This window comes from Sinohyriopsis cumingii, chromosome 5 (genome assembly GCF_028554795.1).
Source record: "Sinohyriopsis cumingii isolate HCF-2022 chromosome 5, ASM2855479v2, whole genome shotgun sequence".
Taxonomy (NCBI): Eukaryota; Metazoa; Mollusca; class Bivalvia; order Unionida; family Unionidae; genus Sinohyriopsis; species Sinohyriopsis cumingii.
In genome coordinates this window covers 17,339,700-17,398,704 of record NC_142965.1, presented here as the reverse complement: position 1 = coordinate 17,398,704, position 59,005 = coordinate 17,339,700, and the positions used below count along the sequence as shown (strand labels likewise).

The 59,005-nt window shown below is 34.7% G+C and overlaps 2 protein-coding genes across 2 annotated transcripts; both read right to left on the bottom strand.

Annotated features, from left to right (window-relative positions):
• Positions 1 to 9,481: 9,481 nt before the first annotated feature.
• Positions 9,482 to 26,855, bottom strand: LOC149798719 (EF-hand domain-containing family member C2-like). Its single transcript, XM_089957585.1, has 10 exons — positions 26,720 to 26,855; positions 22,912 to 23,251; positions 21,507 to 21,730; positions 17,943 to 18,299; positions 15,719 to 15,857; positions 14,233 to 14,541; positions 13,577 to 13,773; positions 12,004 to 12,335; positions 11,529 to 11,621; positions 9,482 to 10,341 (listed from the first exon to the last, which is right to left on the bottom strand). The coding sequence occupies exons 1-10, from the start codon at positions 26,759 to 26,761 to the stop codon at positions 10,146 to 10,148; spliced, it is 2,229 nt and encodes a 742-aa protein (XP_089813711.1). The 5' UTR covers positions 26,762 to 26,855; the 3' UTR covers positions 9,482 to 10,145.
• Positions 26,856 to 48,081: 21,226 nt separating this feature from the next.
• Positions 48,082 to 55,112, bottom strand: LOC149798718 (lumican-like). The gene is made up of 3 exons (XM_089956972.1): positions 54,915 to 55,112; positions 54,437 to 54,483; positions 48,082 to 49,596 (listed from the first exon to the last, which is right to left on the bottom strand). Exons 2-3 carry the CDS (start codon positions 54,446 to 54,448, stop codon positions 48,190 to 48,192), a joined length of 1,419 nt encoding a protein of 472 aa, XP_089813098.1. The 5' UTR covers positions 54,449 to 54,483; positions 54,915 to 55,112; the 3' UTR covers positions 48,082 to 48,189.
• Positions 55,113 to 59,005: the final 3,893 nt, after the last annotated feature.

The following is a 59,005-nucleotide window of genomic DNA, read 5'->3' as shown; positions in this document are numbered from 1 at the left end:
CACCTTAATCCATCCTATACATTAAATAAGCACTGACTGTTAAATATCTTTTTTAGCAATCACTGATCCTAGCTTGGATTGTGCACCATGACAAAACACTAATTTCACTACTAAACGAAAGCTTACATATGATTGTGAAACAGGACTGTCTCTGCTTTGACCAGCTTGTATAATCAGGCTTAGGAGCAGTGTTCACACTTGAAAGAAGATCTGGATTGTCCAATTGCTCAATATGCCAGCGATCTAAAGGTCAGTTTGTGGTAGAGGCTTGTGATGAATAGGGATTGAAAATCAGGATAATATGCTATTGTTATTAACACTTAAAATGAAACTGACTGCCAGCATTTATAGGCAAGTTTGTAAATATTGCATGTTTCCTGACCCTGATGAAATGGAATGAATTTGCATATTCACATGTATCAACGTAAATTAACAGGAAGTTTTGTTTTAAAATCAAATTTTGTCACACTGTCAAAGATTTTGATGGTTATTTGTGCTGCACCTCTATGACCATTCAGCTAATGAATTCAGCTATGACCATTCAGCTAATGAATTGCATTGATGCTCTCCTGCTGATACCATAATAAAAAATGCCTGACTTTTGAATTTCGCATATTGACATGTTTGAGTTAGAGTGTGACTGGAGTGAAATTAGTATGAATGAGAGCAGTGAGAGAAATGTCTTCACATCATTACACATAATATGCCTTTATATAAACAATGACATCCTTAAAAAAACAAAAGTTCAGTTTGTTAATTTAGATTAATTTGCATAGAGTAGCCACTATTGATATGCTTCAGGAAATATGACAGTTATTTAGTTTAAACCGTATTTATTTCATAAATGTTATCAAATGCAATTACGATAGATGATTATGGTGATGGGGGGGGGGAAGGAGGGAGGAATTTAGTAGAAAGCATGAGCACAGTAAGAAAAATTATAACATGAATCTGAATGCTGGTACAAGTGGTTAAATCAGTTGCCTAACTCATTTAGTCATCATTATGACTTTTAGCAGAGACAATATTTGCATTTTATCTTCGATGTAGAGAACATAAGGCAGCCATATAATACAGTTTTAATTGTGAGCACAAAAGAGTGTATACTAGATGAGATCTTGTAGATCTGAATATTTTTAACAGTTCAGAAGAAAGCATTTTGCAGTATTTCACTGTAGGAGCAATACTTATGGCTAGATACAAGATTTGTGTATAAATCATAATTTAAATTATAACATGGTTTTCCTTTGCGTAGCATGCAGAACCTGTGGTATTCAATAAATAAATCATAATTGAAACTGCTACACTTTGTTCTTAGCTTAGCATGCAAGGCCTGTGACATTTGATAAGATTAAAGATAATCCATATCTGCCTTTGAAAGGCTTGAAACAATCTTGACACTAAAACTACAAATATGGCAATCATTAACTTAAACTGTGATGGGGCCCAAACCACTTGGACTTCTTCAAAAATTTATAATGCGGAATTCTATTGTTTGAACTCGGATTATAGGCATGAATACTAGACTGAATCAACTACATCCAGAAAGAGGTTTTGTGCTATTCAATAGTACTCAGACAACAACTTTTGAAACTTGCATGTTGGAGATGTTGACTACCTTGTCTGTAATAAGTGTAAACCCGGTCTAGTTTAAAGGAGAAGGGGAAACAAAGACAATAATCTCATACACATGTCTGCTGCTTTATAATGAATTATGTGCATGTCAGCATCTTTGTCATGAATTATGAGGCATGTCAGCATCTTTATCATGAGTTGTGGGGCATGTCAGCATCTTTATATCATGAATTATGAAGCATGTCAGCATCTTTATCATGAGTTATGAAGCATGTCAGCATCTTTATCATGAGTTATGAAGCATGTCAGCATCTTTATCATGCATTATGAAGCATGTCATCATCTTTATATCATGAGTTATGAGGCATGTCAGCATCTTTATCATGCATTATGAAGCATGTCAGCATCTTTATCATGAGTTATGAAGCATGTCAGCATCTTTATATCATGCATTATGAAGCATGTCAGCATCTTTATCACGTGGTATGAAGTATGTCAGCATTTTTATCATGCATTTTGAAGCATGTCAGCATCTTTTTCATGCTTTATGAAGCATGTCAGCATCTTTATATCATGCATTACGAAGCATGTCAGCATCTTTATCATGAGTTATGAAGCATGTCAGCATCTTTATCATGTGTTATGAAGCATGTCAGCATCTTTTTCATGCATTACAAAGCATGTCAGCATCTTTATCATGTATTACAAAGCATGTCAGCATCTTTATCATGCATTATGAAGCATGTCAGCATCATTATCATGCATTGCAAAGCATGTCAGCATCTTTATCACGTGTTATGAAGCATGTCAGCATCTTTTTCATGCATTACAAAGCATGTCAGCATCTTTATCATGTATTACAAAGCATGTCAGCATCTTTATCATGCATTATGAAGCATGTCAGCATCATTATCATGCATTGCAAAGCATGTCAGCATCTTTATCATGCGTTATGAAGCATGTCAGCATCTCTATATCATGCTTTATGAAGCATGTCAGCATCTTTATCACTTGTTATGAAGCATGTCAGAATTTTTATCATGAGTTAGAAGCATGTCAGCATCTTTATCACGTGGTATGAAGCATGTCAGCATCTTTATCATGCATTATGAAGCATGTCAGCATCTTTATCATGCGTTACAAAGCATGTCAGCATCTTTATCATGCATTACGAAGTATGTCAGCATCTTTATCATGCATTACGAAGCATGTCAGCATCTTTATCATGCATTATGAAGCATGTCAGCATCTTTATCATGCATTATGAAGCATGTCAGCATCTTTATCATGCATTATGAAGCATGTCAGCATCTTTATCATGCATTATGAAGCATGTCAGCATCTTTATCATGCATTATGAAGCATGTCAGCATCTTTATATCATGCGTTATGAAGCATGTCAGCATCTTTATCATGCATTATGAAGCATGTCAGCATCTTTATCATGCGTTATGAAGCATGTCAGCATCTTTACCATGCGTTACGAAGCATGTCAGCATCTTTATATCATGCTTTATGAAGCATGTCAGCATCTTTATATGATGAGTTATGAGGCATGTCAGCATCTTTATCATGAGTTTTGGGGCATGTCAGTTGTATTTATTGCTGCCTATTAACAAAATATTCAGTTAATCTGTGATAATTATGGTAATTAATGTTGTTTTCACTCCCAGCAGGGTGTTGACTATTTAATTACCATTTTCTTTTCATACAGGCTAAACATTCCTAAGTTTACATTCCAACTTGAGATTTTTGTTGTCAGCTCAAAGAAATAAAACTTTATTGGTGTCAGGATAATGTTTGTACTATTTGAAATTATCACAAGTTTTGAAATATGGTATGTGGAAAATTGGAGGATCCTACTACATCACTCCCTCAATAACTTGCGCTCTGATAACTCGCGAACCCGCTGATAACACGGGGTCAGGCATGGATCCCATTTTTTATACCAGAAAATACCCCAAAATTTGATTCCTATTTGTTGAACTTGAATAAGATCGCGATCAAAATTGGTAATGGAAACTTTGATGTATCGCTTGTTTTATCGTCGAAAACAGTAGATAGGACCTGGACCTTTTAACCAAAACTGAAATATCAAATTTAAAATAGGTCATACAATTTTTTACATTTTTTTTCCAAACGACATTCCCAGTACACCACAATTAATGATATGTAAGGAAATTTCAATCAAAGAAAATGTCATGCAGAGTGGAGTCAGTACTTTATTAAATAAATATAAATTAAATAATTTTTTTATCAATTGAAATTTGTGTTCTAGTTCTATCATTTAGTTCCTTTTAAGTGTAATCATCATAAATGCAATGTGTCCTCTTGAAATTAAACGTAAAATGCATCAATCACCCGTAACAGCTATGTCCACGAGTGTTTCTCTGAGAACCTAATTAAGTGCCGACCATGTTTTGATAACTGACTTCCAGAAGTATGTTGTATTGTTGCACTGAATTAAAAGCTGGCCTCGTTTGTATTATCACGTTAATTATGTCTTTTGAGTCAAGTAAAGGAGGTGGATTAAAAGAAAAGTTAAATGGGATGAAAATCCAACCAACTTAAAATCCAGTGGCCCCTGTTGTATGTTGGGTGAACTTGCTTCATTTGATCAATCGAACACTTATAAATTTTATTGTGTATGTAACATTAACTACCTTAAATTAACCGACTCTTTCTTAACTGTGATCAAAGATAACAATGCAGCCAAGCGAAATGAATACTTCGTAAAGTAAAGAGCTTGATTTCACAGATAAGGACCATTGTGGGCAAGCAAGTTTCAGAGAATTCTTGAACTGGCACTTGGAGATATCCTCAAGGATGATAACAAGTTTCATTATTACTTCCAATGAAATCACAACATCAATATTGTACTAATTGAACAATACAAAAATTGAGTTTCGATATAGGCGATTGTCTCGTGAAATAAATGTTACATGTTTTTGTACAAAAAAGGAATCTTGTTTGGCAGTGTATCAATAGCTAGTCTAGTTCCTTGCTCTATGGACTCCCGATTTGGCAGGATAGTATTAAACACCACTGTGGGAACCAGACTCATCAAGAAAAATAGCAGTGACATAATATACAGATTTTTTTCATGTACATGTGATGCTTGTTGAAACCGGTTAGAACAATCTTTCATATGTTGGACATTTTGAAAATAAATGTTTTAGGCACATGAGGGTTTTTGTATGAGATATAGGCACATGAGGGTAATTTGACATGACATCATAAGCAGATGAGGGTAATTTGACATGACATCTTAGGCACATGAGGGTAATTTGACATGACATCATAAGCACATGAGGGTAATTTGACATGGCATCATAGGCACATGAGGGTTTTTGTATGAGATATAGGCACATGAGGGTAATTTGACATGACATCATAAGCTGATGAGGGTAATTTGACATGACATCTTAGGCACATGAGGGTAATTTGACATGACATCATAAGCACAAGAGGGTAATTTGACATTGCATCATAGGCACATGAGGGTAATTGGACATGACAGTTTAGGCACATGAGGGTAATATAATGACTACAGGTGAAACAATTCAGTGATATATTGATGCATTGATACTTTTTCTGAAACGTTACATGTATCAATACAAGAGACAGAGAATCTATAAAAAAATGATACTTACCGGGTATACATTTTTATTTAACCTTTCTTGAAATGACATTTATTTTTTGGATAGCAACTGTTCCACATCTAGGTTCTTCAACTTCAACCATGACATGATTGGTTGTGAAACTAAATTTGATGGATAAGTCTGTACTTTGGTTTAAAATTATAGTAGAAATTCTTATTTAGGTTTTAATGCAATAAACACTTACTTTGGTTTTAACTTGTCAATGTTTTTTTTAATTCAGTTTTATTTGAAAAATCACCTGATTACAATAAAACGTTTAAAAATTTAATGCTTTAAGATCTTGAATATTGAAAATTCGAAACAATAATTTAATTTTTCTACATAAATTCAAACTTCCACGATTTCCAAGACTAATTTTCAGCATCTGATCCAACAACTGGGACTTATTTTTGTCGGGCGAAAATTGAAGCTAGCTATGTTAAATTGTGCAATCCTATTCCTGTGGGAGACTAAATTGGATTACACATCATATAATGTGCAATAATTATAGGTTATTGTACCTGTAGTGTCTGAAATTTTGGGTTAATGAGCTTCTTTGGTATGTGGTCAGGTAACTGACAATCTGTCATGATGGCATGTTTTGTGATGTGTCTCATGAACTTGCAAACTGGCTCATTTTGGGATGTGGCTGATGAACTTGCGATCTGGCTTGTTTTGGGATGTAGCAGACAGTCTTGCATACTTGCTCATTTTAGGGATGTGGCTGTATAACTGATAAACTGCTAACTGGTTAGTTTTGTTAAGTGTTGACAAGCTTGCAAACCAACTTGTACTGGCATGTGGCTGACAGGCTTGCTAACTGGCTTATTTTGGTATGTGGCTGATGAATTTCCTAAATGGTTAGTCATGGCATGTGATGGACAAGCATGTGAACTGGCTTGTTCTGGCATGTGGCTGAGAAGCTTGTGTACATGCTTACTTTAGCATGTGGCTGATGAGCTTGCCAATTGTTTGATTTAGCAACTAGCTGACAACTTTGCAAACTGGGCTGTTTTCACTGATAAGTCTGCAAATTGGCTTGTTTTGGCATGTGGCTGATGTGCTTGTGAATTAGCATGAGCCTAATGAGCTTGCAAATTGACTGGTATAGCATGTTGCTAATGAGCTTGCAAATTGACTGGTATAGCATGTTGCTAATGAGCTTGCAAATTGACTGGTGTAGCATGTTGCAAATGAGCTTGTGAATTGGTTTCTTTTGGCATGCAGCAGACAAGCATGAGAACTGGTTCTATTGACAAACAAACTTAGGAACTGGCTTGTTCTGACAGAAAAAAAACTTGCAAAATACTTAAATTTTTTTAGCTTATAGCTGACAAGATTGTGAATTGGTTTGTTTTATTTGTCAGGCAAGCTTGTGAATTGGCTTGTTTTGACATGTGGCTGATGAACTTGTGAACTGGCTTATTTGGAAGTTGGCTTGATCTGGCATGTTGCTGACAAGCATTGACATTTACTTTACCCAAATGTATTCACCCAAGATATCAGACAATACATATACAATAATTCACCAGCTTTTTACATTATAACATTGTCCAACTCGCCCTATTTATGCATGTCATGATTGAAATTATGAAGTTGGAGTATGAAAATTATATATTTATTTGAATCTTTTTAATTTTTTCATGAGTGATGTGTAATGAGATATGTTAACTGATGTTAATTAAAAATGTAAAGGTGTAAACTCTAATAAATGACTAATTTTCACAGAATTTAATTAAAAGTGAGGTCAGTACATTGTCATATCTTTAAGTGTAAAGCATTTACATGAAAAGTTGCAATACCACTAATCAATTACAATTATGTCCAAGCTTTTGCTATGATTATTGCAAGGGACATGTTGTGTGCACAACTTCTCCCAGTTTTATTTTATAAATGGTGCTGAAACTGGTAGACATTGTGCTGATTGTATTCTGATGATTGTTCAGAGTCATTCTTCCATTCGACTTGTTTCTAAATTCATTGCTGATGATTGTTCAGAGTCATTCTTCTATTTGACTTGTTTCTAAATTCATTGCTGATGATTGTTCAGTCATTCTTCCTTTTGACTTGTTCCTAAATTCATTGCTGATGATTGTTCAGTCATTCTTCCATTTCACTTGTTTCTAAATTCATTGCTGATGATTGTTCGGTCATTCTTCCATTTGACTTTTTTCTAAATTCTTTACTGATTTGCAGTATTTTATCAATGTTGACACAGTCATAGCTGATTATATATTCCAAGCATTGTATATATACAAAATCAAAGCAAATTGTTATTATCAGATAGAGCAGTAATGTTTTCTTTTTCAAATTTAATATGTTCTTGATTGAAATTTGTCTTATTGCGCTTTTATGTACCAGTGTTTTTGTTATTTGTCAGAAATACTGTTCAGGTTATGTGATGGATAAATCATAAAAAATTTCCATTGATGTATTGATTTGCATTTACAGTCATAAATAACACAGCACCAGATGTCACTCAGATTCTAATACATATGGCTTGCCAAACAAGACTCTTGCTGGCAAGTTGTGAGGATCACATAGTTCATAGACTAGTGGCAGCTTGTCAGAAATTCAGGACTAATATCCTTCACCTATCTGAGTGCAGCTATATATCAAATACAAATTGAAATTATCATAATGGTACCAATCACTTCCATCTCACTACGGTCTGCATGGATTTGAGTCACAGTCCTGGCTAATGTGGTTATGTGAGAAAGTTTGCCAGTAGCTTCCCGTAGATCATGGTTCTTCCTGGGGTTTTCTCATGGTTCTTCCTCCACCAGATATACTGACCACCATGCATAGAAAACGGTGTTAAACCCACAATAACAACAACAGCAAGAGATTCATGACATTTGTGGTTCTTCCCAGCTTCATCCTCCACCAGTTTTTGGTCTGTCATTTATAGCCTATAATGTTCTAAAACATTGCACTAAATCCACAAATACCAAACATTACATTTTTCGACCATTTTTCATGAAATTTCAGTTCGCACTAAAACGTGAACACTCATTTACATGTGCATTAGTGTCTATATAAAACACTAAGATTTTGTATTATGTGCTATGCAGAGGAATAGTTTATGACTGTCTCTGCTCAGGTGACATGTCAGTTAGGACTGGAACAAGTGCATTGAACGATAGTAAAATATTCGTGGAAAAGATTGGAGCATTTAATTTTTGGTGTTTTTAAATTGCTGTAATTTTAACATTGCACATCAGTCTATAGTATTTGGTCAGGATATTTCTTGTATGAGTACTTGAATTAACTCAAAGGAAAATAGGACACTGTGACCTTATCATTTCACAAAAAATGAATTTGTACAGAACAACTTTATTATCAGAATTAGACACTACTTGGTTTATAAAATTATGGAATTGGTATCCACACACTCTCAGGGAAGAAAACATCTTATTACAACTGGATAGAACATTACACAACACACCTTGTCAGACTTAACCGTAAGGTTACTCAACACTATTACACATGGGTAGCTGGTTACTCAATGCGCCTTATTATACTTGGATAGAAGGTTACTCAACAACCAGTTACACTTGGGTAGCTGGTTACTCAATGCACCTTATGATACTTGGAAAGAAGGTTACTCAACATCTAATTATGCTTGGTTAAGTCACACGACTCACCTCATTACACTTGGGTGGGTTACTCATTGCACTTGATTATACTTGGATATTTTTCTCAAGTATTAGACCAATTGCATTGAGGCAGATAGTAACTTTATGGATCATATTTATCCATTTCAAAATATAAAGTGACACTTAACCTCAGTAACTTAAAAACAAAGGTATTGAATCTGTAAATTGAGAAACATATGGGTCTGTGTCCATGGAAATAACCTTTCTCACAGTATGGGTCTATGTCCATGGAAATAACCTTTCTCACAGTATGGGTCTATGTCCATGGAAATAACCTTTCTCACAGTATGGGTCTATGTCCATGGAAATAACCTTTCTCACAGTATGGGTCTATGTCCATGGAAATAACCTTTCTCACAGTATGGGTCTATGTCCATGGAAATAACCTTTCTCAAAGTATGGGTCTATGTCCATGGAAATAACCTTTCTCACAGTATGGGTCTATGTCCATGGAAATAACCTTTCTCACAGTATGGGTTTCACTGTCCAGTTGAAGCATGCTGAATTATGTTTAAAATGTGTCTTATACAGTTTACCAGATCTACTAAACAGGCATTCAGACCTCAAATGATTGTGGTATACAGAATAAAGAGAAAGAGATCAGGGTAGTATTTTACCTTTTTTATTATCACAGATACTAAATTAAATATATATATATATATGTTAGTTCTGTTGCACCGTAATGTGTGTTTTTAAACAAATGAAACCAGATACCAAAGTTCTGACATACATATCTTGATCTAAGAGGTTTTTTTTGACATTTTACAGTGCCAAATGAGATGTATTAAAACTGTTCCTGCATCAGATATGACAGATAGCTAACTATATCTTAAAGGAACTTGTCTTGATTTTGTTGTTGTTGAAATCTTGCTTCATAGAGTACTGCGTTTGTGAAAAAGAAAAAAAAATCCATTTAAATACTATTTTTATCTGATGGGCTGAACCTCATCATCTTGAGCATTTAACACTGCCATGTTAACAATGCAAATTGTGAAAACTTGCTTTCAGCACTTTTTAATTTCTATGCTGTTTGAAAGCTGTTTTAGAATAAATGTAAAATACTACTGAAAAGAGCCTGTACTGTAGTTTTCAACATTCATTTTCACTGGGGCATGAAAAAGTCTCTTTAACATAAATAAGTAAGTCTTCATTGTATAGGAAACTAAAACTCTGTGCAATAGTCCGTCTCAGCTTTAGGTAAAAAGATTAATTATTCATCCATTATACACTGTACAACACAAATCCTAGCTAAACGAATCTCCATTGCTCATCATTTCTTTCCAAGCAAATCATCAAGAAGAGCATTGTAGTTAATTTCTTTGACTACATTTTTGGCTGTGTTGCCTTTCCAGTTTTCATCCTGGTTGATGGGTTGATACTGCATGGGGGACACAGGGAAATCCCTCCAGTTCAGTTGATGTACCAAGGGAGCATATTCTATCTGGCCACTCTCACTGGATGGGGCCCTGCAAAACAATAAATCAGATATCAAGTTTGTTAAAGCGGGTAAATTTTGGACTTTCAACTTCATCTACACAAAGGTGCTGGACAGCTTATTTTGCAACCTTTGTCGTCACGCAGTCAAAATAGGAAGTCAGATTTAATTGTGGCAACAATTATTTTATTTTTAAATCTGATGCAAATCTAATATATTATTCTGGATTTTACTTCTGAGCACCACTTAAAATTTTGGCTTTTACATTTTTAAGTGTATAACTGAAATTATTCTTACTAAATCAAAAATGAATGGAATCAATTCTGGCTTGGCTGCCTAAATATAAACGACAGCAGTGTAAGCTCCTTAGATATTAGTACAGCACATGATAAATTCCAGAGTTGCAATTGGTCATTAACAAGAAGATTTTGTAAGAGGGGATTTATTTCCCCTTTGCCATGGGATACCATCCATAGCTAAACTGTTTACACCTGTTCCAGGAGGCACTTCAGAAACTATTTTCTAATAATGTTGTATTTGCTCAAGCAAGATTCCCCACTAGACAATATGGTGGAAGAACAGTTTCCCATGGAAGAAGACAATATTAACAACAGTAGTCTCCCTTGTTATTGCCTTTTCTTTTTTTTCTTTATTTTTTTTTTCTTATGTAACTTTTATGGTTATAACAAATATCATGGTTTTCTAATCATGTCAGTTTTCCCTATCCTTGACTGCATATACAGCCATGAAGTTTGATTGTGTAAATGTATTTTGAGTTCTATCCTATTTAAAAGATGTAAGCCAATGTGACCTATATTTTATGTTTAAATGAAAATGTTTAATTTTGCCAGAAGACAGAACTTTAAAATTTGAAATTAATATGTACATACTGACATGTAGGAAAAGCAGACAAACTTTATACATTCTTAAAGCTTATTAAGCAAGATAGTTGAAGTTTTATTTAGCAGCTGTCTTTGGACAGAAGCTGCCAAGTCCATTTCTGTTTATTACAAACCCTCAGATTTTAGCATCATTTAAGTTTTGCAAATTTAGTAAATATGACCATATTTCAAATTTCAAATAAAAATAATCTCTGAAATGATTACAAACTACTAAAACTGATTACTGCTAATGTTACTGTGAAAATCAGAATTCAGTTTTAATGCTAAATTACATGAGTTCTTTGCATGCAAAAATTGTGTTATTGACAGTACTTACAGTTCAAGAAGAGCCCTTAAGAGGTCATCTGGTAAGGGTACATGCTGGGCATGGAATACATTCCGCACCACATCAAGAGGTAAGTAACCCGCCCTGGAAACAACAAGGAAAATTGAAAAGGTATATTTTTCATAATTAGATGTGGTTTATTGAAATAAAGGGATGAGAAAATGAATATTATAAAATAAATAAGCAAAATTGTAAAGAAACAAAAAGCTGTATAAAAATTGTATAAATGGATGTCTGGAGAAAAAATATGCATCCTAAATCTGCAACTTAAAACTAAAACATGCTGCATGCTGATTAAATATTCCAAGAAGGAATTGCCTTCCATAAAATTTGCACATAATTTTTACTTAAAGTAGATCTTAATTCTTTCATTCTCTTGCCACTGGTATTTAAACTGCCATGCAAGATGAGATCAGAAGAAAACAGGAACTTAAGAATATCAGATTTACTAAGGAGTAAAGCTTACTTTGCTTTATCATTCTGTAAGAACTCCTCATTCAATTTTCCAAATCCTTCAAAGTTTCTCTTCCTGAGCTGCTCCTGGGCAATGCCAATCAGCCTCTGGGGATCCATTCCATCCTCTTTAGTTCTGTGGGCATACATGCGGGCTAGTGTCATGATTTCATGGTCGGAGATTGTGGGGTCCATCTGCCTCATGAGAGCTCCTAGTTGCTCATACTGGAGTATGCCACAGCCATTGGGATCATTTCGGATGAAGAAAGACCTGATCTCATCTTCATTCTTACCAATGATATGATACAGCTTCTGCAGGATTGACTGTACATTTCCTCTAGGGAACTGGAAAGATAAGACTGGTTTAACAACTGCAATCAACTGGTTTATTTTGGTGATGTCTACCTCTAACTTTGAAAAAAAGCAAATCAGTGAAAGTGACCTTTATACATCTAAGGTCAAGTTCTGAATGGAGAGTTGGAGTGCTTTCGCTTTCATAAAATTTGGAACTGAATATATCAGTTTATAAATTTTTTTGCAGTAGTCATGAATTTTCTAATAAAAATATATATCCCTACTTCAATATCAATGTACATTCATACTGAGGCAGATTATAAATCATTTTTAAAGTTCATTTCAATTGGCTGCAATATTCAAATCAAATCTAGTTGTTACCCTTGAGAGAAAATCTTAGCAGCTGCTGCAGTTGCCATAATTTATATAGTCAGAAGAAACAATTGGAACTGAGATTAAAATTCAATACTTTCTTTTATCAAACCATCTTCTCTCGACTTCTCTTGGTCACTTTACTGTTTTCATCCATAAACTCTTCTTGTTAAGTAAGGTCAAAATTAAGGTGTGTAAGAAGTATAGAAAGAGATCCAAGGTTCTAGATCAGCATCATATTACCTTATTTTATGCAGTAAAATTAACTAATAACTAAAAGCCAACAAAGATTTTTATCATTTCATCCTAAGTATATAAATGTTTTTTCCTCGAAGTGCTCAGTATATTTCTCCTGTACAGTCCATGTTTTATTCTTATTACTTGCATTAAAATTGTCTGAATTCTAAGAGGATGAACGTTAATGCAACTTATTTATTTTCCTCACAATGATGTATCGCTGCATGGCAATTTATTTCACTAGGGAATATTTTTAGGTCTTGGCATGAAAGTAATAAAACAATTTTTGTTTCACTCGATACATGTACATCATTTTTTTGAGTTGTCTGACAATATCACTACAGATCACTAACACCGTTTATATTGAACTCGACCAAAACCAATAACTTTATAATGCAATGTGCGAATGAAAAGTTTTCACTCAGAACAGATATCATAAAATATTCAATTACACAAATAATAAACAAAGCCATGTCATGGAGCGTACCATGTGTTTGTCTTAGTCCCTAATTTTATTGACCCATTCAGAGAGGTGTCATAAACTGGTATGGTAAGTTATGTTGTATGCTGGAATTCATAAAATACCGTATTAAAATGTAGGGACATAAACAATTTGTTCCAAACCTAAAAATACCAGATTTCTTAAGATCTTATCTACAGTTCTTTAATATGGCATCATTTACCTCCTCTTGATGCTGTTCCATGTATCTAAATGCATACTCATCAGCATCGATCAGTATAAACTTGTGACTGTTAAAGTCGACATGGGCACCAACAAAGAGATCATGGGATAGGTAGTACTCTGACATTTTGGTGCCATATGGTATCTGGTTGGGTTTCTTGATTCGGCCACGCTCCAGAAATTTGCCACCAATAATGCCTAAACAATAGGAATAGAATTGTGGCCATGATGGACTTTGTAACATGTCATTTGAATAAGGAAACTTTTTACTGTTGATTTTTCAAATGAAACACTACTGTATTAATATTCTCTATTTAGCTGTATGTAAAAACAGCACACTATGACCTTCATGTAAAATTTCTGCAAGTAAAGCAAAAGTATCATTTCTTGTGTTATTGAGTTAATGTCTAATGAATATCGAATACTGATGGAAAATTTCTCTTTCACGCATCTCACAGTTAATCATTATTAATCAGGGCATATATTTTAAAAATGTCCTGAAATCCTCATCAACAGTATAAAGATTTTAGCAAATAAATCTGAAGTCAGCATTTGTAACATTCCACAGAGTAACAGTTTCAATTGAGTGGCTTTAAATCAGCAATGATTATGAATAATCTTATATGATAAAATAACAATTTTCCTTTATATTCTTACCAGAATTCCTGACAGGAGGCTCAAAGACAACAATGGTGTCATCTGAGAGGAAGTAAGAAACGATGAATCGCCTCTCCATATCAATGGGTTTGGTAGTCTCCATTCGGGCCAAGAAGCGCAGCACATTGCTGTCAAGGCCCCGTCGATCTTTCTCCATGAATTTGATGAAGTCTCTTTTGGGTGGCTTTGGTAGAAGACCCATGCAGGAACAAAGTGAATCCTCTTCACTTCCCCAGCCATTGAATGGGGGCCACTGCCGTGGCTGTGGAGCGTATGAATCATTCTTGTACTGAATCGAAGAGAAGTCCTCTGAAATAGGAAATTAATAAAGTATTGATTACCACATTGTTTTGCAGTCAATTAAAAAAGAAGACCTAATGTTCAATTTCATAACACTTTGGAGTAAAAGAGCAATATCTGCTCTCAGACATACACCTTTCCTCTGTGTGGTAGAGAAGTGTAACGAAATGAAACTTCATTGTTCAAAACCCTTCAATATTAAATCTTTTTCTGTAACACTTCCTGGAATGTATCAGGGAATTTAAATACAGAATACGAACACTTGGGTTTTGTCATGGACTAAAACTGTGAGACAGAGGCTAAGTATGCTTTGTTTACAAAATTAATAATACAAATGTACATTCTGAGAGCAAATGACCAAATGTAAAGCTGATGATGAAGATGATAATAACGATGATGATTATAGCTGCTAGTGTTTTTATTTCTTATTGTCTTAGCAATATGTACATGTACTGTCATTGAATTTGTAGCAATAATGATATAAGTAAAAATAAAATTAGTGATACAGTATCACATAGATTTGAGATACTCTAAGTAACCCTTCCCTCTCCATTCCCCAACTGACACATAACCTTTTTTCCAAGATGAGTCCTCAGTATTGGTACATTTCAATCAATCAATACCATCTATACTCACTAGTATAAAACGAGTCCAACTGCAGACTGCACAGACCCGTAGCATAATGCACCAGCTGATCTAGGTCCATGCAGTTTGTTAGGAGTAATCAGTAGAACAAACAGCACAGACCCTGATCCACAGGCACTTTATGCTATGGCAGATCGGGATCTTTGTTGTCTGCAGTTTGTCTTGACTTAAATGTGAATTATATATATATATATATATATATATATATATATATATATATATATATATATATATATATATATATATATGGTGTATGATTCTCATGTATAAATAGCAACACTCTATTGGCAATGGTCAGTGGAAAATGCAATGGAATTTGAGTTGTAACCTTGGTCTTCGCACACGTCTTGAGAGCATTTCATATATAACGATTCATTGCTAATGGCATTTGGTTTAGATACTAGTGTGTTTCATATGCCAGGCTGTGAAAAAGTTACTGGAAATATTTTTGTAGTAATTTTTTAAATTGATAACTTATTGATAATGAAATTTATTTTAGTGCAAGACAGAATGAATTTAGACAGTTTTTATTGTTACTCACGAATGCCATATTTGGTTCTGTAATACTCTTGTGTAAATTCATCACAATCACAGAGCAGGAGTTTTCTACCCCACACATTGATGACTGCACCCAATGTTAGGTCACTGTCTTTGTAGAAATCTGTGTGCACTGCACCTGTCTGTGGGAAGAAAACACAAGTTTCAGATAAAAAAGAGGAAAAACTAATTCAAATATGATATAGAAACAACTGAATGATTTGATTACAGGTGATATATTGTGAACTACTTTAATGAATATGAAATTACTTTCCATGAAAAAGATATTGTTATATCACCAGTTTTAGAGGGATTCCAATTTTCTTGATTTTCATTATTGCCCTGAGCCACATATTTAAATACTAAATGAAAAATTAGCCAGATAAAATCAAGCCCCTTCCCCATTTTATACTGTTCTTCATTCCAGCATAGTGATTTTATATAACATTATTTATGTAATCTGGTAATCAAGTATTATCTTTTACATGTGTTTGTTTTCATTTAACCTTTATTGTTGTTGTTATAGGGTTTAACGCCATTTTTCAGCATAAGATAGACTATACATGGCAGCCAGTATAAAAGGTGGAAGAAGAAGCAGGGAAAACCCTGGAAAAGAACCACCGACCCACGCGAAGCTACTGGCAAAGCTTTCTCATGTACCAACCACGGCCAAGCCTGAGAGTCAAACCCACACAGACAGAGGTGAGATGGAAGTGATCCATAACAGTGAGCACTTTAGACTACTCGGGGCCCCTCAATTTAACTTTAAAAGAAAAATGAATTGTTTTGTATTTTTTAAGTGCAATTGTATTTATACAGCATTCAATAGCTGTAATTTTCACTCACTGCCTTAAATAAATAATACTAATAATAATAATAATAATGACTTTATTTACCTTGAGGCCATCATACAAAGGAATTTATTTATTTCAGCTGCATCTCTGAAGCCACTAGATATACTGGGTTTGGAAGAAGGAAATAGATTGGGCATATCTTTAATCTCAACTGGAATACTATTCTAGAACAAAGTTCCAAAGTATTGGAAACTTATTTTAAATAATTGCTTATTTTGTTTGGAAATTTTATACTGTTTGGTAGACATGGATCGCAGGTGAGGAGTATTGCCAGGTAGCAATTATAATGGAATAGTGATTGTAAATATAAAGGAGCACTATTATTGGACATCCTGTACATAAAATTGGCTTTTCTCAAATGGATTTGGCCTTTTAGGTAATATTTTTAATTTACCAACCAATCTTCCTTCCTTTCTTTCTGGATTGATATTAGCCCAATTGCTCTTTTTTGAAGATGTGCCAGCTTTGCTATGTTTTTATCATTTGAATTACCCCATACTATATTACAAAGTCTAAATAGGGTTGTATATAACTGTTATAAATAGTTTTCTGTTTCTTTCAGGGAGAAAATGTTTTATCCTACTAAATTTGAACTGACTTTTTTACTGATATGTTTGATATGATCAGTCCATGATAGGTTATTATCTAACAAAACACCATGTAGTCTGTCATGACAGACCATTTGCAAATTTGTATCCTTCCATGTCAGACATAATTCATCACTATCAAGATTTGTTCCTTTTTGCCGTGTTGAGATAAGTAATATTTTAGATTTATCGGAGCACTAATTATAGCAGCATATTGAAGCTCATGCTGTATTGCAATAAAAACAAACTATGAAAGGCAAAACTACAAATTCATGTACACACGAAATTGTCTTTTTAAAAAAATGTTTAAGACCCACAAAAATAAATGATACTAGAGTATTTGAGCTGCTCTACTGATGAATAGGTTGCAGTTATTGCACATCAAATCTGTCTACTTATTTTGCATCAATATATTTATATTTTCAACTCAAACTAGTAAAAACAAACAAAATATGTAAAATAAAAATTTAGGTTTCTTTCCTAGTTTCTCCCGGTTGAAAGCTCACAGAATATTTTTAGCTCTTCATAAATAAGGAAAATTATTATATTTTCAATAAATTTCAGCACATGTATAAACCTGTTGTTAGTTATATTCTCTATTTTCTGCAGGAAGCTTGCTGGTTAATCTTGTATTTTGTGGCAATTGGATGATAACCATTTTTCAAAACCTTATATGGGGAAAGAAATTTATTTAAAATAAGTTTTGAGACAGATGAAATAATATATCGCATTTCTGTCTCATTTCCGAGTTTCAAGAAAATACCATTTACACAAAAAATAACTTTACCTTAAGACTATCCAAGATGTACCTTCCACCATGACCGGTCGGCCCAAAGACATTCAATACTGTACGATCAGCAGTTTCACCTGGTTGACGTAGAGACTCAATATTTTTTGGCAGCTTGCCCCTCCGCAAAAACATTGGGGCAGCATCACGGCCTGAGTTTGGTGAAATGACTTCTCGGATTTCAATTGTGTCATCAGCAAGAAAGTAGTGAAGCACCATCTCACGTGGATCACCAAACATATTGTCTGTATCATCCCAATAGCAGAAGAAACGTAGGACATGACGATCATGATCCAGGAATTGCTTGAGAGTGTCATGCTTCTCGTAGGGTCGTAGTGGCTGCATACTCTCATCTATCTAAAGGATAAAAATTAAATAACAAATTAGAAATGTGTTCATGGAACATGAATACCCCAACACAGTTCCAGAAAAATATCCTGACGTAAAATTTAATTAGGTCAGGTCTGTTGGATGGACAGGTGGTTGGTTTAACAGCGCTTTCTGTACATTATTGTCTATATCATGGTGAGGAAATTAGAGCTTAGTGCCTTTCTCAAGTAAGCATCAAGTTACATTATCCAGCCTATCCAGACATTCTACTAACTAATCTTCAGCAGCTTCCTTTGATAGATGGACAAGCTGCTGTAACACTTTGTCCTGAGATGCATGGGAAAAAAATGCTGTAAATAACAGATGAAAACTTTGTTTATAAATATTTCTAGATACACTTAAAATTCAACAAATTTCAAGCTGCAAATTAAAGCAAATATATAGATCATCAATCATTTTGTATTCCTAACAAGCTGATTCTTGTAAAATTTCCAAGTAGATATAAAACTACCAATTCTAAAGACAACAGGGCATGATGTTGGAGGCCATGGAAAATGATGCCAGGCTGGATTGCCAGCTGTTTTCATGAAACAACAACAGTCAATACCACAACTAATTTTTGTTTTTATATTGTTCCATTAGTAAAATATTGATGCTGCAACCTGAGTGCCATTTTGGGAATTTTAAGTTCACTACAAACTTTGGACTTTAAACTTCTCCATAATGAACCATATTTGTGAAAGCCTTTTATGCACTGAGTACTCCTTTTGCTTAGTTCTCTTACTGTTTTTGATCATATTTGTAGATTTGCAGGAAAGAAAATTGGTTAATGTTAGATACTTTAATTGCATGTTAATTACATAACGCCTCACTTGGCGTTCAGCATTAAGAGGTTAGTGTTAGGACCGGTTGGCCTGGTGTCAGGATAATGTGACAGGGTGGGTCATGATGCTACATGTCTCTGGCATGATGCCCCAGTGCTAGACATCACTGTAAACTGCCACACTGCAGACATCATAGCAATAAGACTGAAAACATTGTTAAAGCTGCATTAAAAATCCAATCACACACACACACACACACACACACAACCATATTTATAAGAGTTGAAATTAGTTTACTTTAATGTTAAATTTCCAGGCACTAACCACCATTTTCAACAATTAAACGAGCAATATACAAAGTTCAAGTCATATATGAATTTTGATTTTATCACATTCAACTCATCTGGTATTATTTACACAAAATATATAATCCACCCCCAACGTTATGAGCATCTTTGTTAGTTATCTAGGTGTGTGTTGTTGAAGAGGACATGTACATGACATTCATTCACAAAAGACCTCATCAGTATTGCCTGTGACATCTGTACATCTTGGCTCAAGAAGGTGAACATTTTCTCTCAAAAATCACAGAAATAGGTCATTATATTCATGTTTTCTGATCAGTATGGATATATCTGAATTTCATACTTCCACAGTTATACACTCAAGTAGTATGCAGAATAAAACCCAGTAGATATCTCTCATCTCGAGAACTGATAAAACTTCTCAAGAATCATTCACAAACACAAAATTAAAAAAAGGGCAAAAAATGAGAAAACTCTATATTACATTATTTTTATGTTATGATTTTCATTATTTCTACTATTGGGATATAGTTTATGAAAGTTTCAGATGAATATATCAATGAGTCGTAGCAAAATACATGTTATTTGACAAAAAAGACAGAGTGCCATAATATGTAAGTTGTATGACATTACGAATCTCATAAATATTCTCACTCTCGAAGCTGACACCAATGCGGGGTGTATCTCTACCTTGAAACTACCGCAAATGTCAATGAAAAAGTATACCTATAAGTGTGGTTATGTGCAACAACAAAAAAATGCATGCAGTGAATAAGACTAGAGCCAATGTATTCTAAGAGTAAAAGATCACAAAGCTGATCAAAGAAAATGTCTATTCACAACACCAAGTATATACCAAGGGTTACAACAAAACAATTGCTTTAAAGATTCATTACACTAAACACCAGGAAATTCCAACTTTTGAAATAGAGTCATCAGGTCACTGAACAGTTCAGCAGATAGCATAGTTAATCATCCTAAATTCTGAATATATTTTTGTTAGCAGAAGACAAACAATAGTCTATTCAGTTCTGTGCAAGTTTGCAGGGATAAGAACACAGTGACAGGTCTAAGAAGCAAATTTATCTTAAATTCCTCCAATTATAAAGATAAATTCAGATTACATATTTTAAATTCCACCTCTTATAAAGATAAATTCAGATTACATATTTTAAATTCCACCAATTATAAAGATATTCAGATTACATATTTTAAATTCCACCTCTTATAAAGATAAATTCAGATTACGTCTATTAAATTCCCCCATTTATGAAGATAAATTCAGATTACATCTATTAAATTCACCCATTTATAAAGGTAAATTCAGATTACGTCTATTAAATTCCACGATTTATAAAGATAAATTCAGATTACTTCTATTAAATTCCACCATTTATAAAGATAAATTCAGATAACGTCTATTAAATTCCACCATTTATAAAGATAAATTCAGATTACATATTTTAAATTCCACCTCTTATAAAGATAAATTCAGATTACGTCTATTAAATTCCCCCATTTATAAAGATAAATTCAGATTATGTCTATTAAATTCCCCCATTTATAAAGATAAATTCAGATAACGTCTATTAAATTCCACCATTTATAAAGATAAATTCAGATTACATCTATTAAATTCCACCATTTATAAAGATAAATTCAGATTATGTCTATTAAATTCCCCCATTTATAAAGATAAATTCAGATTACGTCTATTAAATTCCCCCATTTATAAAGATAAATTCAGATTATGTCTATTAAATTCCCCCATTTATAAAGATAAATTCAGATTACGTCTATTAAATTCCACCATTTATAAAGATAAATTCAGATTATGTCTATTAAATTCCCCCATTTATAAAGATAAATTCAGATTACATCTATTAAATTCCACCATTTATAAAGATAAATTCAGATTATGTCTATTAAATTCCCCCATTTATAAAGATAAATTCAGATTACGTCTATTAAATTCCCCCATTTATAAAGATAAATTCAGATTATGTCTATTAAATTCCCCCATTTATAAAGATAAATTCAGATAACGTCTATTAAATTCCACCATTTATAAAGATAAATTCAGATTACATCTGTATTAAACTTACAGCTTTTCTGTATCTGGTGTAGGGATCTTCTGGTGCACCATTAGCTTCTGGTATTCGTACTCCAAGTTTTTTGAGGAAGTTTCTCGTGAACTCGTCACATCCTGTGATCTTGAAGACTTTGGAGTAGAGGTTAATCTCTACCTCTAGATTGAAATCTTCAACTGTGTAGAACTCATCGTCATGAGGGGGAGGTTTGGGAATCCTGTGGCGGCGAATCAGGGTTCCTATATAAGACAAAAAAGAATAATTATGCAACATCAGACAGGACCACAGTGCATGGCAAAGAATTAAATTAATGGATTTTTCTATCGTTTTAGTCTAGAACCTAATGCATATTTATTTGTAACCCACACATTAAAATGACACATAATGCAGGGCTTCCAAATCTGCTTATATAATAGCTTTTCAAGCACAAAGTACTGAATACTGTTTTATAAAACAAAATATTAGTTCTGTTAAATTCAAGCAAATATCTAGTATATAATAACTTTTTCTCAACATCATAAAAAAAAGACTGGAGGTCAAGGTCACTGTAACAATCCTGGATGTCGTGCCTAAGATTTATTGCTTGTATTCAATGCTGTTAGAAGTTATAACTGAAACATTCAATAAACCCTAGTTATTTAATCAGCATGCCCCTCAGGAATCAGAATGAGTTAAAAGGTGTAAAATAGAATTGTGAACAATTATTATTCTAATCTGAAGGTACAGTTGTACAATTAGTCCATATCTGTTTTTGAGAGTAAGTTCCGTATTTTAGAAACATTATTGTCACAACCAGCAAGACAAAAATTTTAAGAATATCCTGTAACTAAAATACTCAGGACAGTAATTGCATGTACTCTTTTTAGGTCATACTCTTCTAAAAAATATCTATTATAAGTACATGTGTTAATTTAATCCCAATATGCCAGGTGGGATGAGTCAGCTGCATTACTTGACTAGAACACTGTATTTTCTTGGAACTTTCTACCATGCATACCTGGTGATTCCATACAGATTGATTTTGAGGATTAAATCAGTCTAAAAAGTGGTTCCTGCATCATGTTTTCTTTAGCAAAATGAAATTCTAAGGAGATTGATTGATCAAGAGAATACAAAATAAAGTGAATAACTCGTCACAAAATATGTAATGGTATGGAACTCTTCTAGTACTGAGGTACAGTAGACACATGCGTATTTGAAAACAGTTTATAACATATTTTCTCAGTGTGTTTATTATGATGAACTTTAACCTAACATTTTACTCAAATCAAAATTTAAATTATGTTTGTGGTGTTATAGCTATTATATCAAATTCATTATACTGCTAAAATTCACTATTCTGACAATGTAAACAGCTACAGATATTGCCTGTACACAGTATCTTACGGCTGCAGAATTGGTTTAAATATATTGTTCCTACCTTGAGGAACTCCACTATTCTTTGACCTTGGTTCAATTACTTGTATTGAATCATCCTCTAGGTAAAAATAGATTTTACAATGTCTAATTCTGTACTGTTCTTCTCGTTTTTCAAATACAGCCTCTTGGAAGAAAGCATCAAAGCACAGGACTTGTCTATCAAAGGCCACCCAAGCAGGTAGATTGCTACCCTCTCCTCGAGGAAACACACTGCTCTTTGGTTTTAATTTTTGCCCTCGGAGTGGTTCACCACCAATACCCGGCTTTTCATGGCCAACAAGCATAGAAACATCATTGTTGATATCAAAATGATGTGATTTGTGATATTTATTTCTTCCAAGCTGAAAGAATAAGAAAATAACAATTTTTAATGTAAAATGTCATTTCAAAGATTCATATAAGCTAACACGTGTATTCTTTGTCTTTGTCTTCTTTTTTGACCTTCCCTTCCACCAATCCACTAAATTACATTGAAAACACTGCAAAATGAGTCATCCATATCTAATATTCGAAAGTATAGTGCTTTTATTGTGAGATCATACTGCATGATGTACAGTCCGGTCTATATTAGATCACATGTCCTGGTTGGTCTATTGTACAAGACATATATTTTCTGACACAATAATATAATGGTCTTTTAGGGAATGCAGTAAAATGGTAATTTATTTGGACTTAATTATCCAGATTAATTTCATTCTCTTAACTTTTTACTTATTATAATGTTGTTGTTGTTGTGGGGTTTAATGCCATTTTTCAGCAGTACACGATAGGCTATGCATGGTGGCCAGTATTAATGGTGGAGGAAAACCCGGAAAGAACCACCGACCCACAAGAAGCTAGTCTGGCAAGCTTTCTCACACACCCACAGTGGCCGAATCCTAGACTCGAACCCACACAGAGGTGAGATGGCAGTGATCCATAATGGAGAGTGCTTTAGACCACTCGGCCACTCTGGGCCTCTTATTATAATGTAAATGCATCTAAATCAAACTGATTTGTTGATCACCATGCAAGTATAGAACAGAAACAAATACAATTGGATATAATCTTATTTGAATAATTGTGTTTTTAAGTAAAATTAAACATAACCTGAAGAGAAGGTTGGAGGACTTATAATGCAATGAAAGTTTATTGTTAAACCTGATTGTTACTATAAAGTGACACTATGACAATAAAGTGATATTTGGCATACAGTAATCCCCAGCAAATGGGGCATTATAAACAACTCATAAAAGTCCAATCACAGGCTTACATATTAACCAACTGTCAATCAATTATCAATGTTGACATAACAGGTTATACAAGTTTATTATCTACCAGTACAGGTGTGAATCGAATCCATATTAGCTGAGTTTGGCATGACCAAAAATCTTTGACATTTGTTATCACAAGACCAAATTATTGGTTTTACATGTACACTTTGGTCATGATGTTAATTGTTTTTTCCACAATTAAACAGGTGAATTGTCTACAAAATGTTTTTATTTACATAATTACCAATACAACTGGTCAAATGCATGATTATCAGGCTATTTCATATAGATACTTTCAGTCATAGTTCTAATGTTTTCACTCAAATTTATTCAACTGTACAACAAATTATCCAGATGAAATCTGTCTTCCTGAATGGTCTAGATAATCAATATTTTGTTGTATTCATCAACAAGCAGCAAAATATACTTAATAATCACCATTTAAAATGTACACAAAATCGAATTCTGAAAAATGACACCTATAGCTTTAGTTGGTACTGCACACCTATGCAGCCTCTAGAAATCCTGTTTCATAAGCAATGCACCCCAAGAAAGGAGGAACATCTATCTTAGTATAAAATATTATTTTTCTTAGTCATGTGGTGGTAATACTTTGAAAGGAAATTGAATACAATGTTAGTTACATGCACAAAGTAAAATTCTTACCAATAATAATAATAATAATCATAATAATAATAATATCTAAATACTGTAATTTTATTATGCTTTTTTTCTTCTTTCAAGCAGTCTTAAATTTCTTGAATGAAAATTTATTTACTTTATTGGACAGCAGGATCAGTGTGTTTACTAGTTCTTTTTCTATGCTTTTGAAAAGAATACTATAACCAGTAAGTGCCATTGGCTGTACTTTTTGATTTTGACCTTTTAAAAATAGAGTACAAAAAGTACAGTAGAGAGTTCCTATCCAATTTTCAGTTTTAATCTGGAAAATAAAATACATGAATGTCATTAAATTATTAACTGCCAGCCATAAAAATCCATCAGAAACCATTTGCTCAAAATGGCTTTCTGACGGGCTCAGTTTTATTACATTAATATATCACGTAAGTTGTTGTATTCTTGGATGAATGGACAAGAATCAGCATGTTGGGAAAATGCCTTGCATGATGTAAAAGTCATTCTGGCATGGAAAAGAAACAAATGTGGCACAAGGAAAGAATGGAATGACACAGAGGCCGGGGGCAAGACATATAGTCATATTAAAGTGTCCTGAGGGAAATACTTGGGGGGGGGAATATGAGACTAATACTTCAGTTGTTAGCATTCCAAGTCCAGACTTTTTAAATGGTAGACAATGCACAAATGAATGTGCCTCTACATATACTGTTCTATGTAATGCCATTAATATCAACAATTAATAGAAAATGTCAGAGAAAATTGTTGTTCTAAGCTAGAAGACTGAAGATGAATTTGAGTGTGTGTGTGATTTGGATTTTTAATGTAGCTTTGAAAAAATTTCAGTCATATCGCTACGATGTCTGCATTATGGTAGTTTATAGTGATGTCTAGCACTGGGACATCATGCCACAGACATGTAGTATCATGTCCCACCCAGTCAAATTATATTGACACAAGGCCGACCAGTCCTAATACTAATCTCTTAATGCTTAGTGCCAAGCGAGACAGCTGTTAGTACCATTTTTGTAAGTCTTTGGTATGGCTCAGCTGGGGATCAAACCCATGACCTCCCGCAGACACTCTAACAGCTATGCCACTGAAGCAGTTGCAGATGGATTTGAAATAAAGAATATGTCAACATAGTCATATAAGCATATTTACTAAAATTAAATATTAATTGTTCTAAATTTTTATTCTAATAATGTTTGACCAAATAAATTCAGTTTTAATTGTTGAATGCTCTGCATCTTGAATGTCATCAAAACCTTTCATAAAATAAAATAAAAAAATGATTGCTATGGACTTTATCAATGGTGGCTAGGTATTACATAATAGTGGGTCAAGAAAAAAGGACACTGTGTCATAATGATAACAGTAACTGGGTAGTAATTTTTTCAATACGCATAGCTTTCGTCGTAAAATCATAGCGTGCAACATTCAGTCCGGTTTGTACTAGGTCACACTTTATGTTGATCTCATAAGAAATGTACACTTTTACATTGAATTTGCCATATGTACTGGTCTGATCGTGTATATGATGACCTTCCAAGGAATATGAATGTGAGTTTCAGAATAAAGTGAATGATCACAATTTAAAGGTATGTGAAATTAAGTTGTGCCAGATTATATCCATTTCTGAAACAGTCGGTATCGAACGGCCACATTACCCGGTTTGGAAAAGGGAAAGAAGATGCGCGTAATCTTATTGGGAATTGCAAAAATCTCGAACAATAGATGCTCCTTACAAATTAGTGTTTATAAAACCTAAGACGATTCAAATTCGATGTTAAATTTGATTAATTTCGGCATCTGTTGGCGAGTGACAATATTATAACATTGAAATGACATATACCAGACACCGATAAAAATGTCATATTTAGATAAAGATGTAACCAATATTGATCTTGCATAACTTACATTGTTGCTGAAAGAATTTCCTGGTAAAAATGGCAAGGCCATCTTGATGTTTTCCTGCTTAAACGACGTAAGGATCTTAATACAACCCTCTATATCGAGGTGGTTGATGTTGTTTGGTTTCAGTGTCGCCAAGGAAGCGGTGTTATGTCATGCGCAGTCGATACATTTGCCGGAAATCACCGTTGCTACGTTTGCACCAGGGTAAATGTTATTTGTCAGCACAATGAGCAAAACACCAAGTACGGTTATATAGGAACAAATCCAACCATTAGGTACGCTCAACTTTTTTTTTGTTGTGGGGGTTGGGTGGGGGATTTCACGTCATCTCACTTACACTGCTTGCACGAAATTCAATCTTCCTGTTAAAACGGCACAGTACTGGGACCTTTTTCAATGGATATGATCCAAAAATAAAAGTATCTATATACTTGTGACTTGTGCAACGTATATATTTTCAATTTACTTTTTTTTTATAAAGTCTTAATTTCTCAGGATCCTTTTATCCAGCGTGCGAAAAAAAAAAACAAAAAAAAAAACAAAACATAAACGTTTCAGTTTTTATTATAGCCTTGTTCTATTTCTGACCCCAACAAATTCCTCAAACTACACTAGTATTGAGACTGAATTACTTTCTTTTGACCAAAATGTGAAGAAAACCTGTTTAAACATCATCTCAGTCAGCTGCTACACATTTTTTACTGTCTAAAACCTGTTAATCATGCTAAGCACATAGATCGTAAATCATGCTGTACTCGGGGCCTCGAGTGGTCTAAAGCGCTCACCGTTCCGGATCACTGCCATCTCACCTCTGTCTGCGTGGTACGTGGGAAAGCCTGCCACTAGCTTCTCGTGGGTCGGTGGTTCTTCCCTTGGTTTTCCAGGGTTCTTCCTCCACCAGTTATACTGGCCGCCATGTATAGCCTATCTTGTGCTGAAAAATGGTGTTAAACCCTAGAACAACTGTACTAAATACCTGCGTATGGCATCCTGCCCTGAGTGGTGCCGCTGACGTGAATTTATACGCTTACATTATAATATTGCACACACACACACACACACACACACACACACACACACAGTAAATTCACGAATAGAAAGTGTTCAACAAAGTGTACTTAATTTATTCATCGTTGAAAATGTTTACTAAATATCTGAATACTTTGCGAGCTTCGGGGTTTTCTAGCGTGTCAGAATGTGTTTCCTTAAGTTCGTTCATGGTTCATGGTTCCTGGCCCTGAAATAAAGTCCACATGACATAAGAATGGAATGTAACAATCATACCCAGCTGTAGACAACAATCCTCTATAACATCCCTGTATTATTAATATTTGCATCCGTAATATCTTTGATTTATTTCAAAAGCGTATTGACTGCAATAAAACACTTGTAAATAATGGAGACACAATCACAAAGTAAAATAGATGTATTTTTCTAAACAAAATTCTTTCAAGCTCTTTGATGAAACTATTATATCGAGAGATATAGTAAATTTAAAAATAGATTTTTAAGGCTAGTTCATAGCATATAATTAAATGAAAGATATACTTTATAGCTTTCAATTGGATTTATTATACACACACACACACACACACACACGCGCGCACACGGATTTCATTATGTAAGATAATTAAGTGAAACATCATATTGTAGTTTTCCATTGGATTTATTATTATTATTATTATTATTATTATTATTATTATTAACATAATACAAAAAGTGAATATTAGAGTAATCAAGATTTAACACAGTCTTTGCCATTTCGGAAATATCTGTCGTGGGTTTCCTATTAATCAAAAGTGAGAGAAAACGGACACAAACAGCGGTCCTGGCTTTAACGGCTAACATTCTAGGGCCACAAGCGTGTAGTTCATATGGCGTTAGTTAATTATACATTTTTATTTTGTTTTATTTAATTGGAATGTTAGTACGTATTAAGATCTTATTTCGTCGAATTCTTCTTAATCAGTACGTACTGTCACTGTCATCGAACGCTAGTGAAGGTTTACTATATCTGAAAACACAATGCGCGCGAAACAATTGTCCCAGGATTTCTTGATGACGGCTAATAGCCGTACGACACCGGCCGACAAACAACGATTCATGATTCTTTAAATCACTTCTATATTCCCCATGACCTTTCCTCACTCATTAATTTCGCACGTACGTGCGCTCCCAAGCGAAGTGTCTACGTGGCGTCGAAATATTATGTTACCGCAGATCAATATACACTGCCGTGAGCTCACAGGAAAATATTTACGGCACTGTTGATCCGGTGGCCTAGTGGTTAGAGCGTCTGCCTCGGAAGAGGGATGTCGTGGTTTCGAAACCCGGCCGGGTCATACCAAAGACTTACAAAAATGGTACTTACAGCTACCTCACTAGGCGCTCAGCATTAAGAGGTTAGTGTTAGGACTGGTCGGCCTGGTGTTAGGATAATATGACTGGGTGGGACATGATGCCATAGTGCTAGACATCACTAAAAACTGCCACATTGCAGACTGAAAAATTGTTAAAGCAACGTTAAAAAGTCTGACACACACACACTTTTTATGACTGATAGCGTGAATGGTAAAAATGAGTGCACACGCGAAAGTGCATGGCCATATATACAACATTGTCATGGAAACTCAGTTGCAACCTGTATAAAGTGTTTGACGTAATTTTCTAATGGAAACTATCACCGCTGTATATATTTAAGTACATTATGACAGGTAGAGCTGGAGTAAGGGGGATAACTTTGAAGCGTGAACTTAAGTTCAGTAACATATTGAAGCATCTTGAAGTACACATGCTATTTTATATGGGCAGCCGTCGCCGCCAAAATTACATTAACCAAATGATCTAGTATGAAATCAAATAATTTAACCTAGCAAATTAAATGATAAATCCAGATTCTAAATGATGTGGTGTCACATGAAATAATTTAACGAACAAAACCAAATGATGCATTTAGATTTCAAATGACGTGGTTTTAAATGAAATGATGTAGAGTGAAATGAAATGATTTAACCCATCAAACGGAATGATGAATTCAGAATCCAAATGATGTTGTGTGATATGAAATGATGTAGCATGAAATGAAATGATTGAACCCCAAAAATGAAATAATTAATTCAGATTTCAAATGATGTGGCATTAAATAAAATGATTTAAAGAACAAAACAGAATGATGATATCTGCTTCCAAATGACGTGCTATTAAATGAAATGACGTAGTATGAAATGAAATGATTTAACTCAAGAAATGAAATGATGAGTTCAGATTCCAAATGATGTGGTATTAAATTAAATGATTTAAAGAACAAAACGGGTTGATGAAATCTGCTTCCAAATGACGTAGTATTAAATGAAATTATGTAGTCTAGAATTAATACCACGTCATTTGAAATCTAAATGCATCATTCGGTTTTGTTCGTTAAATCATTTCACGTGACACCACATCATTTGGAATCTGGATTGATCATTTGATTTGCTAGGTTAAATCATTTGATTTCATACTAGATCATTTGATGAATGTAATTTTGGCGGCGACGGCTGCCCATAATTTTCACTATAAATCATGCATTGAGGCTTCACGTGACCATTTTGATCAGAGCCATCCTTTAGTTTTAAAAGAAGAAAATCCTACGTACTTTTACGTTTGACCTTCTTTGGACGCAATGTTCAGCATTTTTAGATTAACAAAATATTAACCACACAATTATTCGTCATTATTCGGAGTAAACAATTTCACAGTCAAATTTATGAAAATGAATAAAACAGTGCTCCTTTAAGTGTCGCTTCTAATTTTGAATAATTACATTAATTCAAAGTGAGATAATACAAAATGTTGCCAATTCAAGTATTAAACATTTTTTTTTGTATCTATTAAAGATACGCCTAGATTTCTTTGTATTATATATTTTAAGGCAAATCCAATCGATTTACATGGAAGTATTTAAAAATTCTGCGCTAGTGCGATTAATAATTTCAGATAGCAGGCGTTTACAAATTCTAGCTCATTAAAACAATGCTTCAGATCGGGTATTGTGTTAAATTAGAAAACGGAATTAACAAGATCTTTTATTTTTTATTTTCATGCGCAGTGAACATTATCGAGGTGGGGGTAATTTAGAAATAACACAGAGCGTAGTATCAGCTGGGCTTTAGAGCGACACAAAGGTTTCAATGATTGTTAGTTTAGATGTAAAGAATTTTTATTAATTCTTTTGATATGTCTGCATTTAAACATTAACTGCGTTGCTTTGCCGAGCCTGCAGCCTTGTTCAGTATCGGACCCTCCAACCAGATTTTGATGTTTACTTAATTTCACTTTGTATTCACCACTCCTTTGTCTCGATCAATCCATCAATTTTAAAGACGATTACGAATCTGATGAGAGATAAAATCGCTACAGAAACAATTTACAAATGTATTTAGTCAAGACCTTTTTCCAAAGATAGTGGTATCGTTAGTCTTTAGAAGCTATAGGATTTTGTATAGTCCTATGAACGACTATAAATATCGAATAGAAACAGGTCGTGGAAGTTCAGTCGCTGATAATTTGCAGTTTCAAGTGAAATAAAAAATAAAAAAAAATAAAAAAGATACCAGGGGTAGAACCAACTTAACAAAAGTCTACTTTATGTTGTTTGAAATTAGTTTTCAGTCATATTTTGATGACATGTTCTTCCTGATGGAAGAAGAAGAAGAAGAAGAAGAAGAAATGAAATAGGCATTCCTATAGAAATGCAAGTTTAATAACACACTTAAGCTCATATATATTTTCTAAGAACTTGTTGTAGCGGCAAAAGTGTGTGTGTGTGTGTGTGTGTGTGTGTGTGTGTGTGTGTGTGTGAATTTGATTTTTAACGTACATTTGTTCCAGTCATATCGCAAAGATGTTTGCAGTATGGCAGTTTATAGCGATATCTAGCAATATGACATCATGCCGCAGACATGTAGCATCGTGTCCCAGCACCCAGTCACATTATCATGACGCCAGGCCGATCAGTCCAAACTCTAATTTCTTAATGCCGAGCGTCAAAAGTGATATTTCCGCTGTGGTGATAAAAGTGGTAATGCCACTATGGCGATAAAAGTGGTGATGCCACTATGGCGACAAAAGTGGTGATGCCACTATGGCGATATCCATTTGATGATGCTGATGCATGTCAGTATCTGAATATGGTAAATGTAATAAGAGCTTATATTAACGGTATAATTACTAACAACTATTCCTGTCACTGAATCTGTGCAAAACAGCAGTGGGGAGTGGGTCATCAATTTAAAAAATATAAAAGAATATTCCAGACATCCAATGTTTGTCTACATGCAATAAAAAGGGTATTTTTGCAAGGACAAAATTGTTGCTGTTTTGTTTTAGTGGCAGTATAATAATTTTAGTCATTAACTAGTATTGTTTGTTTGATGAGAGACAAATTCTGTCTTCACCTTTAGCATTATTTTGAATTTTACTTACTGTTAAAATTAATTATAATATCTGTATTCGATTCCAGTTTATTCATAAGTTAATTTTGTGCATGCAGTGGTATATTTATCAAGCATGTCATTCTGTGAAATTAAGATGCAGTGATACATGTGCAAACATATCATTGGAAGAAATTAGGATACAGTGATACAGTGATACAGTGATTCACGTATCCAGTATATCATTGGATGAAATTAGGAACAATCTTTACATTTAGCATAATTTAGCATTAGCCTGGTTCCAGTGATTCATTTTGATAATGCTTTTTATTTGAAACCAGGTTGTTCTGCTTAATTCAGATCCATTGAGATATGAGTGATTCAATCGACGAAGATTGTTTAAAGTTGCCTGCATGTAAATAAAATGTTCCATGTTGAAAAACGACGAAGTACAAAATGATGTCTTCGATCTATTTAATGTCTTCAAATATACTTAATCGATGTCTTGATTATCTTTCGATTTTGAAGATTTACCAAGCGTTGGTCGTTATTAATAAATTATCAGACGTTTTCTAACTACTATAATAGATTGATCATTTACAACACGTCCTAATATGGCAAGTGAGCTATTATAACAATTACACAGACGTCGTGTTTCTCATTTTTGCAAAGGAAAAGAATTTAAGTCAGTAATGTGATCTTTTATAGAGTAAATTAAACCCCACATATATGACGTTCTTACTTATCAACAATATTGAGACATGTTTGGAATTTATATCAAAGTGCACACTTTTTTTTCCAACTTTTCAAAGATAACGTTGAAAATAAGTGTGGAGTGACGAATAAATAACTCACGTCAAGTTTTCAGGTTACTAAGGCCTTTCTATTCTGTTAAATCGCGCAAACGGTGTGTGTGTGTGTGTGTGTGTGTGTGTGTGGGAGAGAGAGAGAGAGAGAGAGAGACCTGCACACCTGAACGCAGTATCACAGAATCTGATGAATTTCTCTAATTGGTCGGTTGTATAACTAATGTACCTCAAGTTTATCAGTAACCCCACTACAGGTACATATATCCATTCGCATAACTGGGTGATGTGTTATCTTTCTTTTTTCTTTCCTCTGACCAAAGCTTTATGATTTCATGGACACTGAGATTTATTTATTTATTTATTTGTTTAGGAGCACACACAACTATATTGATTGATTAAATCACAGCTAAAGAAGAAAAAAAAACCTAAACTAAATTATAACTCAAAAGCAGATTTCGTTCTGTTTTTCCTTTCCTGCTGATATCATTATTCAATCACCAAAGACAGTAAGATGCTAAGACATTGCATATTTCAATCCGTCCCTGACCAATGCTATTGCTGATTTGGTCATGAAGTAATTGAAAGAAATTGCATAATCATAACTTCGATAATAATAATAATAGGGTCCGAGCTACTACTCCTTCAACAATATAGTTACTTGAATTTCTCAACAACTTTCTTTGCATTGTGATATGCATAGATATTATTATTATTATTATTATTATTACAGGCCAGGGATCTAAAAGTAGCCACTGTTAGTGCTCCTCAGCACCGAGGAAATCATTGAAATCTTTTAACGGGACCTAAACAAAATAGCATATACCCTATATTTTATTCTTTTTTTTTTTTTCTTTCTTTATTTTATTACTGGTAATTTTGTCTTGCCTAATTTCTATGAACTGGTATTTGTGTTTTAGGATATAATTTCTTTGGTTTTCACATTATTAAACTGTATCAGAGCATTGTCCGATTTATTTCAATTATTTATTTCCATGACCTTATTTTAGGTTGACATTTGCTTTTTTTTTCTTGGGGTGGTGAGTGTTTGACAAGCATTTAACTGAAATCATTTATTAGTCACCCTCAAAGCTAGGTTCCTACGTCTCTACGTTTATATGTAAGCCTCCTGTGTCAATTATTGGTCGCCGCTGTCATTTTGTCCTATATACAATACGGGAGTCAGAAGGTTGAGCTTGTCTGACCCAGTTTGAAGCAGACTATCACGACAGGTCAATAGTTCCACATGTTGTTAGCCGCATATTTTGGCAGTTAGACTTTGGATCAGGATTTGGAAGGTTTTCTAGCAGCGTGGGCAAATAACAGACCATGTATTCTTGTTTCGAGACCTATCATGGTATCAATGGCTTTTCCTTAGACCTCAGTGTTAAAGTTTGGTGAAATAAAAATACCTTCTTCGCTACTCTAGCATGGGAGTCAAAGAATCATTGAAGGAATTGAAAGGGTGCAGGTTCTAATCCTATAATCTGATAAGACCAGGTGAACTACCGCGTGTGTGTTTTTGGGCATGTCACGCGACTCCAATCACCAGCACTAAATAACACACTTGTGTTGCTGTGTCGTAAAAAAAATCAATTAAAATAGTTATACATCTATAATCAACTCGGACAGATTATATTCATCATCGCCATTAGAACTTATTAGTTACAGAAAGAGTCTTCTGATATCGATCATATCCATATTTGATATAGTTTATGATTGATAATGATCAGGTTACCGTCACAGATCGTACTGTTTGTCAGATTTATTAACACAATTACTGATGGGATTGTTGTTTGGGTCTTTAGATAGTGAACAGGTTATATGTCCAGTGAATACTTTCAATAAATAAATTCCAGCCCAAATAAAATGCTCTACACAACAATGGTTATGCCTCAAGATCTTATAGCACGAATGCGTACTTTCTATAAAAACAATACTTTATAGTTCTTTACTTGAACTCAGGTCACAATTAACATATTCTAAACAAAAGAAGAAAAAAGCCACAAAAAAAAAAACAAAAAAACAAAACAACACAAAAAACAATAACAAAACAACTATTACCTAATGAAAATTTCATTCTGGAAGGTTCCAAATGTATACAAGATAAAATCTTAGTTATAATTAGAAAGTTTTTTTTACCAAACAGTATTATAAATGTCATGGTAAACTAATGTCCATGATTCAGGCTAAGTTAATGATCCTAATAGTCAACCGATATATTATTGCTATGTATTAGTGGTCTACAGAATATTAAAAAAATCTATGATTCAGTTAAGATACAAAATTAACTTGATTTTAGACAAGGTCAAATCCAGCATAAAATTCATAACATACAATGAAAAAAAAACAACAATAACAAACTAAAATAAAGTAAGAAACGATGCAAATTAAATGTCCATAACATCACACACACACACACACACACACACACACACACACACATATATATATATATATATATATATATATATATATATATATATATATATATATATATATATATATATACACAAAGGTAGTAGCTGTCAAGAACTGTCACACGAGAGGCCTTAGATATGAACTAAAGTTGGAGGAATGAAGCACTGAGAGTGATAAAGAAAGGCATTAAGTCAAAACCTTATCAACAGCCTCCACTCACTCCAGAAACATAAATAAAAGTCAAATGTAAACGTAAATCAAATTCACTGAAAAGTATAGTGGAATAAATGACACAATTATATTATATAAATAACTAATGTGAAAGAGCCTAAAATTAGATCCTAAAATAATTTCGCCATTCAAACACAAATACCATACATCAAAACAAAAGCTAAATAGAAAAAATTAAGAAAGTCAGTGAAACAGTTGTTATGGCAAAGTTCTTTTGAAGTGGTGATGTGGCATCACAGAGTTATATCCCCTAAACATGTTGCATAACTTTGCAATCAGTAATGCCTATGCAATGCAGTTATAAGTAAGCTCAAAAGTAGGCCACAGTGATCTACTTTTATTAAGATAGAGAAGTAGCAGTACTTAAACGGATGTCGTTTTCACCAAAAGTTGAATGAATCAGGTAACTAATTATTATAAGCTCAAAGATTTCGGAAAGTGACGACGTACTTACAAACTTGCACATGTTGTTTAGTAATACAAAGGGAATGAAGTAGAAAACAACAGTGAAATTTTTGCATATTTAAATTTTATTTACAGTGATTTATACTCGATATGTGTTGTCTCATGCTGTCACTTTTAGTTTTTCCCCAAAATAATTCATAACAAGCACTTTAAAATGAAACATTTGTCAGATATATTACTGTGTATTCAATCTGGAAGAAACAAAAGTAATTGGTTGCCGACAAATGTACACATCCGCATACATCAAAATTATTTTCTCTGCTTACCTCGTGACAGGGACTAAAATTCATCTACAATAATAATAATAATAATAATAAGAATAAGAATATAGTAAGACTTACCAAAAATCGTCACTGCTAGGAACCACATGAATTCTACATAAAGTCTATAAATATAAGTACAAAGAAACGGAGGTAAAAATACCGCGAAATTAATTTACCGCCAAAATCGATATTTTCGTGCGTTTTCATTTTCGTTGCATTTTATATAAATTTATTCTTTTTCCAATAGTCTTTATTAAATTTATTATAAATCTAAGTATATCCTGATGATTGTAAATTCAAGTAAATTTGATGAAAATGTTCAAGTTAGGGCTATTTGAATTTGTATACATCGAATTATGACAATCAGCTACGTGTGGGAACATGACACCTGACTGCTCTTAACATCTGACTGACTTACGGTGACTTAATGATATCGTCCACAGGAAAGACGAAAATGATGTTTACCTGAAGATTCTTGTGTTTTGTTTTCTTTTTGTTCTTTTTCTGAAATCGAATTAATCAATCGCTATACTTTTGTGTGATAAATAAATAAATAAATAAATATAAAGATAAAACTTTGGAGCCTTGGTCTGAGGAAAGAAGGAAACAAGGAAAGAAGGATTGCACAGCACCTGGTTAAGAGAATGCATATATACAACTGTAATGGGGTTACTGATAAATTTTCAGGTGCTTAAGCTATACTACAGATCAAATAAGGACATTCATCAGGTGTTGTACTACCCCCCACATCTCTCTCTCTCTCTCTCTCTCTCTCTCTCTCTCTCTTCACTTATTATAGTTTCACCGAAGATACATTCTAGAAATAAGTACTTTAGCCTTACATACTATTCATCAATAGAAGCTATCGACATGTATCTTGTTTTAAGGACGATTTAGCACCTATTAGACTAAGATAATAAATTTAACATTTAACAAATACTAATCGAGAAATATAAACTATGTATTAGTTGTTCACATAATTGAAAAAGAAAATGATTATAGTCAGGTAGATAAAGAACTTGAAATCTGGACAAGGTCAGCTACAGTATGTGTATTGTCTCCTGTGGTGTTATTGGGATGAGACCATACACTCCCCCTATTTGAAAGTTAGCAGCCCCTGCAAATCGGTTTCAAAATGAATGCCGAGGAGGCTACTTGCGCTATGTCTCTAGACCATACACAGTACTCCGTGGTCTTAGAGGTCTTAGAGGGCCATGTCGAGCCTACCGTGCTCTTGGAATTGGGTTGTGAAAACCCAAATACACAACACAGAGTCAAACGACGTGATGAAACTGGACACTCAACAACGATCACGTGGCCCATAGTTCCAAAATTCCTTTGAAGAACTTCCTGCTCTTCAAATACTCGAAATGAGGAACCATAATCTGTTCCATGTGCCAGAAGCAATCCAACATATACCACACCTTCAGCAGGTTGATTTGAGCATCCCGATGCCAATGCTATAATACAACCGTGAGTATATGATCTGGCTGTATGGTCTCCATATAATCATGCTATATGCTATAATGCAACTGTGAGCATATGAGCATATGATTTGGCAGTATCGTCTCCATATATTCATTCCCTGACTCTTGATCCAGTGAGAGCGCGAGAGCATTGCAATCCAGGAGTTTGTAATCAGTCGTTTGCCCAGTTATTGCAGACCTTTTCTTTGGAAATTATTCAGATACAAACAATTAAACGTTCATTCGCAATATTTCATGTCTATGACAAAAGACCTCGACGACTTGATTAGAGATCATGGTCTAACCAAGTCCAATGCCAAGCTTTTAGGCTTAAGCAGTGGAACTTGTTTGATGAATGTGTGCAAGTCGCAGGTCTGAGGAAACGTCACCAAGCTTCATCAAGTGCAAAGATTTACTCATCTTTTGCCACAATGAGACCAATCAAATGGCGCCTCTTCAATAACAGCTCATCCAGGAGCCGCAAAGTCGTGCTACTCTATAATGAAATAAGTACCCGTCTCTTCCCCTGGCTCACTCGGTCCACCTCTTGGTGGATTAAAACAGAATTAAGACCTTGCTGTACACCTTGAAGTATGAAGAGTATGGCTGGGAGGTCATAGGAGACTTCAAAATGTTGCCATTTCAGATGGGTCTAGTTAGTGAGGAATAATAGTCATTTTCTGTACATTTTAGGCATAATCAATTACTAAATAAAACTTAATACTCAGGAACAGGTATTGTGTTACATAGAGTAGTTCTCAGAAGGAACTATTGGAAATATAACCAACATAATTATTGTTGAGTGTCAAATTGATCATTTTATCTAGTCAGAGTCGTGCGGAGCAGATCATGTAGGCTTTCCACATTACGTGTTTGTTTAGAGGATCTCAGAAACTTGAGCCGTGCTACAACCTCGGCAAAGTTTTGCTAGTGGGCGTACACCAGATCCGGTTTTATTATAGTGTTATTTGCTCTCGTGAGCAGCTAGTGTAACGTATTTGAGTTCTTCCTAGGTTACTGTTAGTTTTTGAAAAATGTGATACTTACGTATTGTGTCGATCGCACTTTCTAAAAATGTTATGTCTTCTTTAGTCTATCTTTCAGACTTGTCCAGAATAGATCTTACCATTTCGCTGATGGTGCTAAGATATTTCTCAACTGTGATACCGGTTGGATCTGGTTGTCCCATGCTGGCTCGCGCTGACGTTCACAGGTGATTTTCTCAAACGAGATGTTGTTATACTGACGGAGATAGATAAAATTATTCTAAGGCAACAGTGGCAACGTAGTTGAGGGTAGAACGGCTGTCGACGGCAAGAATAAAAAAATTGAGATAACAGAGTTGCCTAAAGAACGTAAAATCGTTTTAATTGGTTTGCAGGAAAGTAAAACTTCAAATTCGTTTCGGTATTTGACAGGGATCGTGGTGAAAGCCATATTTAATACTTTGCAGCGGCGTTACAGTCCTTGAAATCGTTCGCGTTGATTCCGCTTCAATTCTTTCGAGCTATGTAATCGATATCCCGTTTGTCTAATCCGGAAAACCGCACAAAACATCCCGTGTTACGACGAAAGTATTCGGGAACGTCGTAATACAATTGCCTCAGTTAAATGCTGTTGCAATGCTTGTTACGCGACATGGGAAACTACTAGGAAATTTTAGTGATGTTGTCTTGGACAATCTTAATGTCATCAAACACGATAATTTTATGAAACTGACGTGGATTTCTGTTTTCGACCGTACCCCTCCAAGATCCTTCAGAGACTGGATATTATCATTCTCGGTGATTGTAAATACATCGTCATCATCTGGTAATGCATGTGCATTACTTGCAATAGCGTCCCATACACCAGAGTTGCATTACGACGCATACAACCCCGTTTATTTATTCTGATGCGGATTCAGCGTGTAAATCACCACATAGTTCTAAGTGAGCATATTGTTAGCATGATGTATATCAACAAATTTGTATTTCCGCTTCCTGTGGAACGGACAATTATGTAATAGAAACCTGGAACGTAACAAAAAATATGTTTGTGCTTTATCGTTTTCGACTTTGGGTTTAAATTAATGATATTGTTTTTTATGTATATTAATCATGTCCTATCGGTGCCTAATGATCTCTCGTGTATTCTCAGGCAGACTGAGCAGCAGAACTGGAGATTAGATAAAATCGGGTTTTGAAATGTATCCGTGTTGGACACGTTATCAGTGTCTGGGTATATTTTATATGATTTTGTCATTGCCTTGCCCGCTTCTGGAAGGACGGCGAAAAATCCACGACCGGTCACATCTCGGCCTCGTCTTAATTCTTCAGTTGTTATCAAGTTTGTTTTGTCTTCCGCCTCTCCTCGTGGGGTCCGATTAAGGAAACAAATGGGCTACGGCGGAAATTATGTCCAATTTCTGGCTTCAATCGCAGTTACCGGTAGCGGTCGCAAAATCTCTAAACTTTAGATCGGCGACCTTAGCATCAAAACATGGAGATCAGACAGCATTAAGCCAGACACTACGGCCCATGTGCTTTATAACGGTTCTGGGACCATTAGATCGGTCGTGCTCGAATATTTACGTTTCCTCCAGCACTTACACCAAATGGTCCACGATTAAATTCAGGGCGCTCACGGCAGTGTTATGATGCTGGTCTCAGTTATTTTCAGATTTTTGCTTTGGTTGAATCCATATAACAACAGATGGATGAAATTGTCTTGATCGCTATCGAGGTTTATCAGTTGCTGTTCGGCGATAGGCAGAAAACACCATGCACATACTAAACAAACTACCGGAAATTATGCAAAGCTGTAGCACGAGGCCTGTGTAAAAGTGCATTGGCAGAAAAAACGTATGCACAATTTCAGAATGACTGTCCGCCGCTGTGCCCTGCTTATGTTGGACACATGCGGAAATGATAACTAAGATCTGATATCAACAAATATTTTGCCATATTTAAATTTTGTAGCGAATCGGCACAGGTAGCCAAAATTATCTTATCCACACCATTATTCAGAAACTTCATCAGGTTATTGTAGAAGCCATCGTGAAAACCGGCTAAGTCAATAGGCGTAGATTAGCACGAAAAGATAATGACGATGCGTACACTGAAGACCAAGACACCATGGATAAAAAAAGCGATTTCGACGAAACAGAAAATTGAGTGATTTAGCTGATAAAAGAAAATTCTTCCATCATACTGGGTTAGAGTATGAGGATATGGATAACATCGTGGCGGTGATGAACCTCGACGAGAGAGCCGATAACGCTCCAGACGAGGAGGTTGTAACAGAGCTACCAGTAGCACACCGGTTTTTGTAACCCAGCAAAACCATCTAACCATTAATTTACTCGATCGTGTGTAACGGCAGATTCCTATAGTTACCTATAGTCAGCCCAGGGAAAAAGAACCGGAAACGCGAAGTGTATTTAAGATAGGTAGTGTCTTTCCCAATGTAAATTTTGTTAACCTTCAAAATTTAGCGCAGGAGCTGCTGTTCAAACTTAATGATATAGAAAAATATATCATAAAGTACTTGAGTCACTGGGCTTCCAGCGACAGAGATTTTATGTTCCAAACAATACGATCCTTCGCAAAAGTAAATCTCAAAGTGGAGAAAATCGTTCTGTCTTTTCATGACCTTTACAAATACCATAGAAAGATAACTTTATTAGATTTAATGTTATTACATGTAATAGAAGCACAAAGGTATTTAGACTTTTTTGACTTGCAGGCGACACTTGACATGCTAGCAGATTTTGTCAAATTAAATCAGCTGATTAAAATAATTAGAGGTCTATACAGGTACCCAATGTAGATTTTTTGGGAGCCCCTGCATAAACTCATGGTGAAAGAAGATAAGGTATATGAACACATACCATTTTTAACAGAACAGCAGTGTGAGATGGGGCCAGTGCTCGATCTTTATCACACGGACAAAAATCTGACATAAGAATACCGACTCGAACTGGAATCTTATTACCATTATTACCACCGGAAGGTCTACGTGTACAAGCGAGCATATTGGCATTAACGGCGTGATTTGAATGTTTCGGCAGTGTTGGCGCGGCAGGGGTCATGTTCATGGGAGTTACGACCAATCCGTTCATGCTTACTTTGAAAACGATGCTCAAAAGGATGCAGCCCAAATTGGAAGCCCCCCCCCCAAAAAAAAAAATTACTCCAGGCAGGATTTATTGAATTAACCAGAACGGTATACCCATTTTGATTCACGAGATGAGAACGGTGAACGATATTACCGTCTACTAGTATATGGTAACGATGTCCTTAAGCAGATTTGAAAAGGTATACGACAACAGATTTTTAAAAGGAGAAACGAATGCTGGGTTTTCAGGCGACCCTCCGAAAATGGAAACCAGTCTTTAGAGCCATCGAAAAGAAAAACCAACGCTCATGTTTTTAGATCAAGCTGATCTTGTGACGCCATTGGCGACTTGGTTTGTGGACATGGGAACTACACCAAGCGTTTTTGCTGCCTGTAATATGAATACGTAATCGATCTGGTCTTCCGTGGCAAGATTCGTCTCGAGAACGGCACGGACAGCACCAAAATTTCCTCCATTCCTACCAAGGTCTCGGCGGCAGATATTCGTGCTGCGTCACGATGTCCAGGTTTTCGAGGCGGTTGTTGAATTTAATAACTTTCAAGAGATCTACAACGTTACAATGGTAATTATGCCGAGGTGAGCCTCAAACACAAAATGATGACGATACACCGGCGTCGTTTTCATTCCATCGCCGGAAACAGACAGCAGCGAAGTTCCGAAGTTGATGTTTAACGATGAAGTTAAAGGCATTTTTTGTTAACCATGGCTTTGTCTAACACTCTTATAGAACATTTTTTATTAATAAATGTAATCTGAATATTCAAGTATGATTGCTCGCGTAAAGTGGGACTGAGACCCATAATCTACTCGTACTTGGCAGTTGGCTGCAAAGTCGATAAAAAGGCAAAATGAGTTCCATGCGTAAAATTGTACAAAATGATCTCGTGAACGATATGAAGAGGGAATGTTTTGCACCAGCGGCGGGAATACGTTCACATATTATAAATAAGTTTCTTGCTGCTTGACACCAAGCGATGTATTTTGCTTCATGGACTCAGTACTTATGCGTATGGTCACACGCCTATCAGCAAATAATCATCCGCGTTAGTTCCGTGTCTGCGGAAAAGACTTGCAATTCCCCTGCACAAAAGCTCTACTTGGAGGCTTTGGATCTGTCAAATTGTAACGTGCTGGTTGCCTCAAATTATCAATCCGGGCCTAGATACAGAACGAAATTGTTTCCCATTGGTTCTAACGGTGGTTTGAGTGAAATCATTTTGTAATAAAAGGTCACATTTTTTCTCCCGAACTGTCTCGCCAGGCTTTGACTCAGTCGTGCGTGTGGTTTCATCGTATAATATTTCTGTGGCTGAAGAAAGCCGTTTTACATACTTGCGATATCGCACTAAATAGTTTGTAACTCAGGCATGATTCATAAAAAACTCCTGCACGTACTGATGTCCGAATAATCGTTGAGGAAGTATACAAATAACTGGTCGCACGTTTGACTGGTCGAAATGTATGACGACGTGTACAACACGAACCAACATCTTATGGTTTGTTAACAACGCACCAACGGCTCTGTGAAATTCTTTGTTCGGATCCACTTGAAACAGCTGTGACCATGTTAGTGTTAAACGTGTATAGATACAATTTATCTCATATGTAAAACTCGTTGGATCTTTGGACGACATCGGGTCCGCTTTCTTATATCTACTGGAAACATCGATAATGGTTAACTCGTCCTGGTATGTGCTTCCCCGTACATGATGATAGAGACGAAACAAAACATACGTTCGCTAAACGTGGTTGGGCATTTGTCATTATACCATCAAGAAGAAGTCTTTCTTGATGGGTTAGATAAATCTGCCACAATGCTTGTTTGGCCAACCATGTTGGGAAAACCCCCGTAGGTGACTTTTAAACGGCAGCTTCTACCTTCAAATAACTACGCAAACTGTAGCATATCGCCGACAGTTTCATTGAATTAATGTTCTTTATCTTCAATGAGAATCTAAGCCTTCATACCTCCTTTGATAACCTAACTGACAATTCATTATCGGAGTATATTAATTATTTATATCATTTATTTTATCTATATAGACACTGAGGAGTTCACAGATATTTCTTGTGCGAGGTCATGTTGGTGACCTGCTTCATCGACACGATTTATAGGTTCTTCTTTAGACTTTGATTGGATGTTAGGATCAAGTCGCTTATCCAGTTATTATCCACGTTCACAATAATTATTTTCTGGGGATCTGCTTTCCACCAGCGTTAATGCTCCATGGTTTACTTCATTAACACAGTGGCCATATCGCCGTCAAATTCGTTTTAGGCTCACGGTTACGTCCACTGGTGGACATGGACGGTCCGTCAAGTGGAAAATTATTTTCCTCATATCAAACACAAGCTACAGTAATTGCATTTCTTTCTCTGTGTGTTTGAATCGGCGATGAATTACAGTATTAGTTTCCATGCGTCTTCTCACCAAGTATAAATTGATGATTTTGTTCTGCAAGAATTGATATTTAACATGGTATCACGAAAAAAGAAACTCACCGTCACTGATATATCTACCCAGGTAAAGCCCAGATTGCCCAGTCAAGGTGACATGTTCCAAACTCAGTTCGTCCATTGATCATTGGCCCAGCCTGATCCGAGAAACCAAGCTGTTGTTGATTCTAATTCCGGGATGGTTAATGTGGGATCGCCTGTACGTGAAAGATCAACCACGGAATGATGTATCCAAGGATTTTACGAAAGCGCTTCATTCATCGTCGAGAGGCAAAGCGTATGCCATTGATTTCCTTTCGACAACTGATGAAGCTGCTATCATTGACGACATTGACCCGAATGTGAATAATCTTGTCATATACGAAAATGTGATGCTTGAATGATAAGACCAATCCACGATAATATTTTCCCTAGGTAGGCACAAAGCCACATATATGATCTATGTAATACATTGATATGCATTCGTGTCTAAAGAGATTCCGGACAACTGTTATATGTCAATGATATTTCGTTCCATTGAAGTACATGGTCTCGCCAACATTCATCGGTTTTGGTGTGCGGCTTACCACTCGTCGGATGGGTTTCGGAATATGTTCACAGATGTTACCTATGACCTGTATCATTTCGACGTTTTAAGCGACTATGATAAATATAATGTAGCATCACATAATCAAGAACAATATGTATTGTCCAAACATAGATTCTTATAATAAGTCAATTGGAACACGATAATGTAAGATGTTGTGTACTAATAATGTTAGAACGGTTTCATTTCCATTCATAATTGCCTCCCCTGGAAAGAGGTCTATGTCATCTTTTGAATTATGCTAAGTGTCGTGCATTGTAGAGGGCAGTTTACTGTGTTTGACGGTGTAGGTAAGAATATACTTAAAACATGCAAACACTACGAATATCAACGATACATTTATTCTAATCAGGGTGACTGTTACAAAGCCTGGGAGTTCTACCTCCTTTCCCGCACTTAAAGATAGATCCCAGCAGTAGCCAATAGTGAATACAATACAAATCTTGTGATGTATTTCTATGTTGTAGAATGGTTTAGCTTTCTTAGCAGAATTACCCCTGTTGTAAATAGGTTTATTCCTTTTTATAAGTGTCTTCACGACAATATTCTATGTTTGTTAGACTATTACAGGTACACGAGCTTGAAAATACATAATTGGTGACATAATTATGAACACAGTACTAAAGCAAAGCTCTTTTTCTTGTAGCAAAATATACATGTATTACCTAACTTTGTTTTACATATTAGTCTATGGTATTATTTTTATATCAGTATTTGTTTACCATAGTTTGTATCTCTGGTGAATTATTACTGTTCTAAATGTTCACTGTAAGTAGCTTTTATAATATTTTTCTTCAAGTTGCTTCTGCAATGTTCATAATAATTTGAATTAAATATTTCTTTTCCTTTAACGTTGATATGCATTATATATTCAATGGTAATAGTTGATGACCATGTTGTTCCTGCTGATTTTATTATGGACATAGTTTTTACTATTGGCTTTATGTACCTCCATATTTCTCAAATATATGTCGCTGAAAGTTTCTTTGATTTTTCATTGAGTCTTTAAACCTTTCTCCATTCAAATACACCCATTATTGATGCTCTGCGTGGCGCATGAATGTAAATAGTAAGATAATTACGCAGATTTACAAAGCACCGTAATCATGGTTCAATCTTTAAAGTGAATTGTCTATATCTGGAAATTGCGTGAAATCATATTCTTGAACATGCATAGACAAATGGTATCACTTTAACTCGGCTCATTGTGAAGATTTAAATAAGCAAATGACTGAGATGTATGCAAAAACCCTTATGAATTCCAAGGTATCTGAAACAGTTTTAATATTCCGTTTCTTATGGTCAATAGCATATTTCCATTCAAAATTTCTATTTTCCATTAGAGAGAAAAAACCAAGATGGCCGATGAGCAGAATTATGAGTGAGATCTACACATATTAATCAATCAGTCAATGTACCCTTTGGCTTTTAAGATATTTTGTTATTTAATTGTATTTTTTCTCCTTTAACATTTCTTAATGAATTATTATATTGCAGTGTTCGAATGTACAACATACTATTCAAATGATAGCTGATTTGTCCCTGGCATTGTCCCAAACAATGAATAACGTATTAAGAAATTTTCCCAATAGAAGATGTAACTGTTTTATAGATTAGATAGATATTTTGACCATATGTTGAAAGGAGCTGGGTTACTTGACTTGATTGGCAGTATTTTCCTGATGTAATTCGTTCTTGTTTGTTGTCTCCCTTTGGGAGACCACCCTATTGCACGCGTTAAATGGTACGAATTTTACTGGTATACGAGAAAATTAAAGTCACCATACTTAACTGATCTAGCTGATCATCTCGAATGCTTTGAACAGAAAATCTTCAGCAACATCTTTCGTACGTCATTTAAGTTTATAATATGTCCCGGATTAAAATTTAGTCTATAGTACTCAGACAATTAAAATAATAATTTCTACACTTGATGCTTGTATGAACGACAGATGAATTGTCGCCTCAGTCAAATTAACAATTAGATTCATATACCTAGATATATCTACATTCCATGTGCTGTCCTATTGATGGATCCACCTGGATATAGCAACATCCCATGTGTTGTCCTATTGATAGATGCATCTAGATATAGCAACATCCCATGTGCTGTCAAAATGATAGATACACCTGGACATAGCAATATTCCATGGGCTGTCCTATTGATAGATACACTTGGATATAGCAACATCCCATGTGCTATGTTATTGATAGATAGTCCATGACTTTGTTTCCTTTTTACATGTTTTATGAAGCTAAGTTGATGTTGTTTTAAATTACTACCGATGACAAGTATACTATCTTATTCAAATTGTAATTTTCTTAGTTACATAATTTAATTACTTTATATGACTAAGTAACAGCTGTCCTTCTTGTAAAGTTTAAATAATATTTATTTTAAAAATTACATATAAATTGAAGGGATGAAACAAATAGTACATTCCTTAACCAGTTACCCGCAATTAATTTTTTGGAGCCCCAAATAGTTAATAGCAGGGGAAAAGATGAATTATACAGAGATGTACTATCAAGAATTACAGCAGACCCAAAGATTCTAGCTTCTTTCAAGCCTAACAAATCGTGCAAGTTACTCTTTCTGGCGTCAAGATATGTACTGCATGGTTTTTAATGAATGAAATTTACACATTGCAACTTTAATTTTCTAATATAATCAGCCATCTAATGCAGTAATCGGTAACAATCAAACGGATTGTAGGGAACAATTAAAGTAGAGAACGTGTTGAATTGACTTAGACACAAACCTATAAGACCACTGACATACCAAATAAAGAAACAGGGTCTTCTGCATTTCTTCCCTCTCTCTCTCTCTGTCTCTCTCTCTCTATCTCTCTCCCTCTCTTTAGTTGAAATTTTATGTTCCATTTATATCGATAATGTTTAAAACTAGCATAAATGTGTAAAAGAAGGCAAATTATTTATATAATTATTCTTGTTTCACGAGTCTAATCATTTTGAGTGCTTGATGTTTTGCTTTGAATTCAGATATATGGTGGTGGTTAATGCTATACTTGAATCCAGTTGTTATCCTATTTTGCATTTGTAGTTGAGTGGATTGAGAGATGGGACAATTTATTTGGTGTTTATTTAACCTATAATTAAAGTTTCACACAATTATAAATATAGTTTGAAGCCAACTTTATTGATTACATATATCGTATTAAATCACGAGCATGAATATTGTATCCTTTGTATCTGAACATATTTAGGGAGGAGGGGTTATATTGCTTTATGGACAAGAAATGCAGTAATTGCATACACGATTCCATGCATAATGCAAGATGGTGTCTTCAATGGTCTCGCACTCTCCATAGATTGTAACATTCTTCTTTAGATCGCTCATTGCTTTGAGATGACGATACAGCCAGATCATACGTTCACAGTTGCATTCTATCTTTGGAATCAGGTTACCCAAATCAAACTCTTGAAGGCTTCGGATATTTTTGATTGCCTCCGGTACAAGGGTAAGATTGGTGTTCCTCAACTCGAGTTTTCGAAGAGACCATAGGTCTTGGAAGGAACTGTCGGAAATATAGCCCACCTCATTGTTGCTGAGTGTCAAATTTTTCAGTTTTTTCAATTGCTGCAAGTCGTTTTTCTCTATGGTGTATATTCGGTTGTATGACAGATCCAAATCCTCGAGGCTAGTCAGCTGAGATAGGGCTCCAGGGATCCGATCAAGGTCACACTTCTCCAGGTTAAGGATCGCGAGCTTTGTGCTTGCTATCTTTTGTACGGATCCATCACTCACGAATTCGAGTCTGTTCCTTGCCAAACTCAGGTTCTGTAATTCCCGAAGTGTCAACAAGATATCTGGAAAATCGGTAAGTCTATCATTTTCTAGCGTCAGAGTTTTTGTTGAGTTCACCATCCCAGCAAATGCAGGGGCCAGAATTCCAGCATCGCCAACTTCTAAGTTATCGTCAAAATGGAAGACCTCAACATTGTGTACGTACTGGAGCGCAATCGGCACAGAAATAAGCTTTGTGTGCCTTATGGACAATTCCCGAAGGGTCCACTCGAATCCTGCGAACGCTGAGATCGGTAACTCAGACATCATGCTTCCGTTCAGTTCCAGTTGACGCAGTTGCTGAAAATGACGAATGGAGCTGGGCCAATCGTCGAGTTGCTCATGTCCAAAATAAAAAGTCTTCATATAGTCGCCCATTTGTCTCATTATTGTATCGGTAAATCCAAAAGAGGAAATACGGTTTCCTCGCAAATCGAGGAATTCCAGCTTGTTTAGTTTTCCCAGTTCAGCTGGAAGATGAGTTAGGTTATTGTTCTTAAGGTCCAGCAATCGAAGATCATTCCATAGGTTGTTAAAAGCCCCATCCTCAATAGTGTAGATCCAATTTCGATCGAGACGAATCTCAGAAACATTAACATTTTGGAAGTCGTTTCTTTGAATCTTTGTAATCTGGTTGTCTCTGAGGTCGATGACCTTGTAAGACCACTGAACTTGGGTTGAGTTAGGTACAGTGCTCATATGTCTTGACGAGCAGTCAATCTGAAGTGGATCAGTGCAGTGACAGACTCTTTCCTTATATGGGCAGTGAACGTTCTCGTCCCACATAACGGCACCGTAGACAATACATATCTTCCCTAGCACGAACAGGAGCGACCCATCTCTGAACTGAAATTAACAGTAAGGAAATTGCACTAACTAATTAAGTTTTTAAGTTAAACACGATGAGCAAGAAAATATAACGGCAATTAACTGGGGCAAGGAACATATATACAAGGAATGTATATAGCATTCGGACAATTTAGAGTCGGGACCACATGACTCGTTCATTAGTAGATATTTAAACAGATAAAACTGTACACCTAAAATTCATGTGAATTTGATAATAATGATAATAATAATAATAATAATAATAACATCAAAGAGGATTTACCGCAGTGCGCAATCGTAAGCATGGCTAAAAAAGAAAGAGTAAAGAAACATTATGAAGTCGTGTAAAGTTTTATGCCGTTATTTCAAGGTGAACAAGTTTTCAATCAAAGGGAATAACGAGAATACAGGTGACAAACGAAGAGGACCGATAGGTATTATTGGCAACACCTCTGGATAGTAACATCAACATCAGTTGGGTGACTACGTCTGTATATTTGGGTGTCATCTGCATACAATTTGCAACACCCGATGACGTTTTATGATGCTGGAAAGGGGTTGAGTGTATAGAAGTAAGATAAAAGGTACGAGATAAAAAAAAACTGTGGAACGCGAAAACGAAGACTAACTGGACTGGGATGTTGAACTGTTAGGGACACAATCTATGTGATTGCGTATAAGTATGTCTGGTCAACTTGGTGTCATCATAATCCTCCAGCGTTAATCATCACCATAAACTTCTACACTGCACACATCGTAGCGATATGAGTGAAAAAGTGTTGAAGCTAGGTTAAAAATCCAAATCACACACACACACACACACACACACATACACACACACACACACTATTCAAAACATATCAAACACACAGACACTATTCAAAACCGAGAGATGGAGGTTAATAAAATTCCAAAGAGCAGGTTCGGTAATAACATACGGTCAGTATGCTGACTGAAGACATTGAAAGTATTATTTAAATTCAGAAATCACACAGTGTTACTTTAGATGGTTTAGGCAGTATCTGTCTTCTTATTGCGTTCAGCGCTTGACTTGGGTAAAATTATATATTAAAATTGTCATTAAATCCATACAAAGTGCTCCTGAATAATAAACTTGGATAGAAAAATTAAATTGGAATTATAGTGAATTCAGACAAGAACATCTTGGATGATATTACTGTGGTTAATTGGAAGACTGTTGGTATATCATCGCACTTTAGGCTACTGGTATATTAGTACATCCAAGACTACAGGCATATTTTATTTCGGACAACACTGGAATTTAATTGGAACATTATTTATCAGGAAGGGTGATATAAGATTTTGGACTATTTGGGATTTAATTCACAAAACTGTAAATCAGTGCGGTCAGCGAGCTGATTTTAAATGGCCCGCTATTTCTCTAGGAGCTATACAGTCGTTGCGTTTCTGTTTTCTGCTGCGGCCCGCGGCTTCCATAAAAACATTTTTCAATGGCCCATGGTGTTAAAAAGGGTGGACAACACTGCTGTAAATTCTTGCTAAATTTTTCTCTTTGTAATAAAGGAAAATACATCATTTGTTGAAATCTACAAAACTTGATGGTTTTCACTCTTTTTTCATAACTAAGTTTAAGAGAATGGAGTCGTAATATAGATGAGATCCCAGATAGGACAGAAAATGTTTTCTAATTTTTTTTTTTATATAAGTGGGAGGTTCCAACGAGGGTGGTACTATTGTATATTGGGGTGAACCGTTCAATTTTTCTGCTGCAGCTAGATAATTGCAGTTTTGAAAATTGATGGGGAATATTCCAGATGAGAGAGACGTTTTAATATCAGTTACTGAAGGAAATAAAGAATTGAAGTACTCAGGAAGAGCTGATGTCGGATTTGGATGAAGCTGACATGTCTTTGGGCCACTCGTCATTATGATCATACTTAACAAATCTGGAGAAACAGGATAAAATGCTGTTACACAGCTGTATGGGGATAAGGGGATATTATGACAATCGAAATTGTGTTGTCAAGTTGATCTCAAATGGTATGAACGTTATCATGAAAAAAAAGAAGAACGTGCAAGGTGGACTTAAGGGAACATAGTTGGAAGTTTGGAAAATTTGTTGCTTAACAACAACTTGGTAGTAATACAGAAAATCCCCTTGCAGTTGGAGCGTTTATTGATCTTATTAATAAAGAAGACGGATTCCACTATATACCCACATTATGATTCAGATCAATCAATGTCGGAACAGAAGCAAATCATGTAGTGCTGCATCAAGGCCGATTTCTCCAGCCACATGTACATTGTATAGATTCGACACAGCTAATAAATCATAACTTGACAAGAATAATTTAGTTGGATCGATAGAAAAATAAAATACCTTTATTCCAGATGGACTGGAAATGTTGTTCCAATGCGCATATATTGACAATATGGCTATACATTTCTAATTTAAGTAGACCAAAACAAGATGTATTTCTGAGCACGCGACCAAGTTCAAAGTCCGCTGGGCGGTGCCATGAGCTCATTAATACTGTTACTGTGTATTGTTGGACCTACAGCTCTATGTTTACTTTATAATCCAGCATAAATTCAAGTAATTTAGTTCTTGTAGTGTGTTCTTTTTAATATTCCGCCTCAGGTAGAAAAGTAAAATGAGCATTTAATACATTTGTATTGGAAAATATGAACCTTGTGCATTTTTATTCAGAAAAATCTGGTTCATATTTTCCCATTCATCAACCTATAACTATACTGATCCAAAATATACTATTAAATAATATTTCCCCTATTTTCAATGTATAGTATAAGTTAAGCAATACATTTCTTGAATTTTAAGCACATTGTACTTTTTATGACTGATAACGTGAATGGTAAAAATGAGTGCACACATGGCCATATATGCAACATTGTCATGGAAACTCAGCTGCAACCGGTATATAGTGTTTTGACGTAATTTTCTAATGGCAACTATATATATTTAAGTGCATAATGGCAGGGTGAGCTGGATAAAGGGATAAAGTGGTATAATTTTGAACCGTGAGCTTAAGTTCAGTAACATTGAATCATCTTGAAGTAAACATGCTATTTTCCCCTTAAAGTACGCATTGAGGCTTCACGTGACCAATTTGCTCATAGTCATTCTTTAGTTTTAAAAAGAGGAAAATCCTACGTACTTTTACGCTTGACCTCCTTTAGACGCAATCTTCAGCATTGTTAGGTTGAACATAATATCAATTACACAGTTATTCGTCATTGTTCGGAGTAAACAGTTTCACAGTCAAATTTATGAAAATGAATGAAACAGTGCTCCTTTAAATGTCGCCCCAACTTTTGAATGCTTACATTAAGCTAAGTGTTATAATACAAAATGTTTCCAATTCAAGTATGAAATATTTTATTGTATCTATTAAAGAGACGTTGATATTTCTTTGTATTATATAATTTAAGGCAAAACCAATTGATGTAAATGGAACTATTTAACCATTCTGCGCTATTGCGATTAATAATTTCAGATAGCAGGTGTTTAGAAATTCTAGCTCATTAAAAAACAATGCTTTAAATCGGGTATTTTGTTAAATTAGAAAACGAAAATAACAAGATGTTTTATTTTGTTTTCCTGCGCACATTCAGTGACCATTGCCGAGGTGGGGGTACTGTAAAAACAACAATGAGCGAAGTATATGCCAAGCTTCAGAACGAAACAAAGATTTTAATGATTAGAAGTTTACATATAACGAATTTTGACTAATTCGTTTGAAATGTCTGCACAGAACTGCATTCATTCAAGACATCTTTCCATCTACAGTGGTATATTTAATCTTTAGCAGCTAATGGATTTTGAATGGCTCTATGAACGACACTACATATCGAATAGAAACAGTTCGTGGAAGTTCAGGCACTGATAATATGCACGATTTCAAGTGAGATAAAAAAAACAAATGACCCCACCCAAAGAAAATATTTAACAAATTCAGGACTTGAAAAAAAACTTTGCACTCGAGATCTACTTTATGTTGTTTGGAGTTCGTTTTCAGGCCCATGTTGATGACATGTTCTTCCTGATGGAGGAAGAAGAAGAAGAAAAAGAAGAATGAAAAAGACATTCGTATAGAAATGCAAGTTTGAAAAACACAGATAAGCACATATTTAATTTGTAAGAACTTGCTGTAGTTGCAAAAGTGTATGTGTGTGATTTTTATTTTCTTAATGTATCTTTAAATAAACGTTAGTCATATAGCAAAGATGTCTTCAGTGTCGCAGTTTATAGTGATATTTAGCACTGGAACATCATGCCACAGACATGTAGCATCATGTCCCACCACCCAGTCACATTATCCTGACACCAGGCCGACCAGTCCAAACACTAATCTTTTAATGCCGAGCGCCAAATGTACATAATGATAACTTCGATCTATTTTAATGTCTTTATAGGTATTTTACCTTTCGATTTTGAATATTTACCAAACCTTAGTCATTATGAGTCAATTGTCAGACGTTCTCATGCTACCATAATAGATTATTCAATTACAACTTCCGATGTTATGACAAATGAATTAGTATTACAATTACACTGATGTAATGTTTCTCATTTGTGTAAGGAAACACTTTAAGTCAGTAATGCGATCGTTTATGGGGTAATACAAAACACATGTCGTTCTTTCGTATCAACAATATCAAGACATGTTTTGAATTTATATAACAATTCACACCTTTTTCCAACTTTTCAAAGACAACTTTGAAAATAAGTGTGGAGTGACCAATAATTATGCTATATAAACTGCTGGTAAATTTAACTTGAATTAAATATTTCCATGTCAGTCTGATGAATTAGATCTTTATAGAATTAGATGAATTGTGATTATTCAACACTTACCGCAGAGAGCATCCTGAAGTTTCCTTTAGACGTCTCCACTTAATATCCTAAAAGAGATTAATAAAACAAAGCAATACAACATTTTAGCTTTTTCTTCTTTAATTAGAAAGCTACCACAGTTTTCTTCCAAACAGTTCTGAGATTATTTTAACTGACAGGTCACTTAAAATGATCTGCGACTATATAAAATGATGTGCTAAAATAATTGCTATGATATGATTAGAATCACGAGTTAAAGTTGTATCAGGACCATGAGGTCTAAGTAGTTTTTCGTGCTAAAAACTAATATCAAGTTTTCAGGTTACTAAAGCCTTTTGAAGGAATTTTGAACATACATTCTTTTAAATCGTGTTGTGTGTGTATGTTTGTGTGCGTGTGCATGTCTGAGTGTGTGTGTGTGTGTGTGTGTGTGTGTGTGTGTGTGTGTGCGAGAGAGAGAGAGAGAGAGAGAGACTGAGAGAGAGAGAGATCTACACACCTGAACACGGTAGCAGAAAACCTGACGAATGTCTCTAATTGGTCTGTAGTATAACTAAAGTAGCTCAAGTTTATCAGCTACACCCCTACAGGTATATATATATCCAGTCTCACAACTGGGTTATGTGTTATCTTTTTTCTTTTTTCCTCTAACCAAAACTTTAAGATTTCATGGACCAATATATTTATTTATTTATTTTTTCAATTTATTTAGGAGCACACAAAACTTTATTGATTGATGAAATCACAGCTAAAAAGGAATAACAAACTAACCTATAACTCAAAAGCAGATTTCGTTCTGTTTTTCCTTTCCTGCTGATATCATTATTCAATCACCAAAGACAGTACGATGCTAAGAGTTATTTAAAATCTAAACCTCTGTAAGTCATCATAAGTCATGTAGTAGTTGATAGCCTTATGATAATCGTAGCTTCAACAAGTCATCATGTATCGTGAAGTAATTGATAATTATTTAATAATCTAAGCTTCTGTAAGTCATCATGTTCATGAGGTAATCACGACTTCAATACATGCTTGTCGGATTATTATGGTCTAATGCAGTGTGGACTTAGATCTGAACTTGAATGATGAGATTGATGTCACATGAAGTTGTTCTGTCCCAGGAGAAAGGCATCTCAATAGTCCCATGAAAATGACTGTGGAAGAGAGAAATAGAAATAATAATAATAATAATAATAATAATAATCATCGGGTCCGAGCTACTAATCCTTCAACAACATAGTTATATGAATTTCTCGCAATCTTTCTCAACAATTAACTTTGCATTGTGATCGTTATACGTTATTTTATTATTATTATTATTATCACATCTAAAAGTAGACACTATAAGTTGTCCTCAGCTCCCAGGAACGTAGCACATGCAATGTCGAGTCACTTTAGACTGAGGTCGTTTTTATAGTATTTGAAATGACATCTAAACAACAAACCTTTCCAATTGAGGGCTCTTAAATGTCATACATAATTGTCCTATGATGAAACTGAAGAACATACATTTGCCAGACGCTAATTTATCATTTGTAATATTGTCTTTATTTCACGGTGCATTGTTATGGTATCGTAATTCATTGATATGTATGCTACGTGGTATCCTAACACCTACGATATACCGAATCTTTTCATTATCAACCCTTATGCATGAGAATATCCCATTAAATAATTATATTGGACATTTGGCATGGATCGTTTGATGAAACTAATCCATGCAATCACCATTTCCGACAATATGGCTCAGTGCGACTGAAGACAGGACCTTAAAATTGGCTTATTACAAGGTTTACAAAATATCTTTCAGACATTGGTTTCCCAAAATGAAACAAATAATAACTAAAATCACCGAAATCTTTAAAAGGGGCGTAAAAAATAACATATTCCCCATGTTTTCTTCTTAATTGTTCGTCTTCTTTATTTTTTTATTTTATTACTAGTAACTTTTCTTGCATAATTTCTACGCACCGCTATTTGATTTTATATAGCGAATTTATTTTAGGATATACTTTTCGATTGTTGTCACATTATTTATTAATTACTAAATTAAATTTGTCAGATTTATTTCAGTATTCTTTTCACTGACCTTGATTTAAGTTGACATTTTGCTTTATTTAGTTTCTTGGGTGGGGAGAGGTTGACGAGCATTTAAGATAATATATTTAGTTCCCACTACCAAAGCTAGGCTCCTTCGTCTCTAAGTTCATATGGAAGGCTCGTGTGTTGATTATTGGTCGCCACTGTCATTTTATCCAATATACAAATAGATGGTAAGAAGGTTGAGCTTGTCTGACCCAGTTTTAATCATGCTATCACGACAGGTCAATAGTTCCACATGTTGTTCGTCGCATATTTTGGCAGCTAGACTTCGGATCAGGATTTGGAAAGTTTGCTTGCAGCGTGTGCAATAAAAACAGTGGATGTATTCTTGTCTCTAGACCTATCACGGTATCAATTGCTTTTCCTTAGACCTCAATGTTAAAGTTTGATGAAATAAAAATACTTTCTTTACTACTCTAGCATGAGAGTCAAACAATCATTGAAGGAATTGAAAGGGTCCAGGTTCTAATCCTATCATCTGATAAGACCCGGTCGACTACCGCGTGTTTGTTTTGGGGCATGGCACGTGATTCCAATCACCAGCACTAAATAACACATTTGTGTTGCTGTGCCTTAAAACAACAAACAAACAAACAGAAAACAATTAACATAGTTATCCACCTATACTCAACTCGGACAGATTATTTTCATCATCGCCGTTAGAACTAATTAGTTACAGAAATATCTTTTGATATCGAGTTTATCAATGTTCGATATAGTTTATGATTAATAATGAACAGGTTACCTTCCTATAATTGTATTGCATCGATAATTATTAATGGGATTGTTGTTTGGGTCTTTAAATAGTAAACAGGTTATATATCCAGCGAATGATTAATTTGAATAAATAAATTCCAACCTAAATAAAATGTATACACAACAATGGTTGTGCCTCAAGATCTTATATCACTAATACACATTTTCTATAAAAACAAGATTTTATAGTGCTCTCCTTGACCTCAGGTCACAATTAACATTTTCTAAAAAGAAAAGAAGAAAAAAGCCAAACATGAAACAAAACAACACAAACAAGAAAAAGAAAACAACTATTAACTAATGAAAATTTCATTCTGGAAGATTCCATATGTTTACAAGACAAAATCTTAGTTATAATTATAAAGTCTTTCACCAAACATTATAATAAATGACATGGTATACTAATGTCCATGATTCAGGCTAAGTTAATGATCCTAATATTTAACCTATAATCATATACAAAATATTATAGCTATCTTTTGTCTTGTTTACAGAATATTTAAAAAACAAGCCCAGTCTGTTCTTTGGATTGTAGCGACAAATACATCATAAAAGATATCGGTATGGTAGAAATGAAGCTTTGAGGGTGACGCAATCAAAACCCTATTAGCCGTCTCCCGCCGCAATGAAACAAAAAATCAAATGTAAACGTAAATCGAATTCAGTGAAAAGTATAGTGGAATATATGACACAAATAATATTATATAGATAACAAATGTGAAAGAGCCTAAATTTAGACCCTAAAATAATTTTGCCATTCAAACACAAATACCAGTACATCAAAACAGAAGCTAAATATAACAATTTAAGAAAGTCAGTGAAACAGTTGTTATGGTAAAGTTCTTTTGAAGTGATGATGTGGCATCACAGAGTTATGTCCCCTAAACATGTTGCATAACTTTGCAATCAGTAGTTCTTATGAGATGCAATTATAAGTACTCTTAAAATTAGGCCACAGTGATCTACTTTTATAAAGATAGAGAAGTAGCAGTACTTAAACGGATGCCGTTTTCACGAAATGTAGAATGAATCAGGTAACTAGTTATGGTAAGCTCAAACATTTCGGACAGTACCTACGTACTTACTAGCTTGCACAGATTGTTTTGTAGTGCAGTGGGAATGATGTAGTTTGCACTCGAAATGTGTAGTCACATACTGTCACTTTTACTTTTTCCCTAAATAAGTCACAACAAGCTCTTTAAAATGAAATATTTGTCAGATATATTACTCTCTTTTTAATCTGGATGAAACAAAAATAAATGGTTGCAGAGAAATGTACACATCCATATACATCAAAATTATTTTCCTCTGCTTTCCTTATGACAGGGACTAAAAATCTTCCACAACAACAACAACAATAATAATAATAATAATAATAATAATAATGATAATAATAATAATAATAATAATATAGTGAGACTTACCAGAAATCAACACTAAGAGGAACCACCAGAATACCACTTAAAGTCTATACATATAAATTATTTGTTATTGTTTTTCCAATAGTCATTATTAGATTGATTATAAATCTAAGTATATCCTGATGATTGTAAATTCAAGGAAATTTAATGGCAATGTTCAAGTCAGGACTATTTGAATTTGTATACATCGCATAGTGAGAATGAGCTATGTATGGGAACATGAGACCTGACTGATGTTAACATCTGACTTACGGTGACTTAATGATATCGTCCACAGGAAAGACGAAAATAATGTTTACCTGAAGATTCT

What these genes read in the sequence shown, in the direction of transcription:
- LOC149798719 (XM_089957585.1), bottom strand. Translation starts at nt 26,761, where the DNA reads ATGGCCTTGCCATTTTTACCAGGAAATTCTTTCAGCAACAAT. An exon ending in ACATCTTGGATAGTCTTAAG is followed by an intron (nt 15,858 to 17,942) that starts GTAAAGTTATTT and finishes TTCTTCCCACAG; the next exon opens with ACAGGTGCAGTGCACACAGA. An exon ending in GCCTCCTGTCAGGAATTCTG is followed by an intron (nt 13,774 to 14,232) that starts GTAAGAATATAA and finishes CCTATTGTTTAG; the next exon opens with GCATTATTGGTGGCAAATTT.